The 72,089-nt window shown below is 46.9% G+C and overlaps 2 long non-coding RNA genes across 3 annotated transcripts; both read right to left on the reverse strand.

The window, feature by feature from the left end:
• Positions 1–17,359: 17,359 nt before the first annotated feature.
• LOC133354906 (uncharacterized) lies at positions 17,360–29,608 on the reverse strand. Its single transcript, XR_009756648.1, has 4 exons — positions 29,402–29,608; positions 27,112–27,174; positions 18,417–18,808; positions 17,360–17,921 (listed from the first exon to the last, which is right to left on the reverse strand). It is a non-coding gene; the product is annotated as an uncharacterized LOC133354906 (long non-coding RNA).
• A 12,406-nt stretch (positions 29,609–42,014) lies between these two features.
• LOC133354838 (uncharacterized) lies at positions 42,015–55,461 on the reverse strand. Of its 2 annotated transcripts, none has more exons than XR_009756637.1 (6): positions 55,340–55,461; positions 50,465–50,527; positions 46,172–46,368; positions 45,263–45,487; positions 43,955–44,019; positions 42,015–43,000 (listed from the first exon to the last, which is right to left on the reverse strand). It is a non-coding gene; the product is annotated as an uncharacterized LOC133354838 (long non-coding RNA). The 2 variants fall into 2 exon arrangements; XR_009756636.1 differs by having other exon boundaries at positions 46,001–46,368.
• Positions 55,462–72,089: the final 16,628 nt, after the last annotated feature.

A 72,089-nucleotide genomic window follows, 5' to 3' on the forward strand; every position in this document is an offset into this window, starting at 1 on the left:
GGGGGGCAGCAGTCGCTGCGTCACTGGCAGTGGGGGTGGTGGGTGGGTATGGGGGGCAGCAGTCGCTACGTCACTGGTGAGGGAGTGGGGGGGGCTGCATCGGTCGCTACGTCACTGGCAGTGGGAGTGGTGGGTGGGGGTGGGTGAGGGGGGCAGCAGTCGCTGCGTCACTGGCAGTGGTGGGTGGGTGAGGGGGGCAGCAGTCGCTGCGTCACTGGTGGGTGGGGGTGGGTGGGTGAAGGGGGCAGCAGTCGCTGCGTCACTGGTGGGGGGTAGTGGGGGGGTGCAGCAGTCGCTACGTCACTGACAGTGGGAGTGGTGGGTGGGGGTGGGTGAGGGGGGCAGCAGTCGCTGCGTCACTGGCGGGGGGCGGGCAGCAGTTGCTGCCACGCGATTTGTGAATGGGGCGAGCCACGTGACTTGGAGGCAGCTCGTGCTCTTATTGGTGGTCAGTGTCGAAGCCGGGCAAGTTGAGGAGGAGCCCGATGGCACGAGACCGTGCAAAGTGCACAGCTGTCAACCCGTACGGTTTAGGGGCCGTCCATAAATGACGTCACGCGATTTTGGACGATTTTTACCCCCGCCCCTCGTCACACGGCGTCACAAAAAGTCAGACCCCCCTCAAATATGACGTCACGAAGCTCTGCCCCCCCCCCCCCCCCCCACAAAAATAAAACACGCTTCAAATCGCTTAAAACTATTGTCATTGTAGTCCGTATTTAATGTGGCGCTGCACTCTGATGTTGTAGGAGAAACATTTATAAAAAAAGTCTATATTATTAAGTAGAACGTGTTGTCTATATTTAAAGTTGCGCATTTTTACGTGACGTCACATTTCGCCCCCAGCCACGCCCCCTTCTGGAACCTACTAGCGAGTTCTCGATGTGACCCTTTCCCTAGATCCCTCTCTGGTCTATCACTAGGCCTCGGCAAGGTAAGGTAAAAGTTAAACGGTAAAAAAAAACAAGAGAAACTTTACCCTACCTTTTACCTTACCACAATACAATCGCGCTACCCTACCTTTTACCCTTTAGCAGGTAAGGTAAAAGGTAAAAAAGAACGTGCCTACCTTTACCTTACCTTTTGCCTTATCCCATACAAATTTCCCGATTACAGGGTAATTAAAAAAACATGGAAAAGATTTATAACGATAAATAGTTAGAGCGTTTTATTCATATAGAATACTCTCGAATCGGGCGTTTAGGCTGTCGACGACACCAGTCCTCCATAACCTCCTCGTCCCAGTCGTGTTGGTCGATGGCGATCTCATCAACAACCTGATCAAGTTCGTCATTGCCATCATCCTCGGACGGACGACAGGCAATAAGATCCTGTGCCGCTCCGGCCCAGTTAGACGGAACCTTCAGGCAGCCGGCCGTGATCCATGAGCGCAAGCACATGGACTTTATGAAGAGCTTCATTGACAGCGACTGGCGAACGCATGTGAACTCCCGCCCGGCTCCGCTATTCGCGCGTTCACAGGGAGTTGACGTCGCCGGCGCTCCCAAGTAGTCGCAGGCCATCTTGTAGTGGGCGGGGAGCAGCTCTTTGCGGAGAAACCACCACTGCATTACGTCAATGAAGGCGCTGGCGGTCGTGACGCCCATGCTCAGAAAACGATCGACTTCATCGCCGTCGTCTATGGAGTTGCCGACGTTGCTGAACAGGGTGCTGAACAGCGACCGCTCCTCCATATGGGCAGCAACTGCCGTCGGCGAGGTCGTGAGCACGTCCGAGTAGCGATGCTGCAGGACAGAGCGGATTGTGGCCTTCAGTGTAGCCAGCTCGTCTTGGTCTGTCGTTTTTGGCAGCTGTGGATTCAAGTAGGATGCCACAATGGTGGGTTCCTGAACCAGTAGGTGGCGGTACCGCACCAGTTTGGCCTTCATCCCCGTCGCAGTCAAGGGCTCATCGATCGCTCTAAGGGCGGCTTCACCGTGATCGCAATGACGGACGAGGTGCTCCATCGTCACCGGCACGAGATCCAATGTCGACTTGTGGTCCACCGACAACGAGGCCATGACCTGGCGCGGCATTCGCAGGAATGCTGTCACGCCCTCGATGTTTGCCCACTGCAGTTCAGATAAAGCACCGACACCGATCACATCCTGGAAGCGCGCCATGATAATGTCCAATGGGACACGCTTCTTGATGGAGTCGTCGCCCATGTCAAACGTCGAATGCCACCTGGTCGGCGAGTCCTGGTGCGTCGGCTCCTTGCTGGCGAGCTTGGCGATCTCAGCCTCGCGGCGGTACGACTGCCGGACGACCTTGCTGCACCTTATATTAACGAGAGCGCCTTGCGCAGTTCGGCATTTGTTGACTTGATCAGTTTTAGAACTTGGACGACACCGATCTGGACGGAATGATCCGCACATCGAATATGGTGGCAAGCCCGCAACTGCTCATATCCGGCGTCCATGTTGACCAGGGCGATCAACGTCTTGACAGCACTGTTCGCATCGGAGCCATTGTCGCTGGTGACAGCGAGCAGCTTGGTCGAGATATTGTGCCTGAGGCTTTGGAGGTGCTCAAACAGAGCGGCCCCAATGCGCTTGCCGACACCCCTTCCGGACTGCACATCGAGGATTGTCAGTAGCATGGATTTTGACGTACCAGATTTGCTGTCGATCCAGTGCACCGTGACCATCCAAAATCCCTTCAGGTTGCGGTTCGACCACCCGTCGATGGTGAGCGAGATGGCGACGTCCAGGTTGGAGAAGAACGCCCCGACGATGGGCAGCATGATGGCGTCATGCTCGACAATCCTGCGAATTATGGTGCGAGTCGATGGGCCCTCATATCCCTGCGTCAATTTGTTGACCAAGGTCTTGAACTTGTCGCTGCCGGCGGCTCGCAAAGAGATTGCACCTTGGATAACAAAATCCACCACCGCGTTCTCAAACTTTACCAGGAGGCGATCCGGGATTGCTGGCCGTCTCAGCGTTTGCTGTATTAGGCGGCTCGCCGACGCCGACGTCCCGACCTCGCTGCTTGGGGCGAGCACGTTGTGCTTCTTGAGGTGGGCTTTCCACCCCGACGCGTTCGTGTGGGTGGAAAACCACTTGCTGCAGTGCACGCACTGCCGCTTCCCTTGCTGTGCATGCGGATCACCCTCCATCCAATCGTGTGTGTGCTCCCACGGGAACGCATACCGCTGCCTCTTTCGATTGCTGTTCGCAGCAACCCCAAAAAAGCCGTTGCTGGCATCCTCGTCCTCTAGTACCTCGACCTCAAGAACGTGGACCGTCTCCATGTGGTCCGCCATCACTTTAAAATGGAGGCCACGGACTGCGTCACTGCGCCACGGAACTTTTAGCGGTAAACAAGGTACTGTATTTACCGGGTAATTATTCGCGCTATCCTTACCCTACCGGGTAATTCTTCAGAGCTACCTTTACCCTACTCTTTACCCTACCCCTTGGCATGTCGAAACCTTTACCTTTACCCTTTTACCCGGTAATAAGGTAATTTACCTTACCTTGCCGAGGCCTATCTATCACCTGGCCATGCTGTCAGTCAGGGCTGTTGTTAGCTGCAAATCCCCTTCCCTGCCAGCAGCTAGCGCTATGCTGCTACGTGATCGATTCTATGTTACGACAGGAGCACAGGGTGACCAATAAGGTCTGAATTGGTCTGTAATCAGGTAGGCACTGATAAGGGGTTGACAGGTATGAATGTATAACAACGCAATGCCCCGATCCACAATAATACGAAGGAGACAACACGGCGATACACAACTCCGCTACTCCTGACGCGGCTGTCTGAGCTTGACTACCTGAATTTTAATTGTAGTTGTTGCTCTGCATCTACATCAGCAGCCGTAAGACAAGCAGAAGAAGGGGTCGGCAACCTTGCGGCTCCGGAGCCGCATGCCGGCTCTATTCAAAGGAACGGCTTCGTGACGTTATCGATTAAGGGCCACCGCGAGCCTCGTATTCATCACGTGCATTGAATATCTAGGTATTTTATATACATATCCCGAATTCGAACAAAACATATTTTTGTTATTTCGGTTGCCGACCCCTGTACGAGGCGAATGCTGGCGGATCGATTGGGATCTGCAGAGATTTGCAGAGATTCGCGGTTCGAACCCCGAAGGCCGCCCTGGTTATCACTGTGGGTACATTAACCATCGCGCAGCAGTTAGCGCGCTGCGCTACGAACCCGTTTCCCCAAGTTCGATTCCTGCTCATGGCCAATACCAGTCACTTATCTCAACTGGTCCTGGGTCTCCCCGAGGCTGACCCAGCCTCAAATGAGTGCCTGTGGGGTGTGTAAACATCGCCACTAGGGAGATGAAGGCAGTCAGACGTGTTGCTGGCCACCCACCCCTTCGTGTACTGTGTCGGCTTTCATAGGTGCTTGCTAACAGCACTTGCCCCTACACTCTGTCTTAACCATGAATACTACATGTCGTCTGCTTTAAATTGGAGGTTAAAAAATCCCTTGAGATAATATAACTCATTAGTTTCAACAGCACAAACACGTGATCTGCGTATACAAACTCCTTCTTTATTATGCCAAAACCACCAGTTCCTGGAGCACTGTACCGTGTTAAACTTGTTTTAAATCACCTTCAATAACTTAAGCAAAGGACCAGGTTGGTCCTTATGAGGACTCATCAGTATAGTATAGTCACCAGTGCTCACTGCTGCCAAGTGTGCCTCTAGGAATCTCATTCAGTACGTAGAGACCCCACTTCTGCACCATTCGGACCCAGTAGTATGCAAAAATGGCAACGGTAATTCCTACCTGTTGGTCACGTCTATTAATGGTGAATTAAAATGACCACAATACAACTCTCCAGGAACATGTCGGGGTTGATTAATTCCCATGTGAATTACCACCTCACATCCCACTCCTACGTTCAGCCTCTTAGTAAATCCTGCCCCCAGCGTGTTGTGTAGTTCCAGAATCATTTCTTTATACTAGAGTAATACGATGAGCTATCAAGCTCGTTTTTGTAGAAGTTCAGTAGGCACGGTCAGAACGTTACAACTCAAAACAATACAAAAAAGCACGATAGGAGTACAAAGTATATGAAAGGCAAGCACATCGCTAATAAAAGAGATACAAATACATCCAAACTATTTTATTTTACCAGGTAAAGCCCAATGAGCTATTAGCTTATTTTTCAGACTGCAAATGATAGCTCAACGAAGTGGCTTATAATGTGGACATTTGTAGCAGCCAAATCATCTGCTCTGTCGTACTGCTTCGCTGATCAGCGTAAAAAAATATATGTTTCAAAATCTTCCGTCCTCCCTTGCAAACGACACGAGTTTTTGCCAGCTCAATCTCTCGGCAAGCTCTTGTGAACATAAACAGCGTCTTTGTTGGTTGAATTCAAAGACTTTTGCAATCTTGGCCAGAATCATAAATCCGCGAATAATCACTTCGTATTCGCGTTCAGCTAAATGGTAGCAAGAACAAAATGTGAATCCAAATATTTTGATCAGCGTGAGCCACTGCAGTCACATGGCCATGATTGCTGTGGTGAAGAACGCAGGAGGCGAGATGTGAGGAGTGGAGCACAGGTGAGGGGACTGTCAACGAGTCTCACCCTAAGAGCGTGAAAGTCAAGAGACAGGGAGACAAAAAGGAGAGGCAGAGATGAATAGGGAGATCAGAAAAAACTTGAGACAAAGACAAAGCCAGCAAGACGGAGACAGGCATAAGGAGGTGGACACAGCGACAAAGAGAGTGATACAACAATGCAGAGTAAAACAATTGGAACTTCACAGTTTATAAAAAAAATAAATCGATATTTGTCTCAATGTGGCTGAATACCTAATTACATATGATATATTTTGACAATTAGTAAAATGCTATTCAGTGTATCCCTCACCAGACTTAAATAAAAGGTTATTGATGACAAAGAGCATCATCTCACATCGTTGGATATGGAACACGCGGCTTTCCAGCAAATACATACTGTGTTTGCTTTACAGCGCCTGCAGTTATCAGCAGAGCGAAATCGCCGTCTTCAATGTATAACCCAATTCCGGCCCAGTGTGCTGGCTTATCTTTTACTACAATCGTAAATTCTCCTTTGTTCAAGGTTGCTCTGACCAGCTCGATGGCACCGTAATGCCACCAAAGTGTTAACAATTTATTGTGCGCATCGGCAATAACACAAGTGTTGGGGAATGTACATGAATATAATTACTTAAGAAAAAGTAAAATCACACACCCCTCCAAAAACGTAACTTGTTACCAATATATTGCTTTCAATTTGCAGTACTGAAACATTACAAATATAAATGTCTAAAGGTCTTAATATTGCTGTTGCCCAAGCACACTAAAACCCTCTGCTTGGTTTAAATATGTGGATGACACATTAGTGGTCTGGCCACACGGCAAAGATACACTTAACGAATTTGTAAATCATCCACCCAGTTCACCATGGAAGTAGAAGCTGACATAACTCTACCATTTCTTGATATTCTGCTCGGACGGTGGTTGAAATGGTAAAAGAACACAGAGTTTACCAAAAGAAAATGCACACTGACGCCTATCTGAATGCAGTCACACCATCACCCCGCACAGAAATCTGCTCTCATCAAGTTGCTCATTCATCGGACTAAGAAAGTGTCAGATAGTGATAGTCTGAGAAGAGAAATTAAACATCTTAAAGAAGTGCTGCAATTGAAGGGTTACAATGACGCACAAATCAACAGGGCATTGAATGCCAAAACCAAATCAAATAACACACGTGTAGTGACATAGAATTGGTCACGCAGCAACATAGTGCTGGTTACTGGCAGGGAACGGGATCTGCAGTTTACAGCAGCCCTTACTGACAGCAGGCCAGGTGATAGACCAGAGAGGGATCTAGGGGAAGGCTCACGGAAGGGGCACATCGACAACCCGCTAGTAGGTTTCAGAAGGGGGCGTGGCCGGGGATGGAACCAGGCCACGCTGACAGTATAAGAGGGGCCCCGGGAGGGGACCTCGGGGCTGTCGTTTGGAGTGGGATCCCGTCGTGCTGCTGGAGTCTTCACCATCATCTCTGTCTTCACCATCTCGGCGTCGCCAGTTAGGCAGTCTACCAGCTGTTCTGACTGGGAACCGTAATTACTAAGTGTTACTGTCAGGCCGTGTTAATAAAGAGTGCCTCCTACTCAGTGTCTCTGAGTCAGTACCTACACACGTATTGAAACCGCCAAAGTAATTAAAACTATTATAATACCGTAAATTGTGGAAGTAACTGATAAACTAGCCCGATGTTTTCTTTATTCACACTCTTAGGTTCACAGGTTCATTCCGATGTCGTATAGCCTATCCTAGATGTAACCCTGATCGTGTTACACTGATGGCGCCAACCGAGACAGCCAACAACTACTGTATATGGCCACGCAATGATCTAGTGAAGACAGCAGTGACGAAGATGGTGAAAACGACAGAAACGACGAGATGAGTCCATTTCCAGAACCGGCAGCCCAGATCTCTCTCCACTGCTTTATCCTACTTGGCCGGGCCTGGATTCGCCCTGGCCGCGCCTCCCTTCTCGAACCCACTAGCAGGTTCCAGGGGCTACCCGATAAGGTCTCCCGTGACCCTTTCCCCAGTTTCTCCACCCTACCGACACACATTCGTGTATAAGCTCAACAGTATGTGGGCCTAACTGTCCACCACAGTTACTGCTGCTGGGCAGCAGTCGGCGTGATGTTACTTCACATACACAAATAGTAAGCTATTGTGAAAGCCCGGCATTCCGTTTGTCTGTCCATTTGCCCGTCAACAAAATTGTAAGAAGCTTTCAGAAGTCCTGAATGAAAAAGTTATATAAAGTGGGGGGTAAATAGTTGATGTAATTGTCCATCCCCCCCCACCTCCAAAAATGGGTTTACCACCCCCCAGCCAATTTTTATTTTGTAGGCATATATACCTACACACCCTTCATACAATAGAATCAGTAGTATCTAGTGACTCTTTAGTAGTACCTACCGACTATACAGTAGTAACTACCGACTCTACAGTAGTATCTATTGACTCTATAGTAGTATCTAGTGACTCTACAGTAGTATCTACTCACACTACAGTAGCATCTGGCTCTACAGTAATATATATTGACTCTATATTAGTATCCACTGACTTTACAGTAGTATCTACTAACTCTACAGTAGTATCTACTGAATCTACAGTAAATTCTGGCTGCACAGTAAGTATGTATTGACTCTATAGTAATTTCCATTGACTCTAAAATAATATATACTGACAATGGACAGGAAGGACAAGACCAATGGTCTCGCATAATGTGCATGCATAATGTACATTGACTCATTAATCCCCCCCCCCCATTTTGAGCAAGACGAGTGCACAAGTCTGGTCATCACATCTACGCCTCTATATAAGGAACAAAACAGGTGGACTTCTCCACAAATCTGGCTGTCGCCTGATAAAGCTATAGTTGTAATTACTGATGAAACGTCGTACTCAGATTGTAAATGTTGTGGCTTGGCTCTCCAACACACCGGTGTGCTGTACTAGTGACGAATTGGCATGTTCTGTTTACGTGACAACCCTTACTCTTTAGTGGTGGTGTTAATGTAAGTCATAATCATAATCGGAATCTTTCTTTTAAACTGCATGAATCCGATGAGCTATAACTCTTTTTCAAAGATGTCCAGTAGGGGTGGTCAGAAAGTTACATCAACAATAAAAAAAAATACAAGAAACGATACGAGAGTAAGATCGATGAAGGTTAAGCAAGTAACTAAAATAAATACGTAAATAAATATAAAGTACAGAAATATTACTCGTGCATAAATTCCTACATTCGACAACAATAAATGTGAACGTGTCAAGGCAGCAAAACAACAACAACAATCCAAGACCACACCAATTATCGCAAAAATGTGTGCCCTTGAAGCTAATTTTGCTTCAGATTAGACATGCACGTTTATCTATACATATAGAAAATTTCCATAATAAAATGGATATTTCTATAGAGCATTGTCGCTCCAAAGGAAAAATATTACAAGGCAATACAGAAGCTTTTGCTGCTTGAACAGTTTTTTTCAAGTACAGTAGTAATGCTGTTTTACATGTGTAATGGAGCTCTCAGAGACACCGTCTTGTTCTGTTTCTGTATATTTATTGTGAATAAAGTCCACTGACTCAATGATGACTTAACGAGTAACCGCGAGTGACTATGTACATCTGGGTAACTTCTGTGACTCTACGCTACGCTCCCTGTGTAGTTGGCTGGCTACGCTCCCTGTGTAGTTAGCTGGCTACACAGGAGCGGACGTGCAGTATTCACGGAGACAATATAACTCTATACTCTTTGCTTCTTACGGTAAAGTCACGTAGGTCGATACAAGTAAAATATATGTTTTTTTTTATACCTACGTGACTACCAAAATAACCAAAGAGTATGGATCCTGCAGTCACGAAAGGTTCAAATCAATATAACTATATCCTTCTAAGCCTACAAGGTTCCCACTATAAGACAATAAAGATGACCCACTCCAAGATGACGACGGCAACGACAGCTCCTTGGTTCCCCCATAACAGCAGCCCAGAGCCCCGTTCCACGCCGGCTTTTATCCCCCTCACGACCCGGCCACGCCCCTTTTCCCGAACACTCTCTCACCGCACCTGGCCCTGTCTGTCTCTGTCCCAATTCCTATTTACGAACATTTAGGTCCCAAGCTTATCCTCACGACCCTGTCAGTGCCCGTCGCATCACTCATTATTAACGACCACTTAGGTCCCATACTACCCTTACGTGACCCTGTCTGTTCCTGTCACGGTAATTAGTAACCACGGTCACGGGGAGCCGTACTGTCCTTACATCACCCCGTACTGTCCTTACACATGTAAAGTTTGAATAGTGTCATAAATATTGCACAATTGAGTGCATTATTATTAATACAGTCATGCAATTTCTGTAATATAATATATATGCATAGCTGCCACCATCGTCAGCCATGACCACGGGTTGGCAACCAAATTTGTTTATAATATTAAGAGCCAATTTCTTTTTTAATTTGGTAAAAACCGCAATAGTCTGAGAGCAGCAATGCGTTTGAATACGAGACATTGGTCCTTCATGAATAACGTCGAGGAGTGGTCTTTAGAAATCCGCATGCAGGTTGCCGACCCCTGGTCATGACCAATAGCTTCCGTGGCATTCATATGTATCTTCGATTTCGAAAGGCTCCATTTGGGAAAATTATTTAATTATTTCAAACCACCCCTCCCCCTTTCTCTGCGGCACCAGATAGCAACACTGTGGTGGTGCTGGTGAGGTTAGCAATTCCTTTTGGAGGGAAAGGGCTTCCGATTGTGAACTGATAACCCTCACGGGTTGACCACATCCACCACAGTGGCAAAGTAGAGGCCCTGGACGGTGTGAGCGGCTGGAAACCCTGTCACCGTAAATTCTCACTCCCACACAGGTTCAAATTAAGTACGAGGCTGAAGGCTCCATAGGAATGGGTTTCCGTGGCATTTCGCGGGCAAACTTCACAATATCCCGGAGACTAAAGCTCCGTTCCCCCTTGGACAGTCTACAGAAGTGGTTCTCAGAGTGCGGGCCGTGATGCAAACGCAGGTTAATCTGGACAATAATGCCAATGTTTATTCCAATTGTTTCAGACATTAATTAATATTTACTTATATTTAATTTAAAAAAATTAAGTTACGTAAACTACCCTGATTAAACTACACTAACCCTAAGATCAAAATTCCCTCTCCAAAAAAAAACCCTTATTGCTGTGCAAAAAAGTATTTATGTTGTGGTACTATGAATCATTCTATATGCCTGGTATTGAGAGAAGTGAATGCGTTTTGTCATTAGGGGTGAGGGGGCTGGGTGGTCTGTGGAAATGTTCGCCTCGGCTGAGTGGTCTGCTGGGCAAAAAGTTTGAGAAACACTGCTCGACAGAGATAACACACAATTTCTACGTTTGTCCACATGCAATGTCTGAACGCTCGCTGAGGAGAAAAGTCTGCCATTCCTATGTCATGAGCCAGACTGGTACTACCAGCTGTTTTGTCCGTGGTTACATAAATGGTCAGGTGGAATCGTTTTGGCTGCTGTCATGAGTAAACTAAACTATCATAAACTATATTTTTATACCCGGTAAGGCCCACTGAGCTATATAGCCTTTTTTAATAAGCGACCTGGCCACAAATGATAGCGCAACGAAGTAGCTTATCGTGTGGAAATGTATAGCAGCCAAATATTCTAAACGCATGTTTCTTAATGTGGAGGGAAACACCGGTGGACCCGGAGAAGAATCCACACAGGGGAACACACAAACTTCAAATATACAAGGGTCGGGATCGAACGTCAGGGTCGGGATCGAACGTCAGGGTCGGGATCGAACGTCAGGGTCGGGATCGAACGTCAGGGTCGGGATCGAACGTCAGGGTCGGGATCGAACCTATGACCTCCTGTATACCAGGCGAGGTAGTTAACATCTCGCCACCGTGGCGCCAGGTAAGGGTGCAGTGGCCCCTACCTAGGACAGTGTTAACATCAACAGTTGCCACAAGATGGCACCGAAGGAGGCTCGGTGGCATCGACTAAGGCAGCTTCTCTTCAACTGCCGCAACAGCTGCCGTGAATTTGAGGGCTGCGGGCAGGGTGCATGGGGGAGGGGGCCCAGTGTGTGGTTACGTTTCATTACTTAACGCTGTTGTGGTTATCAAGGAAAACAGCAGTTATTCAGTTTGTTTATTCAGTGGTGTTCTTTCTATAATATACCATACATATTCTTTGGGTGTTTCGGTAAAGTCACTGTGACTTTATCGAAAGACCCAAAGAATATGAATTCCTGCAGTCACGACAGCTTTAAGTCAAGATTTATACCATCCATAGACCAATAGAACTTACGTGAAACAATTAAACGAATGAAAAAAGCAACCGACTAAACACAAAGTTTATTTTATGTAATGGAACTGATAATATGCAGCGTTTGAAACGGATAATTGGACTTACCACATTATCCAGACTTTACACCGCGTATGGTCAATAAAAGGTGCGCCAGATCAGAAAATGTACGAGTCGTATTATGTACACACAATACATATAGCATGAGAATAATTGCAGCAAATACATTTCATTACCAGCTCATATTAACGGTCAACTTATTTGAGAAATGGTTAAGCATATTTAATTTCCACGTAAAATCCACTAAATTGAAACGTTGATACAGTTTCATTGCACGTAATGATAAAAAAAATACGCATTACAGGTTTATCCAACCTCGATTTCTCGTCAAGGAGCATAAATCGCCACGCAATTTCTGGCCATCCTCGCAGCAGCTTTTGGCTGGCCATCGAACAACGCCGGTGGTCACTGCATCGTGCGCTTCCAGACCCGCTCCCCCCCCTGTCCTCCTTGGGAAATTCATGGATCGGCCTCTAATATTTGGGGCACCACGCTGGCGAGATATTAACTACCTTGACTAGTATACAGGAGGTCGTGGATTCGATCCTGACCCTCCTGATGTCTGTATATTTGGAGTTTACATGTTTTCCCGCGTGGAGTTTTTCTCCGGGTCCTCCGGTTTTGCTCTCCTCACTTTGAAATATGCGTTTCGATTATTTGGCTGCTAATTTTTTTCCCGTGATAAGCCAATTTGTTGAGCTATCATTTATGAGCAGGTTGCTTCTGAAAAATGGCTATATAGCTCAGTGGGCCTTACCTGGTAAAATAAAAATAGTTGATAGTTTCGTAGTTTTTATTTTGCTATAACAATGCATGGCAATAACCTGGGAATTCTAGGTCAGCCTTTAGCTTTTCCCTGACCTAGAGCATGCGTGCCGAACAAGTGCACGTGCATTATGTTTGTCCAGGCAGATGAGTGTAGATCTCGGAGTTGTCCCCTTTCCCCTGGAGTGGGCAGTAATGGGGCTCCTCCCCTGCATCCTGGCACAGGAGGAGACAAGTCACACCGCGTGCGGTTAGAGCCGTCACTCACGCACACACACATATCTCACTTGGCTGCTCGTTACCGTTACGACAGCAGGTCTGACCACAGCCCCTCCGCTATTACATTCCTTAGGGGCCGTCAATAAATGACGCCCACGCACCTAGGGGGGGGGGGGGGGTAAGACATTTGTGACGATGTGTGACGAGGGGGAGGGGGTGAGAAATGTGACGTCACATCAAAATGCGCAACTTTAAATAACTATAGACAACACGATCTACTTAATTAGATATACTTTTTTTTATATAAATGTTTTCTCCTACAACACCAGAGTGCAGCGCCACATTATATTAAATACGCGCTACAATGACAATAGTTTAAAGCGATTTGAAGCATGTGGTTTTTTTGGGGTGGGCAGAGCTTTGTGACGTCATATTTGAGGAGGGGTCTGATTTTTTGTGACGCGGTGTGAAGAAGGTGGGGGGGGGGTCAAAAATCGTCCAAAATCGCGTGACGTCATTTATGGACGACCCCTTACAATGTACAGTGAGGGAAAAAAGTATTTGATCCCCTGCTGATTTTGTACGTTTGCCCACTGACAAATAAATGATCAGTCTATAATTTAAATGGTAGGTTTATTTGAACAGTGAGAGACAGAATAACAACAACAAAATCCAGAAAAACACATGTAAAAATTTGTATAAATTGATTTGCATTTTAATTAGGGAAATAAGTATTTAACCCCCTCTCAATCAGAAAAATGTCTGGCTCCCAGGTGTCTTTTATACAGGTAACGAGCTGAGATTAGGAGCACACTCTTAAAGGGAGTGCTCCTAATCTCAGCTTGTTACCCTTTAAGAGTGTGCTCCTAATCTCAGCTCGTTACCTGTATAAAAGACACCTGTTCACAGAAGCAATCAATAAATCAATCAGATTCCAAACTCTCCACCATGGCCAAGACCAAAGAGCTCTACAAGGATGTCAGGGACAAGATTGTAGACCTACACAAGGCTGGAATGGACTACAAGACCATCGCCAAGCAGCTTGGTGGGAAGGTGACAACAGTTGGTGTGATTATTCGCAAATGTAAGAAACACAAAAGAACTGTCAATCTCCCTCGGCCTGGGGCTCCATGCAAGATCTCACCTCGTGGAGTTGCAATGATCATGAGAACGGTGAGGAATCAGCCCAGAACTATACGGGAGGATCTTGTCAATGATCTCAAGGCAGCTGGGACCATAGTAACCAAGAAAACAGTTGGTAACACACTACGCCGTGAAGGACTGAAATCCTGCAGCGCCCGCAAGGTCCCCCTGCTCAAGAAAGCATATATACATACCCGTCTGAAGTTTGCCAATGATCATCTGAATGATTCAGAGGACAACTGGTTGAAAGTGTTGTCAGATGAGTCAAAAATTTAGCTCTTTGGCATCAACTCAACTCGCCGTGTTTGGAGGAGGAGGAATGCTGCCTATGACCCCAAGAACACCATCCCCACCGTCAAACATGGAGGTGGAAACATTATGCTTCGGGGTTGTTTTTCTGCTGAGGAGACAGGACAACTTCACCGCATCAAAGGGACTATGGACGGGGCCATGTACCATCAAATCTTGGGTCAGAACCTCCTTCCCTCAGCCAGGGCATTGAAAATGGGTCGTGGATGGGTATTCCAGCATGACAATGACCCAAAACACACGGCCAAGGTAACAATGGAGTGGCTCAAGAAGAAGCACATTAAGGTCCTGGAGTGGCCTAGTCAGTCTCCAGACCTTAATCCCATAGAAAATCTGTGGAGGGAGCTGAACGTTCGAGTTGCCAAACGTCAGCCTCGAAACCTTAATGACTTGGAGAAGATCTGCACAGAGAAGTGGGACAAAATCCCTCCTGAGATGTGTGCAAACCTGGTGGCCAACTACAAGAAACGTCTGACCTCTGTGATTGCCAACAAGGGTTTTGCCACCAAGTACTAAGTCATGTTTTGCAGAGGGGTCAAATACTTATTTCCCTCATTAAAATGCAAATCAATTCATAACATTTTTGACATGCGTTTTTCTGGATTTGTTGTTGTTATTCTGTCTCTCACTGTTCAAATAAACCTACCATTAAAAATATAGACTGATCATTTATTTGTCAGTGGGCAAACGCACAAAATCAGCAGGGGATCAAATACTTTTTCTCTCACTGTACATAGACCACAAGATAGGCGAATGTAAAGAACGACGTATCATGTGTGTAATGCTATCAACAGTTTTCCATGCCAATCGAATTTTAATTTCTATCATTTCCTTTATTCATCAATCATGTTGTCTGGGTGACTTAATAACGCAGCCGCTCTTTGCTGCATCTTCATAAAGCTTGACAAAACTGTGTTGATTTCTGCTAAGTCTGCTCCCCGCTGTCCACACCGATATGTACGTATCTTGAAATTCTTTCGCACCTTACATAAACCAGCCATGTTAATCGGAGGTGCGGGGGAAGGATAACAAACTAAAACAAAAAGCAGTTCTAAAGAAATGAGTTTCCACGCCTCCAAAGAGCGCAAATCCACCAGACAGATGTAAACGTGGCTCTGACCAATCACAGGGTGAGGAAGCATATCAGTGGTGTCATGAAATCGGCACGGGTTTCGCGTCAAGGCTGCCAGGTGGGGCTTTGGACAAACCATGGGAGAGATTGTCCAGCCAAAAATAGGTCATGGTCGTGCTGCGTGTCTCTCTCCCTCCCTATCAATGCTTGAAATTCCTCTATTCTTCCATATCGATAGATTTTCGATGTATTTTTCTGCCCAATGATCCGTTTTTACCTCTGCACTCTCTGCAATGGTCCCTTCTCGACTCTTTAGCGAATTATGAAGGGAGGGTTCGGGCCGATATAATCTGAAGGTTCACCGAGCGGCAAATAAGCAAGATATTTACGATATACAACGCGACACACAACTGTTCGTGTTTATAGTTTCCTGTTAATTTTAAAGCGTAAAAGTCACACTTACCGAAGCGTGTCCTTGCGCAGTAAGTGTGCCAAGTCCTTGCAATTTTGATTTCAATGACAGGTATTCTGTTTTTAGAACATAAAAAAACATATATTAATTATGTTGTTCTCAAATAACAATGATCAACGACCGTGTTTTAAGCTGATGGGCTTCATCACAGAGGCAATGAGTGACGTTGCTTTAATAAAAACAAGTTCCATGCATAATCGCGTTACAGCCGCGTTGCTTTCTAAATTGACTTATGCTATGAATTCGTAAAGTAAATAAGGAGCCCGTGGAGTCTCCTTCATATATCCGTTCCCCCACATAAAACATAACAGTGTGCCATGTGGCTAATGGGACGTGTATAAAGTAAAGTTATGGCTTTTCGATTTAAAGCTTTCGTGACTGCATGGATTTATATTCTTGGTTCGTTCGGTAAAGTCACGTAGAATAATAAAATAATAAAATAATAGAGCATGCGTGTTGATATGTAAACTCCTTTGCCAAGGTACTCTCCTCCTCCCACCCAGCTTAAAATACGCTTCCAAGCTTAGCAGTGTTCATTAGGACGCTGTCTTTCCGACAGCTCTGTTCTTCACCTGAGGACGGCTGCTTGCGTTGTGGCCGGAACGTCGTGAGAATTTGATTATGTTTTATTTTTATTATTTTATTATTTCCCTTCAACCTGACTTTACCGAAAGAACCAAGAATATAAAGTTATGGCTTTTTACGTGGAGGGACAGATATGCGAAGCAGGCGTATTGTCTGCTTCCTTATGTTGTTACCTGTATTCTCTACGTCGGCGCGAGTGTTGGCTTTGTGTTTTATGAGTCGATGTGTGAGGATGCACTGCCAACTTTACCCTTTTTTTATCAAGAATTCAGACCGAAAATGTCATCATGAATTGATTCAGACCAGACTTTGCCCACGTCCAAAAAACAACCGAAAGAAAATATGGACTACATTTTGCAATAAATGTAAACTACATTTAACAATGATTGCATACAAAAAAAGTGAATGAGGATACATGCAATAAGTACATACAGAAAGTACATTGTACTTGAAATAGTGTTCATATACATAAACAAATCTGATTTCTTGAAATGAAAATTATTATATTACACAAATAGAGGCGATGGATACAATTGTACAATTTGTGATAACATATTTTTAAAAATGTGTACGAGCAGCCGGCAAACATTAAAATAACTGTGGTCCAATCAAACACATTCACAGAGGTTTTGTCAAAACAATTTCATAGTTTTTATTCATACTCTGCTTTGGTTGAAATTGTATTAACGTGGAGTTGGGAGTGAATTGTAGAATGGAATGCCAGGTCGCTTCTGAAAAAGAGCTATATAATAGCTCAATTGGCCTTACCTGATCAAATATTTTTCTTTAAATTATAGTTTAGTTTCGAGAATTGATGCCAGACAAAACCTTATATTCACACTAGGTATGATGCAGTGAACGGGAGTGGTATGTCTTAGGCAACACAGCTGTAACATTAGCTTATTTATTTGCGAATGTGTTGAAGACAAATTTGGCCCAATGCTTTGTCCTCCTGTCTCGAGATAGGCCGAAGACTAAACTTAGAGTAGAGATCGTAACAATGGGTTGAGTAGTTCGTAAGGCGTAATGAAAATTGGAATTAAAATTGTCCAACGCTAAGCCGGAAGCAGATGTGTAAACAACTTAGGCGTAATCAGTAACAGGCAGAAACGTAGATGGAAGAGATATTATACAACATGTAAGTCCACAAACCACTAAACATTTACCAGAATGCCAATGCTATATTTACCGCCCTTACCTTCTTTAAATTTCACCAGTTTGTATATTAACAACATGGACACTGGCAGCAGCACAGCCACCGTTGCGACGGCGATGAAAAACAGCGTCTCGTAGGGCCTGTCTGATATTTTGTTGGCCTGAGTTTTTTCGGATAGGCTTGATTCCTGAACCGTACTTGAGTTCTGACCGCCATGGGTACTGGAGGTGGCCAACCCTGAGATGCATCCTTTTGGGGGAAACGAATGTCCTTCCGTCAGTTTCCTCCCCTGTGAATATCAGCCACAACATCAGTCGTACTGCTCTGCCAAGACCGATAAGCATCGCCCTCATAGCACCACTACTCCGCACGACGCTAACCATTCTCATTTGCCAGATGAGACGCTGAGAAGTCTAAATAGTATTTTAATTATCCAATAAAAGCGATGAAAGATGTTGTCCAACTGAACATATATCACTTATTTAATACAGCACACGTTTTACAATTTCGTATTAATTTAAAAAATGTTTTGCATTAAAATGAACACCTGTAGCACTGAACACCTAACGTGCTGACAAGTCGAAATTGTATTTTAATTATTCAACAAAAGCTATGAAAGATGTTGTACAACTGCATATATATCACTCATTTACATACAGCACCCGTTTTATAATTTAGTATTCATTTTTTTAAAAGGTTTGCATTAAAATGAACACCTGACGCGAAGCCAGTCTTAAACAGCAGGCTTGTGCTCTCGGCCATACGCATAACCATTGGTGGTTACCTCTTTCTCTCGCGATCACGGTCAGTTGATATTCGAGCTTCTGCACAAGTTTGTTTGCATGAACGCCGAATAGGCAGCGGTACGTTGCTTTATCCTCCGCACGCACTGCAGGTATCAGCAGAGCGGAAGGGGTTTGTGCCACGCCATTGATTGACGACGCGCAATTCCCATCCTCATGTTCACAACCCAAAATATCCAAAACCCACGTTGCATCCTCCACTTTGCCTTGCAATTGGGAGTTACGGTCGTTTTGCTCCATGCCATCGTCCAGTGTTCTGTGCACAATGATTCTCCTCCGTGTCACCTCTTTACGGAGCCATCAGCAATACCACAGGACAGCAAAACCTGATCTCCTGCAGTCACCGTTAATGCCCGGGTTTCATTCGCCGCACCTAGGAATGGCGGGATGGGGGAAGTCAGGGAGAGAGAGCAAGCATTGGGACACACAACAAAAGACACATGCGTTATCTTGACATCAAGTCAACACGCACATTTTACCACGTGTGTTTTTATTTAAGCGAACAAAATTCTAAATGTTGCGCACTGTATATGATTGGAAGAGAGGACGTCAACCGAGGAGATGGAGTGATAAGGTTAGTTCATGCGCAGGTGCTTGGTGGATTATTGCATCTTAGGATCGTTCAAGGTAGTGATAGCTTGGGGAGGCCTTCATCCAGCAGTGGATTGATCATGGCTGATGATGATAGACATGCATGTGTATGAATGTAAGGAACAAGTATACTGTATTGTAACGTAAATCTCCATCTCCATATATATAAAAGGCAAAGTTGTGATTATGTGTGTCTGTTCAAAATGTTTAGCGTACTTCCCGACATGCAACAAACTTGACATTTGCCAGACTGTACACCATGCAAAAATTATAAAAAATACACATTTTTGCACGGCAAGTGAGCTGTGACGTCAAATCTGTCACGTGACCCGCGCATGTGGAAGCGTAACGCATTGTAGTGTAGTGGTTAGCGCACTGCGCTACGAACCCGGCGACCCGAGTTCGATTCCCGCTCACGGCCACCACCAGTGACGAGTATTTTAACCGGTCCTGGACCTCCCCTAGGTCAACTCAGCCTCAAACGAGTAACTGGTGTGGTGTGTGAACATCGCCACTGGGGAGACAAAGGCGGCCGGGCGTGGTGAATCCAAGTCCCGGGCGAAGCCGGGTAGTAAAGCTAGTAATGTATAATTGTGATAAGCAATTTGGCAAAAATCATGTCAAATCGCGATATGTAATTTATGTAGTCCTGAGCTAACACGCAGGTAGGTGTTTGCGACCGGAATGCTCCCAATACAACCATAGTGGCTACATTTAAATCAAGGCTTCAGGCCAATTGGTATGATTTGGCTCTCTGATTGTATTCTGGTATTTCGTGATTATTTTACTGTTTTAATAATTTTTATTTTCTTCATCTATTTGTATTGTTTTACGAGCACATTCTTTTGAGAACATTTGTCTTTGTAAAGGTTTTGTTTTATCTTAACTTACGTGGAGTGGCCTTGCATCTTGTGGTATGAAAGGCCCTCTATAAATAAATCTTGTTATTGGTGTCGTTATTATAATAGATTACTTGTATCATTATTAATTGGTGTTTGGGTGAGATAGCTGTGTTGGGTGGAAGGGTGGAAGGGGTGGAGGAGAACTAATTGGTACCATTTGGCAATCTACTTACGCAATGCAACCCAATAAATAATTGTAAATTAAATAGCGCTGCAATAGTTTTTACTCCGTACAAATATGGATCGCAGTTCACGTGAGATACATCTTATTGACTGTTACGGCTAATGGGTTGGCTTGGAGAGGTCATGGTGCTACCAGGAATGAAGGCGGATGGTCAAGGCTAATGACAGAATGACAGCCAGCGAGTTAATTGCAACGATGCCTTTAATCCTCTGCTACTTTTGGGTTAGTGAATAGTAATATTGCAGTGACCATGGTGACAGTTACTATGGTGTGAGGCTTAAAAACAGTTACGATGGTAGTCAGAGGTTATAGTTGTCATATCAGAGTGAAAATTTACCAAGGTGTGAGAGGAAACATCGGTTAATATGGTGGGGGAGTTAACAGTTCCCATGGTGTGAGAGTTAAACAGAGTTACCATTGTGAGAGTTAACACAACTACCATGGTGTGAGAGGTAACATAGTTACCATGGTGAGAGTTAAAAAGTTACCATGGCGTGAGAGTTAAACAGTTACCATGAAATTAGGTCTAACAGGTACCATGGTAAAATTTTGACTTAAAACTTTCGTTATTGCAGGAATTCATATTATTTGGTTCTTTCGGTAAAGTGATGTAGATAGAAAATAAAATTAAAATTAAAAATAACTTTAAAAAATGAAGAAGAAAAACCCACGACGTTTCGATCGCAAGCACAAGCGGGGGAGAGAGAGGGGGAGAGAGAAGGGGTAAGATAGGGAGAGAGATGGGGCGTAGAGATAGGGAGAGAGAGGGGGTAGATATAGGGGAGAGAGAGAGGGAGGAGAGATAGGGGAGGTTGACAAGAAATTACAAATCAAGTCATGACCCAAAGTGGTTGGTGACATCTTTCCAATGATTGCTGAGTTTATAACCGTCATCTTAGTTGAAATTGTGTTTGTGTCTGTATATATGGATGGTTTCATGAACGAATCTTTGTTGATAGCCAGTAGGCTTGCAAAGTACCATCGTCTTAGAGAGATCAATTTCGTGTGAGCCAGCCGCATTAAAATAATGATCAGCTATGGCAGAAGTATTGGTCCTACCGTGTTTCAAATCTGCCTTATGTTCACGAACACGGTCCGAGACATGTCGCTTAGTTTCCCTAATGTAACTGCTGCCACAGATACGGCTGTGACAGCAGCTGTATCAAGGATTGAATGCTGATGTACCAGCCCTGGTGAGACACTGCCTCACCAATACATACTTCTCCTTGAATGGAACATTCTACAAGAAAACTGAAGGCACCCCAATGGATGCTCCCTTATCTCCGGTTGTAGCTTACATTTTAATGGGAAAATTTGAGACGGACGCCATCCAGGCATCCACTCTATGCCCGTTCTTGTGGAAGAGGTACGTGGATGACACGTTTGTCATCGGGCCACATGGCCGACCGGCTCTGAATTAATTCCTCATCCACATCAATTCCATACACCCAGCCATAAAATTCACCATGAAGGTAGAAAAGAGATAGGGGGAGAGAGAGGGGGGGGGGTAGAGATAGGGGGAGAGAGAAGGGGGATAGAGATAGGGGGAGAGAGAAGGGGTAGAGATAGGGAGAGAGAGGGGGTGTAGAGATAGGGGGAGAGAGAAGGGGGTAGAGATAGGGGGAGAAAGAGGGGGGTAGAGATAGGGGAGAGAGAGAGGGAGGAGAGATAGGGGAGGTTGACAAGAAATTACAAATCAAGTCATGACCCAAAGTGGTTGGTGACATCTTTCCAATGATTGCTGAGTTTATAACCGTCTTCTCAGTTGAAATTGTGTCTGTGTCTGTATATATGGATGGCTTCATGAACGAATCTTTGTTGATAGCCAGTAGGCTTGCAAGGTACCATCGTCTTAGAGAATCAATTTCGTGTGAGCCAGCCGCATTAAAATAATGATCAGCTACGGCAGAAGTATTGGTCCTACCGCGTTTCAAATCTGCCTTATGTTCACAAACATGGTCAGAGACATGTCGCTTAGTTTCCCCAATGTAACTCATCAATCATTGGAAAGATACCATCAACCACTTTGGGTCATGACTTTATTTGTAATTTCTTGTCAACCTCCACCGTCAGCAATGTGGATGTGTGAAGCGAGGTGCAATGCCCCTCATCTCTACCCCCTCTCTCTCCCCCTATCTCAACCCCTTCTCTCTCCCCCATTGTCTTCTCCTACATTAACATTAGCTGCCCCGCCCATGCTGTTGACACACTTGGACTACGCCACTCAGCTCTAGCTCGTCCATTCATGCTGCTCCACGGCTCTTGTGCCCCGCCCACTCACAACTTCAGCTCGTCCATTCATGCTGCTCCACGGCTCTTGTCCCCCACTCCTTCTGACACTTGGGCTATGCCCATTTTACAGGTAGGAACAAGATGTTCCACACTGCCCACCAGGGATTTTTTGTCTGTCTGACTATCGTGCATAAATATATATATAATATAAATACCTCTTTTTGTTTGGTGGAGACCTACTGCCGGGTACGGAGAGGGAAGGTGCCTAAGGGAGGAGGGTCAGGGGAGGGTCCTAAGGAAGGGGGGAGTCAGGAGAGGGGCCTAAGGATATGGGGGGGTGGTCAGGGGAGGGGCCTAATGGAGGGGGGTCAGGGGAGGGGCCTAAGCAAGGGGGAGGGGCCGATAGTTAAGGGGGCTGGCTACCTGGCTGGCTGCCTGGCTACCTCAAGTCAAGTTATCTTTTATACAGGTAGGAACAACAGGTTCCACACTGCCCACCAGGGATTATTTGTCTGTCTGTCGTGCATATTTGTCTGTCGTGCACTAATGCGCTGTCCAACCAAGTTCCTACCTGCCCACTCCGAAGGAACGTGTTAAACCTTTATAAACAGTTGCATTTAGAGGCTTGATCCCCCTTTTCTCTCCACCTGATGACAACCGCTTGTGTTGCGATCGAAACAAAAGGCGCCTTTTGGCGTCATCTGGTCCAACCCATGTGAGACTAGGCTCTAAGGAAAGCTGCCTCGGGTGTGGACCAATCAACTTCAAGGACAGTGCACATTATCAGAGTTATGTCTTTTGTTTGTATTATGACTGCAGGTATTGCGGTCTATTCAAACATGACTCCTTGTAAAAAGGTGTCAGTTTTGTTGCCAGATAGAATGGTAAAAAACCAATTATCAGAGTTACCATGGTGTGAGAGTTAACAGTTACCACGTTGTGAGAGTTGAACACAGCTGCCAAGGCGTGAGGGTTAACAGCAGTTACCATTATTTCATAGTAGTCATGACATTCCTGCTCCTGGGTTCCACTCCCACTCTTGAATACGAGAAGCAACATTGCACCTGAACCACACCAGGGCCACCCCTCAGTAGTCGGACGTGCAGTTGCTATTCTTACTCACGATTGTTCGTCGAATTCTCATAACGTAAATAAACTCGCATCTGCAGCACTAAATACATGCTGCCTGCTGCACGTATTTGTTTCTAAGCCTTTATTATCTTAAACGAGGGGTCGACAACCTGCGGCTCCAGAGTCACATGCGGCTCTCTAAGAACTGCTTTGCGATGTTATTCACATGCGTTGTGGCTCATATATTGATTCTCTTATTGTAATTTTGGTTGCTGACCCCTGCCTTGAACCTAAAGGGATATTCAACCTCTGTAAGCCCTGCACCTTCCTCTTTCGGCCCACCTCCTTCCTGTTTAATACTTCTAAGGTCCCACCCCTTCCCAATTAGCCCCCGCCCCTTACTATTTCGACTCCGCAGATTTCCTTTATACGACTCGTATCTTTCCCTTTTAGAACCCGCCCCTTCTGATTTAGGCCCCAACTCTTTCTGTTTTGGCCCTGACTCTCAGGACTCAGGGTCAGGCTCATTTAACTGGTGGTGGGGGTTGCGCACAGCAGGGGCAGGGGTGGGTGAGGACAGGAGGGGTGGCACGGCTTCACGATGACCATCTTAAATCAGCAATATGATAAATGAGTGCACATTCTTATTTGTTTCATTTTTATGGTTTAAAACTCGAGCAATAAACATCCAGATTTGGTCAGATAGGGTGTTTTGAATCAGAAACTCGTGTAAAGTTTGAGCATAACTATTAGTAATCATCCTTAATGCCAGTGGCGGCTCCTGCAAAATCTCTCAGGGGGGGGGCAAATGTGTGGATGATTGATAAGGATGGATAAATTAACAGCTTAAGCATGTAAAGGCAACTTCACTTCTTTAATATTAATGAAAAATAAAGTGACTCTTACAATACATCTTGTTTGTTTCTATACTCACTATTAAAACAAACCACTCAAGTTTATTTTATTAAAGATTCCACTAGGTGGCGACAAATTATATTGTTGGATGAAACGTGCTTACGTATGATGACGTAAGCACGTATGATGACGTAAGCACGTTAGGGCGAGCCCTCCCGGAAGCCATAGAGAATGCATTGCAGCGCCCCCGTTCGAAAAAAAACATCTTTGAATGTAAGTCTATGGGACCACTCGGGGCGATTCTCAGCTGGAGGGAAATCGCCCAAAAAGAGGCGGTACTCCACAGAACGTAGCATGACGCTGATTGGACTATATCCAGAGGCACAGTGACGGCTAGCGTGACTCTGTGGTTGAATGACATTGGTGGTGCGTCGCCCAATCGCCCTAATGAAGAAACCGCCCCTGCTTAACGCCACAATGTAACTTAATAGTAGACGTACATAGAATTTTATTCGTGTGATGTTATAAATGTTAGTAAAGCACAACTACAGAAAGACATGGGATATGAGAAGTGAGGCTTTCAACAAATAAGAGTTAGTTTATTGGGAAAATTGCCACTAAGCAGGCAGGCAGCACACATTCATGAAACGAGCTTCTTAATACTAATATACATATCTTACCAGGTAAGGCCCACTAAGCTCTTTAACTCTTTGTGAGAAGTGACCTGGACACAAATAATAGCCCAATGAAGTGAAGTGCCTTATCACATGGAAATTTACAACAGCCAAATACTCTGAACGCATGTTTCGAACTGTGAAGGGAAACATCGGAGGACCTGGAGAAAATTCCATGTGACCACGGGGATAATATGCAAACTCGAAATATACAGCAGGCGTCAGGGTCGGGATCGAACTGACGACCTTTTGTATACCAGGCGAGGTAGTTAACATCTCGCCACCGCGGCTCCCCTTCATGTGGCGTCCACTCGTGACGGGTAACGCAAAGCCAACGACTGCATCTGGGCGACTGTGAATCAGCAACGTTTGCCACACGGGTTACAGTTGCAGTACAAGGATCTATACTCTTAGTTTTTTCGGTAAAGTCACGTAGGTAAAAAATTAAATTAAAATTAATAAAAGAAAATAATAAAAATCACGACGTTACGGAGGCAACAAAAGTCTCTGTCATCAGGTGGGAGCGTCACAGCCAGATTTGCTGTATCAAGTGAGGCAGGGATTCCAAGATGCAAGTTCTTAAATACAAGTTAAGGGGGAGGAGAGGGGAGGAGCTTATCAGAATGTGGTAGCCAATGAATGGAACGTATTGGGAGGGGGGGGGGCTAAAAGAGAGCACGAGGTGTACGTAGACGTGGACGTGTTTGTGCGCAAGCCCCTGTTGGTGCACATGATGACGTATTGGAAGGGGGGGGGGGGCTAAAAGAGAGCACGAGGTGTACGTGTACGTGGACATGTTTGTGCACAAGCACCTGTTGGTGCATATGATGGAAGAGAACGAAAATGCCCATGTTGTTTTTACCAGTGTTGGCTGACAATCAAATACGAAAAAGGAGAGTACTGTTAAACGCTGGGGATGTTGACACTCGGTAAAGTAAAATAGTGCCTGTCAGATAAGATGGTCCAAAAATGTGTAGTTAAATCTTTTTTGCATGGTTAATAACATCTTTCCAATGATTAGCTTCAAATCTAGAAGTACAAGGATCGCTCGCCCTAAGGCGAGGTGCACCACCAAAGGGCGCAGTGTGAGGCTACGGCAGAAGGCGCATCCACCAAACGCTGACCGCTGTCCTCCCTGGTCAGAGCGGCCTGCGCGTCAACTCTGCCGTCTGCCGATGCTCTCTCTCTGTGCCGTTGCCCTTCACTCGCCGCGTTTAATTGGAGCGATTTGTGACTGTATGTATCTTGCAATTATTTCGCTCTATACGTAGCCAACCAAGCCAATTGAAGGTACGGGGCAAGGACAACAAACTAAATACAAAACGCAGTTCTAATGAAATTCGTTTTCAATCCGGATTTGAAAGTGCATAGCGCCAGTGGCTTCCTAATATCGCAAGGAAGAGTGTTCCAGACGGCCGCTGAAGCGCATCTGAAAGTGCACAATGCAGTGACCATGATTGTTCGATGGCTATCCAAAAGCCGCTGAGAGGATGACCGGAGTTCACGTGGTGGTGAATATTCCTTGGCGAGATCAGCAGGGTATTGTGGTTAATTTGTGGCAAGCACTGTGTGTAACTTGAATAACGTTCATTATATAACGTGAATAACGTTACACAATTACGTAAATAATGTCAAGTTAATAACGTTACACAATCACTGTTGTATTAATTGGATTTCATTTCATTCTGATGGAAGATATATACAACTTGATTGTACTGCATGCACCGTGGTTAAGATATAAATGTTTTTTTAAAATTAATTATGAATACCATCTAACTGCAAACAAACACTTGAATAAAACATTTTTTTTTCCAAAATTGTATACAGATTGTCCTGTAAGCGTCACGTCATAAGTCAAAGCCACCCGACGGAAATCTCACAGAGAAGTGCATAACCCAAACTTTTTTAGAATGGTCCACAGAAGCAGATATCACAGAGCTGGCTCTGAGATTCCCCTCAGGTGACGCTCTGGTCCGACTCGCTGGACATATGAGAGTGAGATTCGGCATGGCTGTCAAGCCACGATTTTTATTCTCAGGTGAAATTTTGCCAAATTAAGCGCAGTGCCTAATTGAATGCGCTGATCATTGATGACCAGCCTGAGACCATCAACTCAGTTCACCGACTACTATCCAACTTGAATCGTAAACATGACAGCACCACTTACCGTGTGAAAATACCATGAATGCCACAATTGAATATCCCAGGAAAAGCATTTTTGTTCATGAATCTGAAAATAAATCAAGTCATTTTGTTAAAATCAACATGACAGTTTGATATTTTATGAATTAATATATGGACGCAATTCACACACTCTATAAAAACAACGGTGTCTAGTTTACAACAGTGGAAATGTAAGGTAAGGCGCAGCGCCGATACTACTTGCTATCACCACTGCTGGCAAACTGTCCTCCATTAGGGGGAGCTCAATATATCTTCTCCAGAGGGTATTTGGCCTACTCTTCCACTATGGCCAGACATTTTGGAAAAATAAGCCAAGAGTACCCACACTTTACATCTTCTCACGCGACCTATTGATTGACTAACTGCGGGGCATCGATTTATCATGCTGGCTGGACACTGGCCAAAGAACGGAGAGGTGTGATGGCATCAACATCAGTGTTTGTGATAACATGTGGATTTTCAGGGAAGGTACAACTATAGACTTAAATACACAACTGCTCATTGCTCTTTGGTTCTTTCGGTAAAGTCACGTATAAATAAATTAAATTAAATAATAATAGAATACGACGTTTCGATTGCAACACAAGCAACCATCATCAGGTACAAATGAATGAGAAAACAAACATAGTAAACTTGGAAATATAATGCAATGCAACACAGAGAGTCGGCCAACAAAACAGTCAACACCCCACCTGGTTGATTACGTTCTTCCAAAGATTGCTAAATTTGAGAGAAAGACAAAACATAGACACGGAGACACACAGACAGACACACAAGCAGAGAGAGACTCACACAGAGACAAACAGAGAGAGAGACACACACATAGGCACACAGAAAGACAACGTCTCTGTGTCGAGGCCTTAAATAGAGCTAGAGGGGGGGGGGGCAGCGGGGGAGATATGTGGAATTATTGCCCATAGGGGGACGGACGAGCTGGACACTGGACTTCTACACAAACAAGCACGAGGCGTTGTGTGGAATTACTGCCCATAGCGGCCGGAGGAGAGAATGGACCCATGAACAAGCACGGTAGATAGCAAATTTTGTAAAATTAGGAAGTGTAATGCAATACAACACAGAGAGTCGGTTAGCACACAGTTCACACATAGCCTGGTTGATTACGTTCTTCCAAAGATTGCATTATATTTCCAAGTTTACTATGTTTGTTTTCTCATTTATTTGTACCTGATGATGGTTGCTTGTGTTGCAATCGAAACGTCGTATTCTATTATTATTTCATTTTAATTTCTTTCTACGTGACTTTGCCGAAATAGCCAAAGAGTAATTCCTGCAGTCACGAAAGCTTCGAATCTAGATTGAACTGCTCATTGCTCTTGTACATCAGCATTGAGTATGTGTTTGGTCCATCAGCCGATGAGCCTTACCAGCGGCATGTTGGACAAGTTTCATTCCACCTGGGTGTCATCAGCAAAACCTGGCTCATTGAACAAATACCGCCCGACCGCCAGATGTTACAGAGAGGAAGCTGCAGTAAGCCATAATGCGTGATATCGTTTAAAATATTATACAAAAAAAGGAATGTCATGAAATTAATCTAATTCGAGGAGAAATTGAGGCTGATATTTTGTGGACTGAGTCTTTGGAGACATTTTGCTGCCATGTGTTGCCAAACGTACGGCTGCACAGCCTGTGGCACAGCGAAACATACACACACCTCCAACGGGAGCGCTATCTCGCTGCGAGTGAATCTTTACCGATTCGTAATTGACGTTTGGGTAAGATCGTCCACGTGAAATGTATGTCTTAAACCCTCATCCACCCGACGCAGCCAATTAAAATAAAGTTGTCACGCTGATGAGCAAACGTGTCTATCTATTACTGTTCTTGGTTCTTTCTGTAAAGTCACGTAGAAGGGAAATAATAAAATAATAAGAAATACGATATTTTTATTTTATTATTTCCCTTCTAATAAAAATATATTTACATTATTTTATTATTTCCCTTCTACGTGACTTTACCGAAAGAACCAAAGAATATGAATCCCTGCAGTCACGAAAGCTTTAAATCAAAATGTATCTATTACTGCTTCAGCATAACCGGTGTGTTGGGGCAGTAATCCACATCGTTTCACAATTTGTCGGAATCCTGCGTTGTTTAATGTATGTTTTCCTCTTTGCTCAAGGGTTTTTTCAGCATTACATGATTACCACCAAATCTGAGTGGGTGAAATGCAGTGCAGTATTGGTGTCGGCAAAATGCATAGCTTAGCAAGAGCAAGCAAATACCACGACAACACAATCCACGAAGCTCACCTGCTTACTTGTAGTCGTCGAAAGCGCGCAGAAGAACACAACGACGACGACGACGACAACAAACGACTGCGTCGACGACGGTCGACGTCGTAAGGAGGTGAACGGGGGAAGTGGCGAGGCCCTCACCGTTGTCGGAGCCGAGGCGAAGTGAGAACAACGGCAGCCGCTGTGAGCCGCGTGCGAACTACAGCGCGCGTCCACGACTCCTCTCCCTCCACACGCGGCGCTACCAAGGCTGCTGCTGCTGCACCGCTCGCCACCACCGCCAGGACCGCCGAGCAGGTGTGCTGTGGTGGAACCCATGATAAAGCGAGAGGGGTGCTCATTCGTGTGGTGTTTCGGAAATGTCGATAAGTTGCCCACACGTTTTCCATTGCCCCACCTCACCCCACCCCCGCCCTGTGTGGTGAAATTTTTCCAGCGTTCCATAGTTTCCATTGCAATTAAACAACATTATGGGATAATGGGCAACATTTTTTTTGCAGCGCAGCAATGATCGGAATTTAGATGAACGTTCCGTGGCTCTGAAGCAAGGAACCGCGCGCTCTCAGCAAAAATTTTGAATAAGTTGAACATTACATATATTTATACATTTTAAATTATTGAACGTGATCTGTGGGCTTCCCAAGTTGGAGGTAGGAGAGGGGGGCGACTCCAAATTTAAAGAATTTAAATAGGGCCCTAGATTAATAATACTTACATTTTCTATGTAAATATCAATATCAAATATTCAGCATCTCAAGATTACCCTCATCCCCCACCTCCCACCCGTGGATCCGCCAATATATCAAAGCATACATTATATTATCTATCCACTGCTGAATGAAGCCTTCTTCACGCAAAGTGCCAGCCAGCCCTCACAATCCTGCAGTGACACAATCCATCTCCTCAAGAACGGTCTCATCTCTCCACCTCTCACGCTGGGTCGTCCTCTCCTTTGGCTGCCATTCCATCACCAGTCTCGTCCACCTCTGCCTCGTGATGTGTCCGGCCCTGTGAATTACTGTTTTTTATAACTTATCAACATTTTCATTAAGTAAGTATCATGTAGCAATCAAAAGGTTAACATTCCAAGGGAAATCATGATAATATGGGTGTCATTTTATAACACGGGTGTTATTATTTTCATGCCTTGGTGATAGATTTTCCCAACATCTGTTGCCATCCCACCAGGCAGAGCTCCCAACTTCACCCGCCTGGACCGCAGCCCCAGGAGTGCCGTGTGTTGATCTCTGACGGTGGGAACGAGACCAGAAGCACGATACCGTTCAGCCGGCAGGGATGAATGGACACATCGCATCCATTTAAAGTATAGCTTGATTATTGCCTGAACCTCTTTTGGATTCGTACATGGTGACATCCTATTGGAACAATCATTTGTTGAGGTAACATTTTATTTTTGTAATCAAAATTATTTTATTATTATTTTATTTCTCAGCAAAATTGCACAGCAAGGGCTCAAAAGACGCTCACTAGATACAGTTGTCACGTATATGCATGAATATACTTTGATCTGCAAGGTTCAACAATTTAAATGTTTGAAAAGTACTTTGATCCTAAAATTTCTTGAGAGCTTCTGTTACTATTAAAATTACGATTGGACCCAAGAATGCATCACAAAGTGGATGATGCTAATTATGTTTTGTTGACATCCCCGCAATAGGGTTATCTATAATGCAATGTACCAGCAACATTTAATAATTAAACTTTTGATATTAATGAGTTTATTTGCTCATACATGTTTAATTACACTGGTCAACAAAAAAACATTCTGGCCTGGACTTTTGCAGCTGTTTTAGACTAATTTCAGGGTGCTGATTCCAAATCTGATCTCATATTTGCTTTATCACATCTCATTTTTATGCTATCGGCATACCCCATTTTCATTGATTTTACCCGAAATTAACTCTGTCACTTATGATTGCAAGTTGTTGCGAGTCAGTGACTGCTTTAGTGTTAAAATATGGTGCTGTATTTTTAGGATAGTGTGTTTATAATATCATTTTATGTAGATATCCACATTTATTTTATATTTTTCTTCTGCAGTTTTTATTGAAAATGCAATATTTAATATCTCAAAAACCTGACGTGATAGACAAAAACTGATGCCAGATTTGGAATCAGCACCTCAACATTACCTAAAGCCGTTGGAATACCTTATGCCAGAAAAAGTGTGTTGATCAGTGTTATTGAAGGAGCTGTCTATTACTCAACAGCTACTATGAGGTAACTATTCATATGTCTATTTAAAAGTGATCAGGAAATAAATAAAAAATGTGAATTTTTATCAGGCCCTGATAATAATTAGCCTCACCACCACCATCAATGACCACCACTGTCATCATTTTATTAGTTTTATGATTTTGTATGGCTGCGCTGAATAGTTCGCGGTGTTCCTGAAGGGCTCTTGCCTATACCACCAGGCAATCCCACAACGCCTGTTTAGCACCGCGCTTCGCCCCGGTGTGTCCCAGGTGCGCCGCGGTATTTTCAGAATTATAAGAAAGGAAACAAGCTCAAAGTTTGCAAGCTAAGACAGACAAATTCGCCGTGCCGTTCAGTGGTCGATCCAGTCTCAACCTCCCACCTCCAGCACTCCCCTCTCTACTGGTCGCGGCGCTTTACGGCAGCAGACAGCCGTAAGCCCTCACCCTCGGTGTGCCGCGATGATCGAGGAAACTCAAAAGTGTGAGTGCCGTGGAATGAAAAAGTTCAGAAGCACTGCTTTAGCAGTCTGCTGACGCTCATGTCGAAGCTTCTCCAAGATTTATCTCTTCAAATACATTTTGCTGCAATGCATGAATCCAGTTGGTTATTTGGCTGATGAACCAGATCTCATTTCATACAATTTGTTTTGCGCTGGAATAACATTTGTCTCGGGCTGCCAAATTTTCAATCTGGGGGTGTTCCTTTGCTTCTGTGTAGGGGGGGGGGCATGCTTTATGCCCATGCATTAGTAACATCCAGAAGCAGCTGTGGCAACGAGAGATTCCAAGCGCCCCCGCCCCCCTGATCTATCGACAGCTTCTCCAGGGCTCCGTATCGAAGACGTGCCCCCACCAGAGCTCATGACTGCGGCCACCTTGTCAGATATTCCACAGCTGTCAGGTATAAATATATTTTTTGTTTCCCCAATCCGCCCTGTTCAAGGGTTCCGGGATGTTCAAATCTTATAGAGCGCATAATCTCAAGGCAAAGTTTAAAAAGCGTAACACAAATAGAGTGATTTAGGTGGCAGGGGCGTGCAAGGGCCAATGAACGAGTGACCACAACACAGGGCACTTTGAGGTCACGGAAGGGCAGGGGAGGGCCAGGAAGGAGTGGAGGGGCGAGGGCAGGGAAGAGAAAGGGGATGGGCAATGGAGAAAATGTATATCCACAATGTCATTAAAACGCGAAATAAAAATTAATCGCAGCTGCTTACGATGAGAGAAACGTTCGTAAGCACCTACTCAGCACTCGATATGACCACATGTGTTCCCACAGGCCATGCATTCACGCCTCGATTCATAATCGATTTTTGTACTGAGCTACTTAATTATTTGCTCAAATTGTGATGTAAAACCTTCTGCCACCTGATTATAGCCACACACATTCAATTGTCACGGTACGAGCGGTTAAAACACGCCAATTGTTGTTTCAGCTCACCGCTGAGATGAACAACAACCCCTAACAACCAATTTGTGAGAATCGTTTTCTGATGTTGTTTAGGGTCGTGACCTCGTCATTAAGTTCCAGCTGCAAGTGTCCACTCAAAACGTGCAGAGCACTGACATGATGGCTCCTGACATCAAACACATCAATGAACTCAGGGCTTGTGTCCGCCTGTTGGCATTTATTTAAGTAGCTATAGCCAATTCAAAACCGTGTACTCCCTCCTGTGATTTTAAGTCCAGTACTGAAGACCATGAGAGCATCCCAAGGGCGTATTAAAGGTTGGAAAACATTGGCCCTGAACACGTCCTGTCCACATTCTTGAATTTGAATGTCTCTTGTTACCAGAAGCATTGACGGAATGGACGTTCAGTTGCCGTATTAACGTAGTATTTGTGACGTGTGTAACGAGTGTGGTTATGTTTGCAATAAAGGGTGCATATATTCACACCGATGGCGTCGACTGGGACAACTAAGTACTATCCGGCCGTGCAATGATCAGGCGAAGGTGGCAGCGACGAGGGCGGCGATGATGACAGCGACGACAAGACGAGTACAATCCCAGAACCGGCAGCCCGGAGCTCTCGCTCTCCACTGCTTTTATTCCACCCTAGCCACGCCTCTCTTCTCGATCCCACCAGGGGGTTCCAGGGGCACCCACACGAGGTCTATGGTGACCCTTGTCCCAGTTCCTCCGCCCTGCCAACACACCCGTTTATATGTTCAACGGCGTGTGCGCCCACCTGCAATTGCAGCTGCTGTACAACAGTCAGTGCTACATCACGACATCACCCCCCCCCCCGCTCCGTTAATAAAAACAGCCGTCCCGGCTGTCAATACAGCAGCAGCAACTGGCAGGCAGGCAGAGAAACTCCCCCAACTCGAGGAACACTAATGAAGAAAAAAAATCACCACAATTATTTTACAACCGCGCCATCCCCTGCAATCAACAACACATTCCACTTCTCTGCTATGCCCCCGCCCGATAGCAAACTCACCCCAACGTGACGCCCCGAACTCGCGAATCGGCACTCTCCCACAAGCCCCCTATCTGCGAATGGGCGACACCCCACACACAACACGGCATCCCCGAACTCGCAACCAATACACCACCTCAATTTCCCTTTTACCCAGGCCCTTAGCTCTAATACCCCTTCACCCTTGGATCTCCTCTCAGTGCAAGGGAAAGTCTTCCCATTCGGAGACATACTTCACATGATCCGCTCCATGGCGCCGGTCACCCTCGTCCCAGCGGGGTCCTGCACCTCTGGAACCCGGAGGGCCAAGAGACGATAGAGACGGAGTCCTCGGCTCAAAGGGCGTGGCCCCTCAATGCCCGGCAGCGCCTGCTCTGATCCGGACCCCAAGACCTCGCACTTGGCGGTCTCGGTAGGCCTCACAGACCCGGTCCATGAAGCACTTGGGTGCAGGTCTCCAAATCAGAGAGGGAGCTGTCCTCGCCGCGGATTCTCCCGCGGGGGTGTTGATGTTTGAGCTCCCCGGCCCCCCACTGCTGCCACCATATCTTGCAGGCTCCTTGTTGCGGCCTCCCACCTTTCCCGCTGCTATTTCTCTTCAAAGACCTGTATGTTTCTGGCCACCATTGAGGATGAAATTTCTGTGCCGACGGCGGAGGGCAGGGCAACCCTCAATCTTCTCGCCAGCTCCCGCAGCCTCTCCGCCACACAAAGGTCGAGTGCCCGCTCACCCAAGAGTGAGTATGCCTCACGTCCCAGTGCCAACAGCGCTGCCCAGAAGGTGTAGGGTGTCTCGTCCTCTAATCCGCTCCCTCTGGAGGAATCTTATGTGAGCCTCCCGTGCCAGAGCAGGAGTGGCCTCCTGCAGCTCCGTCACTCTTTGCGCCTCCTCCATGCGCTCCTGCGCTCGCCTAGAAATGGTGCCCGCTGGCCATGGGAGGTCCTCTGGTGACCAAATGGCACCCACCATGTGCGCTGTCCCCCATCTGGAGCCCCCTGCTCCCACTCTATTTTACCTGCTCTCCTCCCCACCGTCCCCTGGGGTTCACGCCTCATGCTGGCCCGCACCTCCTCTCCACATGGCGGTCCTCCGCAATGCTGCTTGGTCAACGCTTGACTACGGTAAAATTTCAGCCGCTCTCCCCGTCGACGTGCAGCTCCCGCTCTCCCCGTCGATGTGCAGCTCCCGCTCTCTCTATCGACGTGGATCCCTCATTCTCTCTCTCCATCGACACTCAGCCGCTCTCTCTCCATCGACGTGCAGCCTCTCTCTCGGTCGACGCTCACCCGCTCCCGCAACCTGGCGTAGCTACTCTCGCCATCGACGCTCGGCTGCACTCTGTCCGTCGATGCGTAGCTGCTCCAGCCTCTTTGCCTAGCCGTTCCCACTGTCGATGCCCAGCCGCTCTCCCTTTGCGGATGCATAGCCGCTAACCCTGCAATTTTTGCATAGCAGCTGTCCCGCTAATCCTCCGCTGCCCAGCAGCCATTGGCTTTATAACTGGGGTCCATGCTATGTATGTGTGTTGAACTTCTTTCGCACTGTACGTAGCCAACCGTGCTGTGTATGTGTGTTTAACTTCTTTGTACCTTACAAAGCCAACCATGCTATATATGTGTGTTGAACTTCGTTCACACCGTACGTAGCCACTCGTGCTATGTATTCATGTTGAACTTCTTTAGCACCGTACATAGCCAATCGTGCTACGTGTGTGTGTTGAATTTATTTCGCACCGTTCGTAGCCGACCGTGCTATGTATGTGTTGGGCTTCTTTCGCACCGCACGATTTGGGAAAGAAGAGAGCCGTCATGCCCATGCCCATGCAGGTCACACTCAGACGTTTGACGGAAGCACGGGAGGCGTCACGGGGGAATTCGGCCAAACGGCAGGCCGCAAATGAAAAGCTTGTGGGACAACGGGGGTCCGGGACCCCATGGATCACTGGGGACAAGGCGTGGCTGCATTGTCCCCAGGTGCCCCTGGGTACGTCCCCTAAATTACACCGGTCGTGGCAGGGCCCTATTGAGGTCATCGAGCTCAAGAGGCCGCAACGCGTGCGTGCACAGGTCGGTTGCCGTCACTGGCTTGCGCACCCGTCATGGTTAAACCCCTATGTTCCACCCTATGTAGACAATTCATCTCCAGAGCAGCGGATGTCTGATGTATCCGACGAGCCGGGGCCGATGAGCCCAGAAGTTGCGCTTCAGAAGGATTGTGTTGTGCCGCCCGCAGGACCCCAGCACCTGAAGTCCGGAGATCCCCCGAAAGCGCCTCTGTGTGATGGACCATGTGTGGAAGCCCAGTCACCATCTTCTTCTCCCAGGGAGGGGCCGCGCCCTTCAGGCCGTTTTTGTGATGTCCCGGTGGTTCCCAGCATGCAGGTTCCTGCTTGAGATGGGGGACCGGCATCGAGGACTTGCTCCAAGAGCACTTCTTTCCACAGAACCGCTCCCTTCCCATCGTTCAATTGTGTTCCGACGTCGTCGGGCGGGTAGACGTCGCCATGAGCCGGGCTGTGGCTTCCGGTTAATCTGGGGTTTTTTCTTACGCTCTTGGGCTGCGGTGCGCCGGCGGACGTCGGTTCAGGGTTAATAGTTACAGTTTTTTTTTTTACTGATGTCTGCTTACCCTCCGTGTTATGCTAATTGTGTTAGCACAAATTCTTGTAAGTTATTTCCCGCTCTTGTTACGTGATTGTTGTCAGCCGAGATGGCTGTTTTTTTTGCACAGGGTGTGGGGGGGTAATGTAGTGGTATAGCGCTGGCTGCTGGCGGAAAAGGGGACCTGCAGTGTACGGCAGAATTCGCGTCAGCAGGCCACAATATATACGAGAAGGGGACATCTAGAGGAAAAGTCACAGAAGGGGCCCATCAGGGAGCCCCGGGAACCTGCTAGTAGGTTCCAGAAAGGGGGCGTGGCCAAGGCGGAGCGTGCGCTGCAGATCTGTTGGCGTACTGGTGTGTGGGTGCTTGAGAAATGTCTGAATAAACAGGCGCAATTTTGGATTCTCGTCACTCCCTGAAGAGTCCTTGTGTGCAGTGGCCGGTGTGAGAGCGAGTTGATCGAGTTGTGTCGCAGTCATTAGACAATAGACCAGTGGTTCTTAACCTGGGGTGCGAGATGCCCTTTTTGGGGTGCGAGAAATGCCAGATATTTTTAAAAAGGTAAATCATCAAAAACATAAATTAAGCACGGGCACATAAGTTCAACTAATTTGTTTAATCAAACCTATGTATTTATTAACATATTTTTTCTTACGATTGAGAACCAATGGGGTGCAAGGCTGCAGTAAAAGGTTATAAGACCCACTGCATTAGACAATAGAGGATCGTAGGGCAGAAACAAGCAGACAACGCATGAGTACTGTCAACGCTTTTGACATGCATTCATTGATAACCACCCCTGTGTCCTTGATGTTCACCGGCCAAGAAAAACGAGACATTGGGAACGGGTCACAAGTCCACGCATGTTTTTTAAAGTTTTTTCCCCTTTGTGCTGACTAAATAAAGAAAATGGGCAGAATGTTGTTAGCTCTTTTGAGATCGCAGAATCAGAATCTGTATTATATCATGGAGAAATCCGATGAGCTATGAAGCTCTTTTTCTCAGATATGCAGTTGGGGTGGGTGAGAAAGTTACAACAACAAACAATACAAAAAACGATAGGAGTGCAAAGTTTAGGGAAGGTAACCAAATCACTAAACTAAATATATATAAAGTATATACGTTCAAATTTCATTAGTACACCAATTTGCAAACTTGGGCAAAGCAGCTAAACAACAGTAAGAGCAGTCCCAGACCACACCAAAACAACACACAGTTCCTCAAAATTGCACATTAACATTGAACTGTCGATACATGGGTACGGATCAAAGGTACAAGTCAAATTTGCAAATTTGATTTGTATCTAGCACTAATCTGCTTCAGGATTTTTTAAAGGAAGATTTGCGATGTAAAGGGAGGAAATGAGGTTGTTCCAAAACGTTGGTATTGCAACTGCAAATGCATTGTCATCTATTCCAATTCTTGTTCTTGGGATATTTTAAAGGTAATTAGATGGACATCTTAAGATTCTTGTCCTTGACAATAGGGTTAATGAACTAAGTATAGCACAGATTTGCCAGTAAGGATGTTATGGATAAACAGGGCCCAATGTAGATATCTTGCCTCAAGTCACGTGCGATTGAATTTTAAGAAGATATCACAATGGTGGGTCCTGTATTGTATATCCAGTGTAAATCGAAGAGTAGAATGATAAAGTGAGTTAGTCTTTTTAGTGTTTCATTAGTAGCTGATCTATAAACAGTCTTAGACAAATCTTGATTTGAAGCTTTTGTGACTGCAGGAATTCATACTCTTTGGTTCTTTCGGTAAAGTCACGTAGATAGTCTTAGAGCAGTCAAAAAGTGGCAGAATTATAACTTCAACAATTTGCAGGTGAAATCGAATGGGAAAATAATGCTCTGTATAAAAACCCTGTTCTATTTTCTTTTATTTAAGATGTGATCAATATGATCGATATGGGGTTGTAATCTAAATTTGGAATCATGATCCGTAATAGGTGAAGGGAATGAAAATTCTTTTTGATTGAAGAAAATAGCATAATCTTCGTTTTTTGTGGATTTAGGAGCAGTTTTAGTGACAACAATCAACATTGAATTAAGTCAGAATCGTGTTGGAGATTCTGTTTGACTTCATTTGGAGATTTACCTGACACAAGCATGACAGTGTCATCAGCAAAGATATTTAAATCCCAATGATTTAAGGTTAGTTCAAGATTGTTCAAATGTAAGGAGAATAGAATTGAACTCAACACGGAATGTTGTGGAAGACCCTTTGTTATTTTATTATTTGTGGACGAGATGTTATCGCTATGTCTTGTGAATTGAATATATTGTTAATAGTGTCAAAGGCTTTTGACAAGTCAAATAATAGGGCACAGCAGTAGTGGCCTCTATCACGGTTACTGAACAGAAAATGTCATAAATCCGTCATAGCTGTGGTGGTGCAGTACTTTTCTCTGTGAATGAGATTGTGACTTTTGAGGTAGCAGTTTATTAGTGAGTTTTGTATTTTTTCAAATATTTTAGTAATTGGTGAAAGGATAGAGATTGGTCTATAATTATTAGGATCTTCTTTGGAGCCATTTTATATACTGGATGAATAATAGCGGGTTTCCATTAGTGGAAATGTACCATCGGTGAGTGAGAGGTTGAAAATGTGTGTCAGGTGAGATCTGCCACAGCCGCAAGTACAAACGCAGGTAAATTGTCTTCTCCCGTGGATGACGATGTCGTAATTGATGCAAGCGTATGCGGTACATCAAGTGCAGATATGGGACTAAACTAGAAGTAGAACCGAAGACTTTCACTAACATGTTTAGCGTTGGTGCTTGGGGAGGAGGAAGAAGTGAGTGATGTGAACGGTCGTGTATTTGTAGACCTTTTTCTCTGGTGTGAGTTTGTCAAAGATATGTCCTGCTGATCCTAAACGAGAATTAAATCAATTGTTTTGTGAGTAGTTCTTTGCCATTAGGTCAGAGCTTTTTTGTAGAACATTTTAGTTTCCTTAAATAAACGTTTGCTAGAAGAGTATTGAATTTGGTTGTGAATTTAGAATAGTTTTATGATAACATGAACATTTGGCATTTCTTATTTGGCGAGTACATATTTTTCTTAGTGTTGTATAGGTAATCCAATCAGGGAGGTTGTTTGTTGTTTTTGCATTATTCCAGGCAATATCTTTAGTTTCATCAATTCAGAAATGTTTGGATCAAACCATGGTTTGACAATCACCCTTTATTCTGAATTTGTTTCAGGTGGTATGTTTGTCAATTTTTTTTCATGAATTGGTTCTTAAAATATAGCAGTTGTTATACGGCTGTGTGCAGAATATGCACGCGAATAATGAAGTCACCACGACATTCAAACTATGCTGAGATTCCTCTTGTGTTTGCTGTTTCATACACCGTTTCACATATTACGTTCTTGCGTATGATGGCAGCAGCAATATGCTCAGGAGCTGGATGCCAATGTCGAGGTCTGCTGGCCACGACGAGAGGGCTTCGGGAGAGAGTCCGTGTAGTTTTGCTGTTCCTCATTCTCCATTGGAGGAGCGCGGCCTGCAGTGGGTTTACTGTATGGTCCGTAGGATGGGCTACATGGCCGCAATGGCACTATTGTGGCTTGCCTTTAATGTATCTCTGTGTATCTCTATGCGTCTCCTTCTATCTTCATGAGTATCTATGGGTTTACGATATGGTCCATAGTTTGGGTTGTATGCCCGCAATTCTACTACCGTGGCTTGTCTGTAATGTTCTATTTATGAAGGAGATGTGTGCACAGGCCCGATGATGTACTGATGTGGTTCATGGTTCCACCGGTGTCTTCGAGGAGGAAAATAAAAGCTAGGAGATGTTGCGATGTTTGGGTGTCGAATGAGGCATTTATTTTTTAACATCACGTGTTTGGCCTGCGCGTGATTTGTGTGTGGCTATTGAATCGCCTACTTCAGCTAAAGTGCCTTAAATTGGAGTTGGCTGTCGCTCGGCTGGGGGCCGTCCATAAATGACGTCACACGATTTTTGACGATTTTTTACCCCCCCCCCCCCCCCTAGTCACACGGCGTCACAAAAAGTCAAACCCCCCCTCAAATATGACGTCACAAAGCTCTGCCCCCCCCCCCAAATAAAACGTGCTTCAAATCGCTTTAAATTATTGCCATTGTAGTGCGTATTTAATGTGGTGCTGCACTCTGATGTTGTAGAAGAAAACATGTATTAAAAAGTCTATTTAAGTAGAACGTGTTAACTATTTTTATTTAAAGTTGTGAATTTTGATGTGACGTCACATTCCTCAACCCCCCCCCCCCCCCTTCGTCACACATCGTAACAAATGTCTGACCCCCCCCCCCCCCAGGTGCGTGACGTCATTTATGGACGGCCCCCTGTGCCAAATCTGCCCCCACCCCTGTAGGGTAGACAGCTGTGCCACTCGCTGCGAGAGCGGCTGTGGCCGCTCAGCTGTTGCCAGACACGCGTCACTCACAGCTCTCGTTGTACTTGCTGCTGACCCACAGGCTGCTTCTCTACAACCACCATAGTTGCCATTGCGCTTCTCCTCCTCCGCGTGGCTGATGTTGATGGAGAGCAACAGCTGTGATTGTGCATCGAGGTGGTTGATGAGCCAGCACGATTATTTTGCTGCTATGAATGTCCACGTAATAAACCGCTTCGTTGTCATATCATTTGTGGCCATGCCCTTTCTGAAAAAGAAGCTAATAGCTCAGTGGGCTTTAGCTGGTAAGATAAAGCATAGTTGACTTTTATTTGCATATTGTTTTAATGTGATTAGTTTATCTTCCCTAGACTTTACACTCATATCGTGTTTTTTACTGTTTGTTGTTATAACGTTCTGACCTGCTCCTGCTGGACACCTTTGAACAAGAACCGTAAAGCTCATCGAATTTCTCCAATTTAAATACAGATTCTGGTTCTGATTGCATCAGGAGTAGCGGAGTGGTGAATCATCATCGCTGTGATGATGTCTCCTTCACAGCAGCTATGATTTATGCGTGCAGTGACTGGGGCAGAGTGCATGGGGGCTCTGTCTGTGATTACATTGAATTGCTCGATGCAGTCGTGGTCATCACGGAACACAGACATTTTCCATGTTTGATGAAATAGTTCTACAGGTAGAAACAACAGTTCCACACTGCCCACCAGGGATTATTTGTCTGTCGTGCATAGCCCCTCCCAAACATGTACGCTCCCGGATTGGTTGAAGTGCGTCACGTGACCGCGAGCTTTCTGGCGTGAACGAATGCGCTGTCCAACCAAGTTCCTACCTGCCCACTCCGAAGGAACGTGCTTTATGAATAAAACAACACAACCTATAGACCAATCAACTTATGTAAACCATTTAAACAAGTGAAAACGGCACCAAAATAAGCACAAATACAATGTTTATTTAGTAAAGTGAAAGTCAGAGTATGCAATGTTTGAAACATATAATTATACGGTCGGCTACGTACGATGCGAAAGAAGTTCAACATGCATACATTTACAACAGATGCCCCAGATCAAAAAACGTGATATGATCAGAGTGATCACGGCAGATGCATTTGTTTGTGAGCTTATAGCAATGAAGCGCGAGTATCTGTGAACGATGAAAAACTGTCACATTCTGTAGATGTTTGCAAATCCGACCTTCACACACAACCGTCTGAACCTGAGTCCCCAGGGAGTCGGATATCTGACGGTTATCCTCAAATGTGCAAGCTCGCAATGCGTGCCAGAGACGTTTTCGACATAAAAGCCTCCAAAATGGATGTTGACGGTGTTTTTAAAAGCACACGTCAAGGACACAGTAGGCATATACGGTACTGCATTTATAAGTTGCACTCATTAAAGTTGTCTAACAGTAACTCATTGCAAACACTACACATTTTAAGACCAGATTTTAAATCATGTTATACCCGCTACACTTAAGTAACAATGTACAAGAATTAAACTTTTATTCATTTTTGGGTGGCATGGTGTTACGCACAGTGGTAACACTTGTGTCTAACAGCAAGAAGGGTCTTGGTTCGATTCCCATCTCGGGCACCTTTCTGTGTGGAGTTGGTATGTTCTCCCCCTGTTCTGCGTGGGTTTCCTGCCAATAGCTAAAGGCACGCAATGTAACTTGTATTGGGCAAACATCCCAATGCTGAAGAATGGCCTACAAATGACCCACATAAACAAAACTTGCTCCCTACTCCGTAAGCTTGGCAGGATCATACCGAACAAGAGTCCTGGTACGCAGTGAGGCTTTATTGCATAAACAAACGTCATAAAAATGATGATGATATAGATAGCAGTATGTGTGTGTGTGTAAGCGCATTATGATTGCCCAGGCAGATGAGTGTAGATCTCGGAGTTGTGCCCTTTCCCCCGGAGTGGGCAGTAATGGGGCTCCTCTCCTGCATCCTGGCACAGGAGGAGACAAGTAACACCGCGTGCGGTTACAGCCGTCACACACACACACAGATCCCACTTGGCTGCTCAAAACCGTTACGACAGCAGGTGTGACTGCAGTCTCCCCGCTATTACATTCCTTACAACGTACATAAACCACAAGATAGCACCAATACGTGTAATTCTATCTGTAGTTTCCCATTGTCAGTCAAACTATTTTCTATCGTCCCCTTATTCGTGAATCCTGTTTCTGTGTGACTCAATAACTCAGCCGCTTCTTTGCTGCATCTTTGTAAATGCATGGACGCATACACGCACGTACCTACAGCTTATACGAGTGTGTACGAGCTATATGCGTCAATTCCACCGGGTATGAGATAAATGCTATCTCCGTCATCTCCGTCATCTGCCATTAGAGGGTCGGCTGGCGTCATTCCGCCGAGATAAAGAGGGAAGAGTCTTTGGGAAAATACAAAGAGGAAGGAAAATAATGAGGATGCTTGATAATGTTCAAGAAGGAAGGAAGGACGTAGGGACAGATAAAGACAGCAGCATAAGATAGAGGAACGTAGAGGACATAATTGTGCCTTAGACCTGTCTACGGACAGAACAATGAATAAATGAATGAACTCTGCCACACACTTACATCGTAGGCATGGCGCAGAGTGCTCATCGATTGTGACGCCCCTCCACTATGACATCGTTGGGGATCTGCTAGAGGTAGGGTCAGAGAGCCATTGATAGGACATGTATGGAATCCGTTAAGGTTGAGACAGATGTACACGGTGATGAAGGGGAAGTGACAAGGCGCAGATGGAAGTTATTTGGGAATGTTGGGGCGGGCCCCCGGGTGCAGCTGTCCCCTGGGTTTGTGTGGTGCAGAGCGGCATGGAATGCGATTCTGCGGCGGTGGTGGCCTCTGGGCCTGTGGTCAGCATCTGTGTTCAGGGCAGAAGTCGCACTCACCGAAGCGTGTTCCTGCGCAGAGAGCTTGCCGAGTCCTTGCAGTTTCGATATCAATGACAGGCATTCTGTTTTGAGAACATTCAGAGCAATGTTAAGTACTTTTGGTTTTCTCTGAACAATTAAACGTGCAGGTTTTTTTTTTACATTTGCGGCCTCCTTTCGTGAAGCAGGCAGTGGATGACGATGCTTTAATAACAAGTTCCATCCATGGCCTTGTCGATTCGTGAATTGAATTATTTTTGTAATCGATGTGTGATTATGCAGAGTCAACTGTATCTTTTATCAAGAATCCAAGAATCCACACCAGATACAAACAGAATTTGCCCCTTTGCTCAGAAATTGGTCAAAAGCAAACTGACCACAAATCCCTACGAGCTGCAAAGCTAGCAGTGGAAATCCCACGTCCATATGGAGGTGGTGAGGCGCTTGATAGAACCACTGTTAACACTACAGACCGGTGCTCAGGAGACCGGTAGCACGAATCAACTTCAAACAGCACTTGAACTCATAACCTTTTTTTTTAGGTAAAATTTCCTTTTAAACTGGTAAAATAACACACATATCCAGCAATGGTAGAGTTATGTAAGCTTCCACTTCCATGGTGAACTGGATGGATGGGTTTTGCGAGTTGAGATGATTTAGAATTTCGTTAAGTGTATCTTTGCCGTGTGGCCAGACCACCAATGTGTCATCCACATATCTAAACCAAGCAGAGGGTTCTAGTGTGCTTGGGCAACAGACTTATTTATTTTTGTAATGTTTCAGTACTGCAAATTGAAAGCAATATTTTGGTAACAAGTAACTTTTTGGGGGGGTGTGTGATTTAACTTTTTTTAAGTAATTATATTCATGTACATTCCCCAACAATTGTGTTATTGCCGATGCACACAATAAATTATCACTTTGGTGGCATTACGGTGCCATAGAGCTGGTCAGAGCAACCTTGAGCAAAGGAGGATTTACGATTGGAGTAAAAGATAAGCCCGCACACTGGGACGGAATTGGGTTATACATTGAAGATGGATATTTCTCTCTGCTAAATCTCTGCTACTTGTACTCCCAATTCTCTCACCAGTCTCCCCGAATGTCGTACTTCACGAACATCAATTCCACATTAACAAACGTGCTCCATCATCCTGGGTCCAATCCCCACAACAATCGTCTCTCTGTCAAGCATGATAATCACGCTACTACCTATAACATACATTTTAGGTGCATAATTATGCTACAATGTGTATATATTGTATATATATATAGTCACCAACCACTGACTACTTATAGTGATGCCAATGTAATAGTTTTCCTTACCATTTTTTTTCTTGACCAGTTGGAAGATTACCACGACCAACACTGTTATCAAAACAGCCATCATTGCAAGAGAGATTAAAAATAGCATCTTGTATTGCCTCAATGTGTTGTCAAGATCAGTGCCTTGAGTTGTGTTTGAGTTCTCACAGCCAGAAGGACCTGAGCTGGCCACCTCTGAGATGCATCTTGATGGATTCGTGGTGACATTTCCAACTGTTTCGGTCCCTGTGAGCGTTAGTCACAACATTAAAGACACCACTGAGCTCGGAACAATGAAGGCCGCTCTGATCGTGTGACTCCACACCACCCTCATCATTCTAAGTCAACAGATGAGGCACTGAAGAGTTTAAAGTGTATTGTCACGTGAACAAAAGTTATGAAAGACTTTGGCCAACCGAACGTATGTCACTCATTTTAAATATTGTATGTGTAAACTCTTGTGAAATGTTTTGTATCAAAAACAAATCTAGAAAATAGTTACATTTTAATAATTGAGTCTTAATATTTCAGATTTTTTTAAATCCACATTTACACTCCTGTATACATGAGTATTCTACAGTATATCTAATACATTCGAATTACTAGCATCGTGTAACGCAATGTCTATTGTCAGCAGCACATGCGACAAATACTTTTTTAAATGCAATAGAGAGAACATTATTCGCAATTACAGTTAATAATTAGCCATTGTTAAAACTTATTTTAGTGTTTGCTAGACCGGTTACCACTGATGTTTACCTTTTTCCCTTATGATGAGTTGAAATTCTAGTTTTTGCATGAGTTGGAGTTGGTTACTATTTACCAGGCAGAAGTATATCCCAGCATCTTCCACGAGTATCGTGGGTATCAGCAGCGAGAAAGGTGTTGGCCATGCAAACGAGGATCACGCGGTCTCACCCACACGCTCACCACCAAATATCCAAAATCGCATTATCCGGTGTCCATGCAGTCGCTCTGAAGTCGTTTTGCTCCGTGTCACCGTCCGTGTATCGTACACCACGACTCTCCTCCGCGTCACCTCTTCAAGGAGCCATCATCAACACCACAGGGCAGCACAACCTGATCTCCTTCAGTCACATATATGTCCCGGGTTTCGTTTGCGGTGCCTAGGAGTGGCGGGACAGGGGGTGGGGGTGGAGAGACAGATAAGGGGACAGTCGGGGGGAGCAAGGGTTGGGGAAAGAAGCAAAAACCACATTCGTTATCTTGACAGAATCGAGTCAAAACGCGGATATCAGTGGTGGATCGAATGGGTGGCGATCGAAAAACTGGTATTTTATTGATGTTTAGCAGAGAAAATACATTTAGCATGTATTATTATTAATGTCGGGCTCTAAAAGCTTGCAATATTGGGACCACTTTACCATTAGGAAGTTTTGTGAGCCACATCTGAACCATGTTGATGTTTAAGCTTATATAATAATTTTTTTAACATCGTACATTTTTTTAAATGTACACGTGTACATGTATTTATTTAGTGCTCTGTCCGAAGAAAAATCAAATGCACAATTATTAGCTCAATTTTCGCTATAAACGGGATCGTGTGGAGTGATTGTGAATGAGAGTGCAATGTGAAATCGCCGTAACATTTCCAGCTTATGCGATAACAAACGCAACTGATGTGCATATTAATCTTATCGGTAGATCTGCAATTACGTGATGTTATTAACCAGACTTGACAGTTAAATAAGAAAAGTTGCACGTGACATGTGCAATATGAGTGGACACACAGTGCCACAATAATGTCGGCAAATTATATTACTAAACGTCATTCTCAATTTGCGGTGCCGTGCAGTACACCGCTGGCTGCACCAGGTCTCAAAAGGGCTGCTCATTTGCGTGCCGCGACACACACTTATTGTGTGGTATTGATCCTGGTTATTAAAACATTCCTGATGGCAGGAAGTAACTTAAGAGTAGAGGCCCACACCGTGCAATGTGATCAATTTGTACAACTACGGCGAGAATATTGAAGGTTACTGCGCGATTTCGTGTTACGTCTTCACTGGGGCTTCGTCTCCGGATTTACTGGGGGCCCTGGGAATGTGTAATTTACACCAGTGGCTCGGGCGGAGCAGCCAAAAAGAAGCGAGCACCACCACCCCGACTGCAAAGGGAGTCGGGAGACACGTGACGTCACTCGAGATGAGGTATATTATGTGCGGGCTTCATCGTTCAAATGTTGTCAATTTCGAAAAGTTACCCGCAGGTCACTCAACTGGGATGACACATAGCGACATCGCCCGTTGCAGCCAAACGACTGCTATGTCTGTGAAACATAGCGACTTACTTCGTGATAGCCTTGCCGCTATAAGAATAGCGTGATTACCAATCTATCATATTATTATCTAGGCGGAGGAGGCTGTGTCTGCAACTTGTTGACCCTTTGCCGTTGAGAAGTATCGGGCATCGGCGGAAAAGTAAATTTAAAAGAAAATATAAAGGGCAGTAAAAACCTGTGAAGACAGAGTAAGTGGTTGCGGTACGAGTGTCGATATATTTAGTGCAGAGGTTTGACAGACGTGAGTGCAGTGGTTCTTCTTAACCTGGGGTGCACGCACCGCCAGGGGTGCGAGATGCCCTTTCTCTGGGTGCGAGGCATGGCCAGATAAATAATCGAAAACACAAATTAAGCACGGTCACATACGTATATCATCAAACTATGTACTTATTAACCTTATATTTTTGTACGATTGAGAACCAAAGGGGTGCAAGGCTGCAGTAAAGGTGAAGAACCACTGCGTTAGAGGAACTGCTTAACAATGTTGCCGAGTCGGGAGAGGTCGTCATAAAGCAAAGGGGGCATAAGTGTCGTGCAGCTTTAAAGGGATGCGTTTATCAATCATTCCAGGGAGAGTGCTTATCAAGAGTTTTGTTGAAAGGCTTAAAAGGAAATAGATGTGTAAGAGAAACCAATGTAGATATCCAGTAAGGTTTATGGTGATTAAAATCTCCATCGCTGGAGTAAAAAATGGCTTTGCACGTGTTTTTTTTGCCAATTTAAATATTATACAAAGCCATCATTATTACATTTATAGTTGTACATTAACACCGTTTCAGCAGTCCTGCCATGGCATAATCCCATCCAGCGCATGACGGTGACCATTCAGGTTACAATTCGTCTGACGACCGCGATCCTTCTAAATGGCTTTTAGCATTTATAAACATTTCTTATTGAGTTTGTGATGAATGCATCAATTTCCACTGCACCGATTGCCTTTTCGTAATTTGTGAAGGCCAGGCATCGTGGTTTTTGATATTCAAGTCTTTCACAGAATCCGATTGCCAGGATGTATGTGGTCGAGAGTAGAAACAGGTTTCCCTAATTGGATTGCTGCAGTAATTGGTTGGCCTCAACGTTGTCCATTATTTTGTTCCCCATGATATTGGTGAACAATTTTTATGTGTGTGTGAGGACGACACTGGGCCTGTAATTCTTCAAATTATTTTGTCTCTCTCCATTTCCAAATGGAATAATAATTTGGGCATCATTCTATTCTTGAGGCATTACATGTATGTGTACATGTAGTATTCGACTTGCGAATACCCTGCCTTACGTACATCCGCACTTACGAACCAGGTTCCGTAACATCGACTCAAAACGCTAAATCCCACTTGCAAACTGAACCGCGGAACTATTTTGTCCAGCGGAGCGATCCTCCGTGAGATGTAATGAGTCAGCCTTGCGCGGTGTGTGTGTGGTTGTGTGTGTGTGCGTGCGCGTGTGTGGGGAGCGGTAGCGTAGCAGTTAGCGCACTACGCTTCGAACCCGGCCACCCGAGTTCGATTCCCGCTCACGGCCACGAACACCAGTAACGATTATCTGAACCGGTCCTGGGCCTCCCCTAGGTCGACTCAGCCCTAAATGAGTACCTGGTGTGGTGTGTGAAAACATCGCCACTGGGAAGACAAAGGCGGTCGGGCGTGGAGTTGGCCACTGACCCCCTCGTGTGCCGTGCCGGCCTTCATAGGTGCTCGCTAACAGCACTTTCCCCAACAGTCTGTAAAGGCTATAAGGGGGATCTTTGTCTTTTTTTGTGCGTGTCACCCTCACCTCATGCTTGTGTGTGGAGCAGTAGTGCAATAGTTATCACGCTGCACTACAAACCCGGCTACCCGAGTTCGATTCCCGCTCTCACAACCAACACCAGTGACGATTATTTGAATGCGTCCTGGGCCTCCCCTAGGTCGACTCAGCCTCAAACGAGTACCTGGTGCGGTGTGTAAACATCGCCACTGGGGAGTCAAAGGCGTCCGGGCGTGGTGCTGGCCACCCGGCCTTCATAGGCGCTGCTCGCTAACAGCACTTGCCCCAACAGCCTGTGAAGGCTACACAGGGGATCTTTGTTGGGTGTGCGTGACTCATTGCGCCCCTTCCGACAAGCAAGTCAGCATCAGGACTCACGGTAAGTGAATATGAAAAAGATTTGTTCTATTTCTGTTACTTTATTTTATATTTAATTTGCTATCCATATTCTTTACAGCATTACATGGAAATGTACACCTTATTGTTTATGAGTTTAACAATGCTTCCCTTTTTTGTTGAACCATATATCATTTTTATAACTGGCCGTATGTGTATTTAAATACAGTATGTTATTTTGTTACGACTTGCGAACGGGTCTCAGGAACAGAACCAGTTCGTAAGTCGAGGACTGCCTGGAAATCTCTCGTAAGCAGGTCTCTGCTAATTTCGCTGCTTCTTTGATGGCGTCAAGTTATTCCATCCGGTCCAGGAGATTTATCTTTTCTGCAAATATGACACCAGGTACTGGAAACATCCTTCTCTCGATGGCGATGGAAATGATGAAGAAAATGTTCAAGACTACGAAGACGAAAGTGGATCGAGTAATGATTTAGTTGTGCATCCTTGATTTAGACAATGGCGATGTCCTAATCAATAGCGATGTCCAATATCATTGAATCTCAAGTCATTCTGTACAATGACAAGTCCTGAAGTGGCTCTGCATCTCTTGCGAGAGGAGCCACAATGCCTTGAGAAGGACATCTACATGGGAGGTGACGCAGGTCAAACTCAAAGCTAGACCACGCCAGGACACAGACAACACACACACACATTAATGCTGTTGCACGTGAAATTAAATTATTTGCAACGATCCACACGGTGTCATCCATTAGATGTTATGCATTCGTTTTAAAAACCATCCAACTTAAAACGCAAGTATGGAAGCACAAACTTACCTTTTGAAATTAACACAAACGCCACAAGTGCAGCATATCCCAGGAACAACATATTTCATGAATCTGAAAAGAAATCAAGTGACGTTTTTTAAATAACGTCAACACAACAAATTTATATTTAATTAATTAACGTACGGATAACAGTAGAAACGCACATTAGTTAAATTCAAATAACACAACTGTTTAAAACTCAACATTTTTTTTTATTTAACCAGGTAAGTCCCACTAAACCATATAGCTCTTATTTGAGAAGCGATCTGGCCACAAATGATAGCTGGACGAAGTGCCTTATCACGTGGACATTTATAGTAGCCACATACTCTAAACGCATGGTAGCAGCAGTAACGCACATTACGTTAATACAGTATTGAAATAAACAATACATTGACATGTAATGAATATTACAACAAACCTTCCTCATACACATTTACAGTTATCCTATATGATTATAATGATTAATTATTAATTGATTTTAGAGTATTTTTTCTTTTTATTCCTGCAAATGCCTCCATCAGCTGCTCTTATCCAGACAGCATGGTTTAATATCGCGATGGGTCCCTGGGTCAGGGCAGCCACAGTGGTGTCATGGGCAGCACTTTCTTCTATTCTTGCGCATAATGGCAATTTGTTCACGAGCTAAATGCCAATGGCGAAGTCCGCTAGCCACGAGGTGACTTCAATAGAGAGCGCACTGGACTTGCGATCTTAGAGGTCGCTGGTTCGATTCCATCTCTATTTAGCAGGTAAGGCCCACTGAGCTCTATAGCTGTTTTTTAGAAGCGACCTGGCCACGAATTATAACTCAGCAAACTGGCTTACCATGTGGACATTTATAGCAGCCAAATAATCTAAATGCATGTTTCTAAATGTGGAGAGAAAACCCGGAGGACCCGGAGAAAAATCCATGCGAACACTGGGAGAGAGACACGCAAACTCCAAATAATGAGCAGGTGTCAGGGTCAGGCGAGGAAGTTAACATCTCACCACCGTGGCGCCTACTTGAAACAATGGGGACATTTTCTTAAATATCTTCTGCCTCTGTTTATCTGGCAGTATAAATGGGCACACGACAGTGAGTGATTGACAGGTTGCGTGTGGTGGGGTAAATTGTGGGTACGCCCACCTCTTCCAACACGTGTGGTCAGCGTGGAAGAGTAGACCAAATACTCTCTAGATCTCCTAGTGGGATGCCCTTCCCACAGCAGTGGCTTGAGCGAGCAATTGCAGGACTGCACCTTTACCTGTTTAACCCAAACTCATCTCCCTTGACACACGAATGCATTCGACGCTTCGAGGCTGAAGCCAATATCAGTCACAAGAATAGCTCATCCTTATTCGTCCCTTCCCCACCGCTGCCCTCGTCCGCGTGGATGCAGGGGCAGCAGAAGTCGTTCCTGGAGTGTCATCATCACCGCCTCGCATTTACAATCTACCATCTCCACCATAGACACCTCATCCATGAGCCACGAGTCAACGACCCCTACCTGTCTATCCCATCCCCTCCCTCACCCGCCCACTCTACCTACTCGACGCCAATTAAGCACTCTAAACCCAGCCACCCCAATGTCATCTACATCTCACCAACAACCGAATTCTCCCCCACTCGCCACTTTCCAGCCACTTCCCACCCAGACCGTCCTGACTGCCATATCAAAATAGGACGGTGGAATGGCCGTTCTATCTCTAATAAATCCGCCTCGACCCTTGACGCCTTCCACCTCGACGCTCTTGCACTCAGCGAAACCTGGATATTTCCACTCAATGTTGCCACTCCTGCCGCTCTAACCACCTCCTCCTCCACATTTGTCCACACACCTCGGCTAGCTGCAAAAGGCGGTTGTGGTATTGGTCTCCTCACTCGTCCTATTTGGCTCCTCCACTCTCCCCCCCCATTCACCTCCTCCCCTTCCATCTCAATTCCCTTCATTCGTTTCCCTCATTCCATCTCTCTGCTTATCATCTATCATCTTCCTGGTCCATCTTCTTTGTTCATTGATAATCTCGAATGCATTTTTCCTCCTTCCCTCAACTACCCCACCCATTCACTCTTCTGGGTGATTGTAATCCTAATCTCAGCGCTCTCCTTATTGCTTCCTTCCTCCCCCTTGTCAATTCACTCAATCTCCACCTTTCATCTACCCCTACTCATTCCTATGATAATTTTCTTGACCCCATTTTCACCGCCGGTTATCAAGCATCCCCTACCACTGCATCCCCTTGTCCCTCTTCCGTTCACTTCTTCTTTATCTCACCATCTCTCTTCCCTCTGCCCCCCCCCCCCCCCCATGTCACTCTCCCCCCAGCCCTGCCCATCCAATCCTCTATCGTAATCCCAACTGCCTCTCAACAAGTTCTCTAATCTCTAGCGCTTCTTCTCTTCTGCTCGTTATATCTGGCTTCAGTTCCCTTCATACAAACTCAGCATCCACAGGCATCCACCACCCTCTCCTATGCATTTTCTTTCTCCCTGATTCCCTGGCTCCCCTTTTCCCTCGGTCCTCTTTCACGCAAGCCTCGTCAACCCTAGATCAATCCCTCCCCTCCCCCAGTGAAAACGACGGCTCTTGCGCAAAGCAGAAAGGATTCTGAAATCGGCTCGCTTATCCAACAACCTGGCTTCGTATCATTCGCTCCTATCCCACGTTTTATCCGACTTACAACAAGCCAAATAAGATTATTTCCGAGCCCTCAACAAGCCAAATAAGAGTATTTCCGAGCCCTCATCTCTTTTCTCGCTCCCCATCCATGTCAACTTTTTAAAACTCTCAACAACCTTCACCACTTTCCTGTTTATTCCCGGTATCGTCTGTCCCTTCCGCAATTGATTTTGATAACTTTTTCACTTCCAAAACCGACTTCATACTTTCCTCTTTTCCGTCTCCCTTCCCCACTGTCTTATTCTTCAATCTTTTCCCCCCATGCACCTTAATCCGACTCTACTTTCTCGTATTTTACTCCAACCATCACTTCTGAACTATCCTCCATAGTCTCTAAAGCCCACCCTACTTCCTGTCCACTAGGCCCTATCCGCTTCTTCCTCATACCCCATCTCCTCCCTCTGATTCTCCCCTACCTCGTTACCCTCTTCAATTCCTCCCTTTCCCTGTAGATATCAAAACTGCCATCATTGCTCCGCTCTTAAAACAACTATCTCTGGATACTTCTTGCCCTGAGAACGATCGGCCTATTTCCCTTCTCCCCTTCTTTTCTAAACTTATTGAATGACTGGTCCACTCCCGCATCACTCAGTACATTTCTTCTTACTCTCTATACCCACAATTCAAATCCAGGTTATGTCCCTTGTATTCCATGAAAATGGCCCTACTGGCGGTATTTGTCAGAACCATTTGTCAAAACTCTGCTGATGTCAGTCTTCTATTCTCATTCTACAGTTGACCATCCCCCTCTCTCCTCTACCCTGTCCTCTCTCGGTATCTCGGGTATCCATCTTTCCTGGTTTCACTCCTATCTCCCCTGATGCACCTCAACCAATGTCATCAAACCACATCACCTCTCCCCAACCCCCCCCCCCCCCCGTCACTGTTGGTGTCCCCCAAGGTGATCTGCTGCCTTTTCTGTCTCTACGTCTCTCCATTCGATTCCCTTCTCCCATCATTCAATGTTCGCCATCATTTATTTGCTGATGACGCTAATATTTTGTTCAGCCTTGCCGTCTATCATTCCCGCCCTTGGTTCTCACATTTCTACCTGCCTGATCCAGTCTTGGATGTCCCAGCACTTCCTCTCCAGCAATCCTTCGAAAACTTAACTTATTTTCTTCCCTGCTTCCCTGTCCTACTATCTCCTTTAATCTTGTCTCCCTTACCCCTGTATCGTCTGGCCGTAATCTTGGCGTCATCTTTGACTCCTCTCTTTCTCTCTCCATCTATCCGATCACATTATCTGCCACTACCCGTTCCTGCCGCTTTCACCTGTAAAACTATCGCAAAGTCCACCCCCTCATCTCAACTACGGCGGTACAACTTCTAATTCACGACCTCATCTTCACTCGACTCGATTACTGCAACTCCCTCATGCTCGGTCTTCCTGCCTACGCATTTAAACCACATTAACAAATATAAAATTCCGCTGCCCGGATCATCTTTAATTTCCCCTACCACTCCCACACATCAGAATCAGAATCTTTATTTATCCTGGAGGAATCCGATGAGCTTTGAAGCTTTTTTTATCATAGATTACCAGTACATCACCTCTCCTCGTCCAACTACACTGGCTTCCCGTCTATTATCGTTGCCTTTTCAAATCCCTCGTCCTCGTTTACAAATCTCTCCATGGTCTCGCCCCAGCGTATCTCGCTTCCCTCGTTTCATTCTACACTCCTCGCCCTCTCCGTTCACAATCCCAGCTGTCTCTGTTCCCCCTCCTCCCTGTGCCCAATCATCATTCCCTTTCATATTCTATGGGTCTTTCGGTAAAGTCACAGATAGGTACAAATTAATAAAAGTAATAAATATAAAAGAAACAAAGAACTATGACGTTTCGATCACAACACAAGCGATCGTCATCATTACACTGGAACAAACTGCCCCTCCACGTCAAACAATCAGCCTCACTCACGAATCAATCATTCTTCCCTTAAATCCCTCACTGATTATCCTTCGCTTACCCAAACTCTCCTTACCCGTCACTGACTCTATCCCTCTTGCCAACTACCATCCTCACCAACTCATCTCACCGCAGTATTCTGCTGTACAAATTAATATATCTATGTTCCACGCCTTGGTTAAGGCGATATATGAAGGGCGTTTAAGCATTCACGATACCACCAAACCTGCGGGATCGTACTGTGCAGGCAAAATGCATAGCTTAACAAGAACAAGCAAATACCGCGACAACACAATTCACAAAGCTCACCTGCTACCTGCAATCGTCGACACGATGAGAGCACAACGACAACAAACGAGTGCGTTGACGACGGTGGACGTCAAGAGTAGGGAACGGGGTGAGTGGCGAGGCTCTCACCTTGGAGGAGCCGAGACGAAGTGAGAACAACTGGCAGCTTCTGTTAGCCGCGTGCGAACAGCGCAGCCCACGACTCCTCCACACGCGGACCGCCCCCACCCCCAAACTCCGCACCGTTCGCTACCAGCACCGGGACCGCCCGGCAGGTGGCCGTTGTTGACTCGAGATAAAGCGACTGATGCTAATTCGTGTGGCATTTTATAAGCCCATGGAAACTTTGATAAAGCTAACCGCAGTCTTTTTTTCCATTTTGTGATGCAAACTTTCCAGTGTTGCAGTTTTAAATTCAGTAACATTTTATAAAAAAAAGTCAAACAACTGTGATTGAAGAGCGTTTTAACTGGCTCAATGTCAGGATTATGCGCACTTCATTTTTTGTTAATGCATTAACACATTTCGACTACATAAAATGTACATTTGAACGTATTGGCAGTACACAAGTGCACGGTATATTTTACACATTTTTGCAAGCATATTTTTTTTGTTTCTTTTCCTGATATTCGCAACACTGGTCAGGAAATCTTGCGAGGTGGTGCGTCAAAATCAGTTTTCGTGATGTCGAAGCAGTCGGAAGACGAATGTTATGAGGAGTTGAACACGAAGCTTCACAGTCTGCTGCCGTGAAGTAGCACCCAACCTGATGACGATTGGCTGGCTCCGTATTGCAAGGGCAGATTTGACTCCTCGTGCCCTAGACTTTGTCGGACGATTCCTCAATTCAACGGATCCAAAATCAATGATCAATGGTCACCTTTTTTTGTTAGAAAATCTTAGTAAACTGAATAAACATTTGAATCGCATCAAACTTGGTGACAGGGTCAGTTAAACACTGTTAAAACAGATTTGCTGATTACAATTTAGATTTTATACTTTTTTTTGGGGACCGGTGTACCACCAATTCTATTTGGCGCGTTTACCCCTTTGGCTGCCATTCCATCACCAGTCTCGTCCATCAGCCATCGTCCCTTCGAGTGATCTGAATTGTTCCAGCCCACTGACTTAACAGTCGACGTGGCGTCTCCAATTTGTCTTTTTTTACCCCACGTTCCTTTTTCCATCTCGTGCAATTCCCAGCATGCATCACTTTAAGCCCACTATTCAGCTTTAGCGCCCTCTTATTTAGAAATGCCCTTGCTTCTAACTAGAGGCCGGTTTTGGTTTCGGTGCCGAAAGTTGGCAAATGGCCTCTTTCGGCATACTTTCAGTTTCGGCCGATAGTCAATTTTAACTTTCGGTCTGGTTTCGGCCAAAACTGATATTGACTTTCGGTCGTCATTCGTCAACCGAAGATCTATTTTTAAATCCTTTATATTAAGTTCGCTTGCTTGCTTGCTTACGACCGTGCAAACCTTTCGGTCGTTTTTAAACCCACTTCCCGTGATCCGTTGTGCGAGACAATTAATGTTCGGGAATTTTTTTTTCAAAAATTTTACACTGTTTAGGGAAAACAAATTAAATATTTAATTACCAATTGTTTAATACTGCAGACAATCATCTGACCCATAGGTGGCAGCCATCTCAAGCCAGAGGACGAGAGGACTCTAGCCGCCACGCAAATAAAGGATTTAGAGTGAAAAACTTTGTTTTTATGGGTTATACTTATTAGAATATAACGCTAGTGCTACGTTTATCCCTCTGCCTATCGGCCGGTCAGTCGGCGCTAGGCAATCCTATGTGATAAGCTGCAAACACACACACGTCAGCAGCAGCTTGGGAGCGAGGTTACAGCCGCAACCATGGTCTGCTAATGTATATACGACCGGTCAACAGATGGCAGCCTGTCTGGCTGAATGCGGAAAAACTGTTGTTTCTTAACTACAACATTCGTTTGTTTGGATATAATTACTAAGTAACACCTAAAGATTTGATAATTAGTGAGTCTTACTGCAGGCTCTGAATGATTAGTTCTAGATTTCTTTTTAATGAAAGTAGCATTGCATCATGATATATTTCATAAATCTTGTGTTCAGGAACTTCGGTTATATACCTTTCTGTTTCGGTCTCGGTTGAAAGTGTAGTTAAACTTTCGGTTTCGGCTTTGGTTTCGGCCAAAAGCTAATTTTTTATTTTCGGTCTGGTTTCGGTTTCGGCCGAAACCAGAAATTCAGTTTCGGTCGGCCTCTACTTCTAACCCAGGTCATTGTCTGTATTGTGCACTGAATTAAACCTTGGATCAGGCACTGTGCTGTTGTTTTTTCGATCAAATTCAGTTTTCCCAAAAGCATTTCATTCTGCTTTGTTCACTCGTTTCATTATTTGTATCCCAATCCACCTTCATTAGTTGCCCTCGGAGTACATTTTCTCAAGTGTTTTTAGTCGTGTCTCGCGAAATATTTTATTTAGTTTGCCATACTTGTTTTACACACATTTTATATTGATATAGATTTTGAAATCTAGTTTATGAAGGAGACTGATTTTTGCAATAGATTAACGTCCTAAGAGACAAAACGATTAATGGACCATAGATAAATCACAGGCTTGCTTAAACCAATGCTGGTGAATTGACAGATGTTCATAGGCAAGTACCGTCTTCGTTAAATATGGGTCCTAGTTCTATACAAAACTACATATATATAAAATGCATGACACAACATTATTATTTTGGCAACAATATAATAGCCTAACGCCTAAATATCAAGCCAAAAAGTGCACAGCAATGATCTCTCACCAAATTTCGTCAGTCTCCGTTTCATTTCGCTCACCCTACAATGATGGTATATAATAATACTGTATTTTATATAGTGTCATTCATGCTAATGGCATCCCATAACGCTGTACATTAATTATATATAAGGACCAAATCCCATATAGAGCCACTACCAATCAAATAAGAACCCTACTACTACCAGAAACGGTACAAAAGCAGAAAGTGCAAAACAACAAAAAAGTGATCACATGAAATAATGCGTTTATTTTTAAGGCAATGTTACTGACGACTGTTGAGTTTTTTTGTCTTTTTGTCTATTTCTCAAGCTCTTATGTTAGCCTTGATCAACTCAAGAAATGCGTTACCTCTTATCTATTTTTACACCTATAGTGCTGCTTGTTCCAGGCTGTTTGGCAATTTGGGTCTTTGTGCCTCATGTGCTTAGTAACCTTGATTTAAAGAAGATATCCCCTTCATAGAGATGAGGTCCTGGTTGACCAATGAGGTGCACTCAGTGAGGTGCACTCAATGACGGCTCCAACACTATCCAGGAAACCAAATGTGGCAGAGGATCGATTTCGACATCGTCACCTTGGTCAATCCACGATTAGATGAAGTTATTCCCATGCTATCATGGTCCTGCCATGTATAATAAATACGCTTAGCTCCTGTACACCAGCTGATACCATCAGCTGGTGTATATTTCCTCGGTGTAGGTTATATTTACCACCTTTTCCACAGACCAAACGTGGACACATTTCTCAGTTGGCCTGGGTCTATCACAACTGTACGGTATACTGGCATACATCAGAATTTTTATCCTGGAGAAATCTGGGTTATGAAGCTCTTTTTCACAGATGTCCAGTCAGAGAGGGTTAAAAAGTTACAACAACAAACAATACAAAAAAACAATCCGAATGAAAAGTATAGATAGTCCCTGATTGACACGTTAGATGCGTTCTTGAAAATCTTCGTGAAAGGTGAAATCGTGTAAATCTAACACAAATTCCCATAAGAAATCATGTAAATAGGTGGGGTTGCATTCCAAACCCCCAACTCGATCGAGAAATGTTTAATTTTTCGATTTAAAGCCTTCGTGACTGCAGGGATTCATATTTTTGTTTTTTTCGGTAATGTCACGTAGAAGGGAAGTAATAAAATAATAAAAATAAAACATAATAAAACGTCGTCAGAATTTGTATTATGTTTTATTTTTATTATTGTATTACTTCCCTTCTATGTGACTTTACCGAAAGAACCAAGAAAATTTAGAATTATTACTCGTTTATTAAGACTATATTTTGGTTAATGCTTTTTATTGTTGCCTTTTAATGTATGTTTCATGCATGAAAAACATTCTAAAAGAAATTAAAGAATTATAAAGTAACCTAAAGGAAACAATACTGCAGTCTGCGTATATGAGCTGTAATGGGTGCAGTGGAGAGACAGATAATATACGTTTAGAAAATTGATTAGTGCAGAAGGGGTGAATTTCACCGATACGATTTTTTACACTTTCAACAACTTCTAACACTTTTGTACACAAATATCACATTTAGAATGTTCAAGCACAGACAATATCACGTGCGCACTCGTTCTCATAGCGCTTAAGCACATCAAATTTTTGCTCCAATGTTACCACTTTTCTACTTTTTTTACTTGGACCACCGCTAGAAGCAACACCACCATGCTTCTTATCTATACCACGCATTATGAATACACAATTTTAGATATTAAAGTGCAAAGGTATATACTTGTGAGATAAAACGCGCAACGCGTCTGAGCTAGCACGAGGCGGAACAAAGACTGAGTGGGGTGGCTCGCTGCTGCTGCCCACTGCCCACGATGCTCGTGCTGCCTTCTCACGCTTGGGCACTGTTTCTCTACGTGGGACCGTGGCAGAAAATTCCGCGTCTGGAAAATTCCACTGAAATAGTGTGAAATCGCGTTAAATCGAGCGCGTTAATCGGGGTCTGTCCCCACTTTGTACATCGTGTAAAAACAGATTCGTGCTTGAACGGACTCGCGTTAATCTGGGGCTACCTGTTTAGGAAAGGAAGGCAAAAAAATAATACGAAAAATAGATAAAGTATATAGGTTCAAATTGCATACACTGTAATGAAGTTCCAGACATTACCACCAGATCGTGGTACAAATCAAAACACAGATGCCCATCCCCTGGATAGGTGGCAACCTTATTGTAAGTCATCTCAGATGCATCCTATTTCTTGAAAGCCACTCCATCATCACACTTGACCATCAGCCATCATCCCTTAAAGCGACGAATCTTGTCGTAGCCCACTTACTTTTCTTCACAGTTTGAATGATATCAATAACATGCGTATGTTATCTAATCCATGTGAAGTATGGGAATTGACGGCAGGAACTTCTTGACGGGTAACACACTTTTATTAAATCTTTACGTATCACAATGCAACGTGTGGTCTTCCTTCTTCCGACGACACACTCCACTAATCTCGTGTAAACTCTAGGCCTCTGGCTACACCCGATATACTCGACTCGTGTAGACCCTATGCCTCTGGCTACACACCATATACTCGACTCGTGTAAGCCCTATGCCTCTGGCTACACAATACACTCGACTCGTGCAGACCCTATGCCCTGGCTACACACCATATACTCGACTCGTGTAAGCCCTATGCCTCTGGCTACACAATACACTCGACTCGTGCAGACCCTATGCCCTGGCTACACACACTGCATTCGGCTCGTGTAGACCTATGGCTACCCACACTACACTCGCCTCTGGGTTACTCAGAGTCCCGGTCCCTTTAGGACAGCGGGGCTAGGTACCGCAGGGCTCTAGGTCTTCATCCCCGTCTTCATTCTTCGCTGGTTACACCCTCCCCTTACGCCTGTGTGCATCCCCTTTTATAGCCCCTGCTCACGAGAGACGGAGCTGATGCGGACGTCGACGTGAGCGTCGTTCCTTAATGACCAATCACGACGCACTCTCTCTACGATCCGTTTTCCCCAGCGCGTGTTAACATTACTCTACCAATCACACTGCGCTGCCCCCTGATCACTCCCTCTCAGCGCGTCACCGGCCCACAGCCAATCGGTACCCCGTAACCTACGACCCCGCGCTGACCCCTGATCCTCCACCGTCAGCGCGCGTCACCACCTACACAGCCAATCATTACGCGCTGGCATACGATCCCTAATCCCAGCGCGTATCACCTCTACATCACCCCCTCCCACATAGCTTGCAGCCGGCCCGGCTGTTAACCAACAACACAACATAACGTCAACGCAGTAATAAAGAACTCCACATCCCAGTGTGCCCCGTAACACAACAACAACAACATAACACAACCTTAAATACGAAGCAATATACAGCCCGACGAACAACACAAATAAAAGCGAACACCGTAAAACGAACGCGCCAAGTGTCACTGTGACCCACGCGGTGCCGAGGCGCTCCGGCTGCCTCGACTCCGCACGTGGTAGGTTACACAAAGTAGCGCGACCTAGCGCGAGTCCGTCTGGCCGGTCCGTCGTATGGAACGGGACGTTGGCGACCGTCCGGTGTCTCCGGCAGCTCTAGACGGCACGGATCGGGCCTGGAAGGACCGGCCCCGCCGTGAAGATCGGGCCGCCGGTGGTCGGCAGCTGTCAGTTCCGAGACACCTGGGAGCGGATCAGGCGGAGACATGTGAGGAGCAGGCAAGGACAATTCCCCCTCAGGGTCGTCGGTCACGTCACATGCTCGGCCCTCACGACACAAGGGGAGGCCATACGGAGGCGAGAACGGTTTCAGTCGGGAGGGGTGGACGTACCAACGGCGTTTCCCCCATTTTATCTGAACGCACTGGGGGCGTGCAACCCGCACGACCTCCACGGGTCCCCGCCACGGCTTCAACAATTTAGGCGACGTGGCCAAAGGTGCCTGAGGGCAATGCAGCCAGGCCTTGTCACCTGGTTCCCAATTGTGCACGGACACCTTCCGTGCCCGCAACCGCTCGTTCGCAATTTGGCGAGCCCGCGAATTAAGCCGTGCGGCCTCCCTTGCCTCTGTCAGTTTATGAATATTAAATTTAATATGCTCTGCCAATTTTGAATTAGTTCGTGGTGCGGGCAGACCCAGCTGCGTTTCCATGGGCGGGTCGGCTTCCCGACCGTACATTAGATAAAACGGGGAAAACCCCGTAGCTGCATGGGGGGCCATTCTATACGCGGCAAGGACCCCAGGGACCTGCAGGTCCCAATCAACATGTGACTCACACACCTGCTGGCACAGCATAGAGGTCAATGTCCTGTTAAGCCTCTCCACCATCCCGTCCGTCTGCGGGTGGTACGGGGAGGTACGCACCTTTTTGGTACCCAACAGGTCGCACACCTCTTGCAGTAATTTACTCGAAAAATGTTTCCCTTGGTCAGTCAGCAAGCGTTCGGGAGCCCCCTTGTCCAGGACGTAGCCCTGGACAAAGGCGTCCGTCACAGCCGCCGCCGACTGGTTGGCGAGTGGCCACGCCATAGGCCACCGGGTAAAATATTCGACCCCCACCAACAGGTACTTATTACCCCTAGGCGTGACCGGAAAGGGCCCCAGAATATCGAGTGCAACGAGCTCGTTAGTGCGCGAGACCTGAATAGATTGCAGCGGTGGATTAGCTGCCACGGGCGGTGGTTTCCGTCTGGCGCACTCAACACAACCCTTCAGAATATTCACCACGTCACCCCCCATTCCCGGCCAATAATAGTCACGCTGAAGCAGGGCAAGCGTTTTGTTAACTCCCAAATGCAAGAGGCGTTCGTGTGCGGCCAAGACAACCTTCCCCCTCACAGCAGAAGGCACCACAATCGCATGCCGCCGGGACAAACTGTCCCATCTCATCAACAGGCCCTGCTTAAGCTCGTAGGAGCCAGTTCGGTCGTGGCTACCTTCGGAACCCTCCGTCTTCCGGCGCAATGCCAGCAGGGAGCTGTCCGCCATTTGGAGACGGCCCCACTCAACCAACGACAGTGAGAGCAGCGAGTCCTGACCCCCTGGGGTAGCGGGACCATCCCCAATTGGTGTGCTCGCGGTCGCAACCAACGCCTCCCTACCTTCCGTAACCGGAGGTTTACAGCGCGCCGATCCCGATAAGCACGCACATTTGTGACAAGGCAACAACCGCGACAGGGCATCGGCATTCGTGTGTCGCAACCCTTTACGGTACGTAGTCGTGAACTGATAGTCCTGGAGGACTTCCAACCACCGCGACAATTGGCCCGAGGGCTGGGCAACCCGTAATGAATACTGGAGCGCCGCGTGGTCCGTCCGGACCGTGAAATGACGACCATAGAGATATGGCCTGAATTGTTGTACAAAAAAGACAATGGCAAGTAGTTCACGACGGGTGACGCAGTAGCGCTGCTCTGCCGGCGACAACACCCTGCTACCATAGGCGACCACCCGTTCGACCCCTCCAACGACTTGGGACAGCACTCCCCCAATGCCCGTGTTGCTAGCATCCGTGTCTAGCAAGAAGGGACTCGCAAAGTCCGGATAGCGCAAGGGTGGGGCCCTTACCAAGGCGTCCCGGAGGGAGCAGAATGCAGCCTCCTTCTCCGGTCCCCACCGGAACTTCACTCCTTTTGCCGTTAAAGCGTGCAAGGGCTTTGCAATGGTGGCGAAGTGCTCAACGAATCGGCGATAATACGAAGCAAAACCGATGAAACTGCGCACGTCTGACACTGACGTGGGCGTCGGCCACGAACTGACACAGTCCGTCTTCGCAGGATCGGTAGAAATCCCCGAAGAGTCGACAATGTGACCCAAGTACCTCACGGATTTACGAAAAAGATGGCATTTGGCCGGTTTAAACTTTAATTTAGCCGATCGCATTCGCAAGAACACCCCTCTCAATCGCTGGAGGTGTTCTTCGAACGTTTTACCGAAAACAATGACATCGTCAAGGTAAATGAGGCACGTATCCCACTGCAAGCCCGACAAAACCAATTCCATAAGACGCTGAAACGTCGCAGGAGAGGAGTGAAGTCCCATGGGTAACCGGTTAAACTGAAACAGGCCCCCTGGAGTCCGGAATGCAGTCTTAGGCTTAGACTCCTCGTCGAGTGGCAACTGCCAAAATCCGGACAATAAATCAAGAGTCGAAAAGTATCGCGCACCGGGCAATGCGTCGAGAGACTCGTCCATCCTGGGGAGCGGATACGCGTCGGCCACCGAGATCTTATTCAGGCGGCGGAAATCGACGCAAAATCGCAGGGACCCGTCTTGCTTTTTAACGAGCACAATAGGTGCTCCCCAAGGACTGGAAGAAGGCGAAATAATGTCGGCTTCCAGCATATCGTTAACTGCCGACTGAACATGTTCCTTCTCAGCAGGACTCAGTCGGAAGGGATTTTGCCTGACCGGTGCCGCATCGCCCGTTTCAATGTGGTGGCGTAGCAGGTCCGTGCATCCAATATCATACTTATGTTTACTGAAGACATCCGAAAATTCAATCAGCAACCCGCGCAGCGCACCCAACTGTACCGCTGACAAATCGTCAGAGTCCGCGCACAGCATATCAATCCAATCGAGGTCCTCCTTCGATGGTACGCTATTCGTGGGGCTCGGATCAGCCTGCGCAACCAGCCTCTCCTCCGCAGGGACCCGTGCCGCGTGAGCCAGCACGGTGCCCTGCTGAATGACGGCCGGCCGCGCCCCAGCGTTTAAAACCATGACAAACGGATCCCTGTCTGCCCCAACCAAAGTGTGAGCCACCGACAAATCGAGACCTCCAACAGCCCTATTAGAAGGACCCAAAAGCATGGCCTGTTCCGAGGCCTCCTTCCCCCATGGCTTCCGCAACCGGAGGGGAATCAACATTTGTGAACCCGGGGGCACGTGCACGGTCTGTGTCGCTAACGCCTGAATGGTAGCGCACGCCGTCCGAATTACATTAGGGCTCGTCAAAAATGAAATACGGCGACCCGATGGTAGTTCAATGCAACGCTGATTAATGAGAATTTTGATGGGCATTTTTGCCAAAAAATCAGTGCCCAATAGGCAAGGAACCGCCAGGGAAGATGAAACGAAAACGGGTCCCGACAATTTGATATCACCAATGCAAATGGACGCCCTAATCTGACCGATAATGCCCAACGATCCCCCGTTAGCGGCGTAAAACGGCACATCCACCGGAAGAAGCGGACGACATTGTACCGGGAGAATATTATAAATGAGATCCGAAATAATAGTCGCCGATGCCCCCGTGTCCACTAACACCCTGACCTCGACCCCATCAATAGATCCGGTAACGACGGATGAACCTGCTGAGGCAGCCACTATTCTGTGCCCCAACTCCGACCATTTAATGTCTCCCCGGTCCCGGCCGAACCCCCCTCTCCGAACCGAATCCCCGAACTCTACTCGGCTCTCCCTCGTCGCAACGCGACGACCCATACGTGTCGAGTATGCGGGCCAAGCATGTGAGGTGCCGCGACTTGCCGGGGTTTGCAGTGATGACTTAGGGCCTTGGTCGTCGTCCAGCCGAGGTCCCATGGCGCGCTGACGTGGGGCGCGGCAACCGGAGGCCACGTGGCCACGAAGGCCGCAGTTATAGCAGGTGATGACAGTAGTCGGAGATCTCGGTTGCTCCGGCTTGCGGGCCGCTCGCAGAGGCGAACGACCCCCCGACCTCCAGTCCCCCGCTCGTCCCGCGATGAACGCGTCCTCTCGTGGGCTGACGACTTGGGGCACGGTGACAACCGGACCCGGAGTTGAGGCCACGGCAGCGTTGCAGACGACCCCCTGCTTTCGTTGAAGGACCTCGTGCGCTTGCATGCTCGTGGCGACCCGTAATGAAGAAATATCGGTCTCGTCGGCCGTGTTGATGGGGACCCCCAGGTCCTGCGCCAACTTGAGCAGCTGCTCCAAAACCATCGCATCTTGGCCCTCCTCATCCATACGAGGGAACGCGGCGTCAGCGAGAGCGAGCAACGCCGTGCGGTAGGCGAGCACGGTCTCCGTGTCTGCCTTCCGTCTTGCATAGAAATGATGGCGGCACGCCGAGGGAGGACCGTAGACTTTGGCCATGAGAGCCAGCGCATCCTTGAGCGTGGAGCGGTCCGACCTGCGTGCGGACGTGAAGGCCGCGAGCGCGTTGTCGTCCAGCATGGCCGGCAGTGCCCGCAGTGCCGTAGCGTCGGACCAGGCGGACATCTCTTGATGCGCCAAAAATCTGCGCTGAAATTGGCTCCAATCCCCGCCTTCCGCCTTGAAGGCTGACAACGTGGGAAGGCGCTGCTGAAAGATGAAGTCGTCCTCCTCCTCGTGCTTCCTCTCTGCCGCCCCGTCGGTGTGTAAGATGGCGGCCCCAGTGGCGGGTGTGTGATGGCGGTCCGCCGCGCGCGTTGGTGACGTCAGCGGGCGCGCATGGAGAACCGCTGCCACGTGGTGATGGCCGTTCCCGCCAAAAGTTGGTGCGGATGAAATGGCGGGAATCGCCAAATCGTTTTGGCGGGAATCTGTAGGGCGACCCTGTAGCACGTCGGCCGCCGTCCCCGCTCCTCCCGACGAGCTGATCTCCGCCAAGATGGACGCGGCGGCGAGCAGCAGCTCCGCCAGACGGGAGTGTGCCTCGCGGAGCACGGTGTCAGGCCCCCGTCGCTCCTCCGGCGCCGTCGGCGGATCCTGCCCCGTGGGCAGCTCCTCTTCCTCACCCCCTGATGCCAGCTGGCCCGCGTCGTCGAGGTTGTCCCCGTGGTCAATCCCGTGGGTCCGACGGCTCCTCCTTGTATCCATGCTTGGAGGACCGTTTCACTTCTGACGCCAGTTGAAGTATGGGAATTGACGGCAGGAACTTCTTGACGGGTAACACACTTTTATTAAATCTTTACGTATCACAATGCAACGTGTGGTCTTCCTTCTTCCGACGACACACTCCACTAATCTCGTGTAAACTCTAGGCCTCTGGCTACACCCGATATACTCGACTCGTGTAGACCCTATGCCTCTGGCTACACACCATATACTCGACTCGTGTAAGCCCTATGCCTCTAGGTACACAATACACTCGACTCGTGCAGACCCTATGCCCTGGCTACACACCATATACTCGACTCGTGTAAGCCCTATGCCTCTGGCTACACAATACACTCGACTCGTGCAGACCCTATGCCCTGGCTACACACACTGCATTCGGCTCGTGTAGACCTATGGCTACCCACACTACACTCGCCTCTGGGTTACTCAGAGTCCCGGTCCCTTTAGGACAGCGGGGCTAGGTACCGCAGGGCTCTAGGTCTTCATCCCCGTCTTCATTCTTCGCTGGTTACACCCTCCCCTTACGCCTGTGTGCATCCCCTTTTATAGCCCCTGCTCACGAGAGACGGAGCTGATGCGGACGTCGACGTGAGCGTCGTTCCTTAATGATCAATCACGACGCACTCTCTCTACGATCCGTTTTCCCCAGCGCGTGTTAACATTACTCTACCAATCACACTGCGCTGCCCCCTGATCACTCCCTCTCAGCGCGTCACCGGCCCACAGCCAATCGGTACCCCGTAACCTACGACCCCGCGCTGACCCCTGATCCTCCACCGTCAGCGCGCGTCACCACCTACACAGCCAATCATTACGCGCTGGCATACTGATCCCTAATCCCAGCGCGTATCACCTCTACACATGTGTAATGAGAGCCTATGTCCGGCTCACGTGGTGATCGGCTCTGCCGGTCCTGCTTTACAGCCAATGGGGGGAGAGCCTGGGAGCATGGCCCTGGCGTGATCGAGGGATGTCAGCTAGGATGATTGGTTCTGCTGGTCTTGGCCTCAGCCAATGGGCAGACAAGTCAGGGGCAGTGGTCCCGGGAGTTGATGGGGGAATCTGGAACATTCAGCGCAGGCTATTAAGGATTGGCTGGCGCATACCACGTGACCCAGGCATTAAATAAGGGAAGAGCCGAGGGACACGTGGTCAGACAAGGAACGAAGAGAGAGAGGGGCCACGCGCGAGCGGGGCTCCGAGTGCCACGTGGCGGTGCGTCTCTTGCGATCTGTCTGCCCATTTCCCGTTGCCTGCCAGCAACGGGGAGTGCTTGTGAACTGAGATAAGTAAATAAAAGGACCGATTCCACAAGCCGTCTCCAGAGTATTATAACATTGGTGTAAGAAGTTCTTCTGGGACCGTTTGGACGAACTTCAAGATGTGCAAGCACCTCAGAAAAAAGAACCCACCCGACCCTCCATCGGAGGAGGTTGTGGAGATGGGCGAGGACGATGTGCTGGGAGCTACGGCTCCTCTGCCTCCGGCTGCTGCTCGCCTCGATGCCGCTCATCGCCGACGGGAGGAAGAAACGACCACCTCGAGGGCAGACGACGGATGGCGGCTGATGGCGGAGCAGATCGAGTCGCTCCGCGCGATTTTGCTCAATTTGGTGACAACGGTCGCGTCCTCTACGGCCCTGGGTCGGCCGCCAGCGGTTCAGCTTAATGCCGAGGACCAAGATCTTCGGCGGGAAACGACGTCCGCCATCGCTCCTGCCACGCAGGGGGTGGCCTCCATCTTGGGCGGGGCGGACGCGACGGAGCCGTTGGACGCCATCTTGCACGAGGCTGACACCACGTGGCCACCGGACGCCATTTTGACGGAGACGCGCAGAACGCGGGAAACGGAGTATGAAACGCTCAAGGCGTCTGCCTGCCACCGCGGACATTCGTCTTCCACAGATCAAAGAATTTATCGCCGGGGGCGATTTGAGTGCTTTTACATGGCGCTTTGAGTTGGCTTTTAGATCCGTGCGTTGGACGGAGGCGGAGGCGCTGGAAGCGCTGCCCACGGTGCTGGATGATGTTTCCCTGGCGGTCTTCCGATCCATCCCGGCGTCCAAGAAGAAGACGCTTCGTGATGCTTTCGCTGAAATGGCGGAGTTTTACGATCCGCCGACGGCAGTCACGAGAAAATTTATGTCACGTCGTCGAGGATCAGAGGAGTCGCCTTTAGGCTTACCGGGGGGCGCTGGTAGCGTTAGCCATGGCCGCTTACCCCGACGCGACGGCTGATCACCTCGATCCTCTCATTCTTTCTCGTATGCTGGAGCTGTCCCAGGAACTCAACATCTCGCTGCCGGTATGTGGCCACGAACCGCTTACATCGCGATGGGTGGCGCGCTGCTTGGATGGTAAGTTTAACCTCAAGCGCTGGGATCAGATGGCGGCATGGACGGGAAAACCGGAAATTGACGGCCCACTTTTGGGGTGGTCTCTACGACGGGTCGTCCACTGCTCGGATGACTCCGGCGACGACGAGGTGGTGGCTGCTGTTCCGCACTGGATTCGGAGACGACGGCTGCGCGACCAGCGTGGTGACTACGCGGGCCGACCACGTGCGGGGGCCGGGTCAACCGACCGCCGGCCGACGATGGCCACGTGTTTCAAGTGTGGCCGACGAGGCCATTTTGCCCGCGACTGCCGCTGCCGACCTCTGCCTTCGCCGCTTCCGCCAAGTGGACCTCCATCTCCTCCACCGGGCGCGGAGCCGCGACACCCTCGGGCGAGCCGGCACAAATCGGACACCCGGCAGGTCTTGTCACATCATTCATCCACTCACACACATAGTTGCACTTCAAATGATAACTGTGGTTCTTCTGTGTCATTGCCACGCTCTACTACACAATGGAAAAAATTTGCTCGTAGGGTTGTGGCTGCGGCGTCGGGCTCATCGACGGTACGGGGTACCATCGAGGGCATCGACGTCCGTATTTTGGTGGACACTGGCGCGTCTGCCACCATCATTTCCGATGTCATTTTTCATCTTTGTCTATTCCCACGTCACGAATCCGCCCGGTTAATGACGCGTGTGTAGCCGCAAATGGGGGTAGCATGGGTATTTTCGGGCAAGTCGATGTGCGTATTGCTATCGGTAATATTACCGCCAAAGGATCGGTGTTGATTTCTCGCTCACTGGCCGTCCCATGTCTATTAGGCACGGATTTATTGTGCCGCATGCCACTTAAGATACTGGTCGACCAGGATTGTTTAGATATGCCGGGGGGTCGTAGGATGTCATTCCTGCCTTCCCTGCTGGCCCGTTCGCCCCCGGGTAACGCAGTTAACGCCATGGTCGCTGCCACGGTAGAGGTTCCATCAGGCTCACAAATGCTTATCCCGCTGCGTTACCGTAAACCCTTGCAGGTTAAGGACAGTGTGAGGGGCCTGCTATTATCCCCGTCGAATTCGGTGTCTAAATCTTTTTCCCTGGTGGTGGCTCAAACAATCGTACGGCCGGGTCAGGCCCCGTTCATACAGGTGTTGAATGGTGGCCCGGACCGGGTCGTTGTTCCGGCTGGATCGGTATTGACTCGCGCCACTACCGATTTCACCAGTTTTGACGGAAAGCCACATATTGAAACACCCACCGATGGACCGCCGCGCGACCGTTCACAGGAACGGTGGATCGCGGACTTGTGCGGGGAAAATTCATCCTTATCAAACACGCAAAGGACTTCTTTGCATTCATTGTTATTACGGGATGCGCACGTTTTCAGTAAAAATGATTTGGATCTCGGCCATACCTCGCTTTTGTCGCACCATATTGACACCGGTGCTACGCCTCCGATTTGTATGCACCCGCATCGCATGAACCCTGCTGAAAAGAAAAACGTGCGCGGCACGGTAGACGAGATGTTGGCGGTGGATATTATTTCGCCGTCCAACAGTCCTTGGGGCACGCCAGTGGTACTGGTTAAGAAGAAGGATGGTGGAACGAGATTTTGTGTAGATTTCCGCCGGTTGAATAAGATATCCGTGGCGGACGCATATCCTTTACCGCGGATGGACGACTCATTGGACGCTCTATAAGGGGCAACATTCTTCTCCACCCTCGATCTGTCCTCGGGCTTTTGGCAGCTTCCCCTCGATGACGCGTCAAAACCCAAGATGGCATTCCGCACACCGCAAGGCCTCTTTGAGTTTAACCGGTTACCGATGGGCTTGAATGCGGCTCTGGCGACGTTTCAACGCCTGATGGAACTGGTACTGGCTGGACTACAGTGGGAGACATGCCTCATATATTTAGACGATATCATCGTTTTCAGTCGCACGTTCGAGGAACACCTCCAACGACTGGAGACTGTTTTTCAGAGAATGCGTTCGGCTGACCTAAAGTTTAAACCGAAGAAATGCCACCTTTTGCAACACTCCGTCCGTTACTTGGGTCATATCGTCAGTTTGGACGGCGTGTCCACTGACCCTCAGAAAACGCAATGTGTCCGAGAGTGGCCCACACCCACTTCGGTGGGCAACGTTCGGCGTTTCATTGGGTTTGCATCCTACTATCGCCGGTTCGGTAAGAACTTTGCCACACTGGCTAAACCACTGCATGTTCTGACTGGGCAAAAATCAGAGGTTAAAATGGGGTCCGGAGGAGGAACGCTCTTTTCACTCGCTTCGGGATCACCTCACCACGGCGCTTACGCTCGACTACCCAGACTTTTCCCAGCCGTTCATCCTTGACACGGATGCTAGTGATATCGGCATCGGGGCCGTTTTATCGCAACGTAAAGACGGAGTTGAGCGAGTGGTTGCATACGGCAGCAGGGTTCTGTCCCCTGCAGAAACACGATATTGCGTGACGAGGCGGGAACTTTTGGCGATCGTACATTTTGTCCGGCTGTACCGTCCCTACCTGTATGGGAGGAAATTCCTGGTTCGCACTGATCACGCGGCTTTGCAATACTCGTTAAAATTGGACCAACCATCAGGCCAATTGGCTCGGTGGTGGGAATCATTACAGGAATTTTCCTTCGATATCACGTACCACAAGGGTGCTCGCCACGCCAACGCGGACGCGCTCCCCAGGTTACCACCCATTCCCCCGTGCGCTTGTCTGACAGGTATGCACCGCTGTGCAGCGCCGCCTACCTCGCCCTGTCCGGTTATGGGAGCGATGTCGAACGAGGACAGCCAGGATGTACCAGTAGGCACTGATGATACCCTGCGGCTGCCGCACTCGGTGTGGCTACGCGAGCAGGAGGCCGATGCCTC

This window comes from Lethenteron reissneri, chromosome 49, assembly GCF_015708825.2.
Source record: "Lethenteron reissneri isolate LAM-NWPU_2019-01 chromosome 49, ASM1570882v1, whole genome shotgun sequence".
NCBI lineage: Eukaryota > Metazoa > Chordata > Hyperoartia > Petromyzontiformes > Petromyzontidae > Lethenteron > Lethenteron reissneri.